A 72,089-nucleotide genomic window follows, 5' to 3' on the forward strand; every position below is an offset into this window, starting at 1 on the left:
GACAGGTGGCACAGGAAAAGCACTGCCAGAGCCCTGAAAAATGAGGTTTGCAGGGTACTGATGTGTATGTTTCTGCTCAACTGGTCAGAAATAGTCTTCATGAAGTCTGTTTGAGGGCCTGGTATCCATAAGTGAAGCCTATGCTTACAAAGAGGCAAAGAGCAATTTGCATGAACCAAAAAACATCAAGAAAGGCAAATTCACCATTGGTAACATTGATGCTGTTGTTGTTAATTGTTCTTCACATGTGGAACGTCAGTTATGATGGAAGAGGGTATTGGCCCTGAATAATAAACACACATTACAATGTTCTAAGCATAGTAGCAACATGTAGATCTGATTTGAAATTGGTGCGATGCACATAAAGTTAACTGATTTATCGTTTTCACTTGGGTCATCCAACTTGCTTGACCTTTGTCTCTTAGGTCCCTTTTGTTCTTTAAACCACATTATTGTGACACATTAGCAATATTTATGATTAGAAAAGTCAAGAGCTAGATCAAAAGTGTGTTAATATTACAGGTTTAATCATTTTGACATTTGTTTTTTCTGGAAAAACGGTTTGAAAATAGCACCCCCCATCAATATTTTGTGACCTTTGACCTGTATTATGACCTTGACCCATTGTACTTGCATAGTTCAAAGACCCAAGATCATTAAATAGACCATTATGAACATAATCTGTGCGTTGCACTGGGTCAGCAACCCAATGACACATTTTTTTCCTTAAAAATCGATATTTTGTAACCTTTGACCTTTATTATGACCTTGACATTGCACTTGCATATTTCAAAGTACAACTGTGATATGCTATGCCACATGTAAGACCATAAAATTGCTAATATGGGAAATAATTAGTGCATTGTACTGGAACAGCAGTTGAAAAGCACGTATTTTCCCCTTAAAAATCGATATTTTGTAACCTTTGACCTCTATTATGACCTTGACATTGTACTTATATAGCTCAAAGTTCTACTGTGATATAGCATCACACATTTTAGACTATTAAATGGGAAATCATGAACATACTCATGTGTAGTTCTTGGATAACTGTGGATAAACTGACAAAATAGGCGAAAAACGCATGTTTTTGGGTGGGAAAAGTAATTTCTGGGGTAGGGGGGGGTTTTTGGAAGATTTTTTCAAAAAAATTACACAGCGGTGTTTCAAACATGTGGTAGCATCAGAAAATCAGGGCTATTGTGGTATTTGGTATTTACACCCCCCCCTAATTAAAATGTGTCCTATCTTTTTGGCCCTGTAGCGAACACTGAAACATAAGCATTTTTTCTATGTGAATTTATTTATTTTACTTGTAATAATTCATATTTTGTATATTTTTTGTATTATTATGTGCATACGTTGGGGGAAAATTGTTTAATGATGTGGACACTTCAGCGATTAGGTCATCACTTGGTGAGATCCATTTCATACTCAGTTTGTGTGTGCAAGCGGTAATAGGAAAGACAAAGGACTGAAATATGGAAGAAATGGACTTCTAGCAACTCGTAACCTTCTGGTTGGAGAGGCACACAGTGTGGACAATTAAGTGATATATTCTTGTGTTTGTATGTGTGTGAATATTGTTGTTGAGAGCATTTGTTTATATTTTGTGTAGCCTAATAAGTTTCAGCTGAACAATTTATATAAGGGAACATGACGTTTTTACTGGTGAGTATTTGTCATTGTGTATTTTACGGTATTGTATTTTAGCTACCATGTGTTCATGGTGGTCTTAGTCGTTTTCAAGACAGAAAAATCCTGTAATAAAACATTTGGAACAATCAGTCGGAGCGTTGCACTTTCATCAACCAGTTAGAGAAAGTTGGGAGCAGCTAAAGGCCCACTAAATATCAACAGCATGTAGGCCTACTGTAGACTATGTAGGCTGCTGTACCTGAGAGGCTGAGCTCATATTGATGATTTCCAGCATTCATCTTCATTTTTGTTTCACCGTTGAGATATCGCCTCTCCATCTCCTCACTGTTCTGCAGAGCAAAGACAAACCATCACCTTCCTTGTTAATAATGTGACTTTTAAAATAATATTTTTCAGAAAGTGTGCTCAATTCCCAACTGTTTTTTACAAGGTCTTCAGGTGCGAGCAAGCAACAAAGTTCATATAGAAAAGCCACAGTCTTGGGTGTAATTCTTGTATTTTATTCCAGTGGTTTAGCATGACAGACAGACATTTTGGCCTAAGCCGTCGTCAAAGTATGAACTTTTTAAATAGTTAAATGATTATTTATTTAAAAGATAGGTGTTCAAATGTAATTTATAATTATTTAAAGTGATGGTTCGGAGTAGACTCACCCTAATGCCATTTGAAATGTGATATCCATCCAGTAGCTCACCCTTAAGTTTGACATACACTGTGCGATTTTTTTCAGTCGTGGGTATTAAGCTCCTGCTCACACTGCACGAGGAAAATTTGTCGCGATTTAAAAGTTCATATCTCACGACTCACGTCCTCACACTATACGCGCCGACGGTCGGATGCGAGCAGAATGGTCCGACTGTGTGACACGACTCACGTGTTTCCTCGGGCTGCAGAGGAGGGAACATGCGCATCTGAGGTGGAGATGAGAACATGATCAAGAGCAAATCGCACGGCCCTATTAACTTCTGCATGTGTAGTGTCAAATCGGGTTGCAGCACTGATTTAACTGTGCGATTTAGTCACGAGGCACGACCAAGATTTCAAACATTGATTTTCTTGCGACCCTGCGATTGCACGATCATGAGGCGAAATCGCTTGTCGTTACCACATGAAGGCTACACTGCAGGATGCGAGACTCACAATTGACCTGCGATTTAGCATAGGGTGACCAGACGTCCCGGTTTGACCGGGACAGTCCCGGTTTGGAGTTGTGTGTCCCAGACAGGGCTGGACTGGCCATCTGGCATACCGGGCATTGCCCGGTGGGCCCTCGCGTCTTTCGGGCCCTCAAGAGACCGAAATAATAATTTAAAAATATATACATTATTTTTTTTGTCTGTGACGTTAAAAAAAATGACACGTCGGGGCTCATTGGATGCTTCTCTTGAGGCACATTGGCCTAGTCCAATGAAATGTACAGCTTCTCAAAGGCCCGCCCCTCCCTGCAGGCCCTCGCTCGCTCGACCCAACTAGTCTGTCAGCAATGCATCATCATCCGAAGTTTCGTTGACTTGGATGGTGGCTATTCGGTTAATAAAAACTCTGGTGGTGGAGCGGAGGATACAGGGCGCTATATGGAGAAAGAAAGGACTGGCTATGAAAAGCGCATGGAAAAGCGAAAACTAAAACTAAAAGAAGACGGGACAAAATGTGCTAAAATCACTGACTTGTTCAAAGCTAAAAGCACCACCAGCTCGAGCTCCGGACCGGTAGCTCTCGTGTGGCCGTGGGAGGTGTGGTGAATCACACAGCTGGACCTCAGGTTGGGACAGTAGGGCCGCCGGTGCATCAACGAGTGCAAGGTGGCGCAGAATGAGGCGGAGGAGGCGGCGGCGGGCGAAAAGTGCGGGCGAGATGAATTCGAGCAGGGGAGGTACGACTAGAGACGGATACGAGACGAGACCCAGGGAGAGAGAGGTTAGCCCCCTCAACACACCCAGCTAGTGTAGCTATGTGCCGCTTCGGCGTTTCGTAATTTCCCATCCCTTTCATCACCTCCTCGGACCAAATTGTCATCCTGACTTAATCAAATCAGTCATGGTTATTTGTACCCAATACCCATTTGATACATTCCCATGCACTTGTCTTGTAATGTTGCGCCAGCACATAGAAATCTTCCATTTGCCTTGAGCTGTCATGAGATGCTGTGTTGAAGTGAAGCTAGTCTTTCTGCCCTCTACCCAAGAACTACCGTACCCTGGCTGGCCAGGCAGATTAGCTCACCGCCTCGGCGTTTTTCCCATGTAGTCTATTGCCTGAAACTGAAGATGTCGTCCCCCACTCGCTCAAATCAGTCACAAATATGTATTGATTTATTTTCTTAAACTTTTTGTAGGCCTATTGTTGCGCGAGAAATCTTCCATATCTCTTTACGTGTGTGAGCTGCCTGTCACAACCACCTGTGCTACTGTATGTGTCATGTAGGCTATTACATGTTAATTACGGCACATCTCTACGTTCACTTTCTCAAATCCAACAAATATCTTGTTTTAGTCTATTGCTTGTCGTGTCTTTTGCAACTATGATTTTAAACTAAATGTATTTTTTGCAATCTTTTCCTAATGGCATGTCACGTCATTATCTGCCTCTTTGCATGGTAGATGAAGAAAGAAGCCGTCTTTCCGTGCTGTTTGTGAATCGCTGACGCTGCTACGCCTACGCGCTCCTTTTATTGTAATAGCTGAAACATGTAGCTTAACTTTGTTGTTGGCAATGTGATATTTTATAGGGCCTTCATAAGTTGAATTTTCCTGTGGTGGTCACGGATTGGCTTTTTTATCCATGGAAAGCATTTAATGATTGGATGGATGTTTAATATCTTGATGGTTGAGGCGACGCGGTTTGGACCCTTCGATGCACTGACTTGTTATAGTATACAAGTCAGTGCTTCAATGCGTAGTTATTGTACGTAACGTCATTAATCTCTGTTGGAAGACTACGCAATAATAATAAGCGGTCACTTGGTTTTGTTGTGGTGAAAAAAATGACGAGTGTAGGGAAGAAAAACCCCACTGATATAATGACAGTCTTGGGCTCTTTTGATCAGTGTCAAGCTGCATAGACCTACAGTTTATGCCTTCTAGACAACAACTAGAACCGTTTTGGTGTGCGTTGGGAAAGGGGAGGGGTGGTGTTGCCATTTAGTAAGCTCACTGACAGTATCTGTGGACTGGAGCAATTTGAAGTTGAAACATCTAGGAAATTAATATTTTTATTACATTTTATTATTATTATGGTGTCAAGTTATGTGTGTGTGTGTGTGTGTGTGTGTGTGTGTGTGTGTGTGTGTGTGTGTGTGTGTGTGTGTGTGTGTGTGTGTGTGTGTGTGTGTGTGTGTGTGTGTGAGAAATATGGCTTTGCTTATCAATGTTAAGGTGTTTGTGTCTGTAGGACCTGTTTTCAGTTTTTGCTTCAGGGAAATGGTATGAATACTTTTATATTGAGATTCACTGGCCAGGAAAATAATCAGGAAAATAGTTAGTTGTCCACCTCTCTCTATCTCCTACCCTCAAACATGGATGAAGGGAACATGAGGGTACACTGTGACCATCTCCCCAAGAAGGTTATTGTGAGTAGTGATGAAGCATTTTTTCGTGTGAGCTTTTTAATAGGCTATATTATATACAATGTCATAAATACCGATAAGCATCAGTGTCGGGCCCTCAGGCGTCAAAAAGTGCCTGGGCCCTTTTCAGAGCCCAGTCCAGCCCTGGTCCCAGGTCCCGAGCAAACCCTCTCGGGACACAAATATGTCCCGGTTTTGGCCACCCACTACATTGCGCCATGTCTATCGGGGTAAATGTATGGAAAAGATTACATGTTTACCGGCCACAATTAATGGCAGCCAGCGCTTGTATAGAAAGTCTGAAGGAGTCAGTTGCGATTTGTCATTCCTCCCTCTAAAATTGATTAGAATGCAGGAAATGGCATCTAAAAAGTACAAATTTTCCTGGGGGAGGACCCCCAGACCCGCACGCCAAATATTGTCCTTCAGTCACGCACGAAGTGTCCCGGTTTTAGACTACAAAAATCTGGTCACCCTAATTTAGCAAGAAATCGTCCTGACTCCCAAAAAGTTGTGCGAGTACCGAATCGTGGCGAAATCGGGGCAAAAGTTAATGTTTTCTGGCCTGGCTGAACATTAGCAGTTGCCAAGTTATTTATTGTTATTTCGAATAGTTTACCAGGCATTCACAGTATCTCCAAACTTTAGCCTACCCCACAAAAATTACATGTAACCAAACCTCTACAGTAGTAGAAATGAAAACGAAGGATTTAGAAGTTTCTAAATAGGCTAGGAGTTTATTATTATCAACAGAAGCCAAATTTATTTTGTCTTTCTAAAGCTGCACCGTCGTTACTTCCATAAGCCAGCTAACACTCCCCCCGTGTGCTTTACCACACGTTGGTGCTTTTAGCTATTTGGTGATTTGAGCATTCTAACTCATCAGCCATAACATCCTATTCATTTTCAATGGGGTTTTATATGCCATGTGATACCCCTTACCTCATACTCTCTCCACATGTCCTGATCTTCTTCCCAATACCACACCCACACACTGTTGCCCAGAGAGACACGGCGAACTTTCTCCAGTCTGCAGATCATTGTGTCAAAATCTATGAGTGTGGATCCAGCACTTTGAAAGGAAACAAAAAAGAATGTCATGTTAATTTTAGCTGTGGCGTTTGACTTGAGACATTCCAAAACATGCTCACTGTTGCTCCCAACACACACACACACACACACACACACACACACACACACACACACACACACACACACACACACACACACACACACACACACACACACACACACACACACACACACACACACACACACACACACACACATCAAAACAAGTACTACCTACGGCACCATGAGCAGGCTCTCATGAAAAATACCCTGTATCTAAATATATGTAAGTCGCTTTGGATTTTTTTTTTCAAAAAGCGTCACAAAAGTGTAATTTAATGTAATCTAATCTTACTGTTGTGTGTTGGCAGGCTTGCAGTAGTCTTGCTCTATTTCCTCGTTGTTTTGAAGGTCGTTCCACTGGAACTTCGTCCATATCTGCCACTGATATGACATCTGACCATTCACCACAGTCTGCATACAGTATACACAGCAAATGTCACAAATTTCCAATAACTTTAACTGGCTGATTGATCTCAGCAGTTAAACACACTGTGACTTGGTTAAGGTGTTAAAACCCTTAGCCTAAATGTTTTAAGTGCTCTTAGATGTAATGATGTGTGGTCATATGGTACACTATATGAATTACATGAATGAATATAGGTTGACAAAGAGAATTGTTGGCTAATAATTGATTGGTAACTGATTGATTGATAACTGGTTGATTGGTAACCTATGAAGATAAATTCAAAATAACACTACTTACTGTACCAACACAATGCAGATCTGCTTCACAGGTTGTTCAACGCGAGTGGCTGAAGTGGCAGGGCAGTAAAGATGACAACAGGACAGGGTGTTCCAATCACATGCAAATCATTTTTGATAAAGGGCATCATTTGAATACCTGTCGGTTGAGGGGGTTACTCAGATGGTAGGCCTATTATGAAGATGAAGATTAAACATACACACTGCATGACCCTTACAGTAGATTGTTTCTACCTGTTCTGCCTGGCCGGGCCCTCCCTGCCTTACCTGGCTGGTGACGTGGGACATGGGAGGGATTTTAAAAAAAACACACAACAGAAAATAACAAGAGATGACCCTAATGAAGGCGTAAGCCGAAACGTTTCTCTAATTTTAAACAGTAGTCCCAGCCATGGCTCAAACGGCTGGGCATTGGACTGCTACTGCCAGTGTTTCTCAACAGGGGTGCCGCGGAAACGTGGCTGATAAATAAATTATGTAATATAATACATATTTGTCTAAATTGATAAGGTAATGTTAGTCAGTGGAATCTTTTATCTGCCATTTACGCACAATTATAAAACAAAGTAAATATAAGTCGCCCAAGTCAGCTGCAACTTCGAACGTAGGTCATGTGACGTCTCCAAATGTGTTACTTTTCTAAGCTTGTGTGGTATCGGATGCGATGCCATTTTACGGCTTGTTGGTTTGGGGTGCCTTGAAATTTTTCATGAATTGAAAGGGTGCCTCGCCTAAAAAAAGGTTGAGAAACACTGTGCTACACCAACAACCCTGGTTCAATTTCCGCCTTGAGTCATTTCCCAATCCTTCACCGTCTCTATCTCCCAACTTGTTTCCTGTCTCTGTCCGGTCCGAAAAATAATAAAAGCCCTAAAAAATTAAACAATATAAAAAAGTAGCACTACTGCATCAAGTTCTGAGCAAGACAATTGTAAGTTATTGTAACGTTAACAATTGACTGCATGAGCACCTCACACAGTGTGCTTTTACATTTACTTTTAAAATGAAAGAAAGGAGAGGGACTGACAGGGTGGATACAAGTACACATGGTGGAACGACAATACGGGTGAGATCACATGCTCCAATGGCATATATGGAAATGATGCATGACTGGATGTTTGGAAAATTACTGGCACATTGACAAAATGCAGGCTCACAGCAAAGTTATCTGTTTATCATTCTGTGACACACAAGATAAGCCTGAGCCCAAATGGAAACTGGAAAGTGTTTATGCCAAAGGCGGAGAAGACGCCTGGAACAAGAAATTCACAGAACTTGCCCAAACAAATATTATAAAGTCTTATAAGAAATGAACCACTAATATGTGCCAAACCCCATAACAAACAACCAAAGGTTCTAGTCTAGACACTTTGGAGGCTGGAGTTGTTGCATTGTTTTCAGTAACACCCACGGGGGGGGGGGGGGGGGGGGGGGGGGGGGGGGGGGGGGGTGAGAGGTTGAGCAAGAGAGAGAGAAAGAAAGAAAGTGTGTGCAGAGAAAACAGAGCAATACTGGTGGCTCTTGTCATATAATGTCCACAGTTATTTCAGACAAAAACTCACACTTGGTTATCCTGCCTCTTAGATGCATCTGTACAGACGTATCCTCATATACATTCAGAATAAACAATTCAACAGAATATTGTCTCCTTATCTTTCTTTCATCTACAGGATAAACACATTTATTTATTTATTTATTTTGTCAAACATGTGTCCTGGTAACCAAGTGACAGATCATTATTCTCTCTATGGAATTTTAACATACAGTATGGGTGTTTAATGAAATTGACGTGAATAATAAATGTGTTAATGTGATATTTTAAATGTTTCCATAAAAAGATAGACATAACAATCTGAAGATTTTTTTTTTTTTCAGCGTCAAACTGCCCAGGTCCAAGAAGTGACTAGACAGTCGTCGCTGTTGTGAATTTCTTACAATGTAATAGACAAGACAGGGAGGGCATCAAACAGCCAACATTCCCATACTCCAACTTGTCAAAACAAGTCCTTTAACAAGTTGATGCCACAGCCCCCAATTCACAGTCCAAATAGACACACGAGACAAGTAGAACATGTTTGGCTGTGCAAGTAGGCTACATTTTAATGGGAAAGAGAAGTGAAAACCATAGCAATGAAAAAAAAGGACACACACACACAGGCACACGCACACGCACACGCACACGCACACGCACACGCACACACATACACATACACACTGCTTTACAGAATCATTGAGATGGGAAGTGAGTCATTTTGGGGCAGACAATTCTATTTTTCACAAACATTTCACCTGCCCCTTATATCACTAGTTCACTTTTCAGTTCGGCACATGTTTAGCTTGCGTGCAGTACGATGGGGGCAAAATAAACAGAGACATTCATGGTTGATGCAATTACTAAATGTGCCAGCAATTTTTCAAGACATGCCCTCTTTCACCCTTATTATTCTGTTCTGGATCAGTGACCAGGTTGTCGCCACAAAGGTGAGAGGAGTACCCAGGTGAAGCAGGGCAAGTACAACAATCCTACTAGATCACCTGGAAGACTCTAGAAATTCAAGATTCAAGATTCTTTTTAATGGTTCCGAAGGAAATTTGTCTTGGACATACATACACTTCTCTCACAGTTTGATTACATCGTAACAACTTTCATAATTTGTTGAATGGTTCAGTAATTTCCGACTTGGGACTGGATCAGAGAGGATCATTTCATCAGCGATGAGATCTGTTTCTGGATTATTGTAAGTGCAGCAGTGTGTTGTTAACTGTGGGATTGCAGTGACTTTCACAGCCACTGATGAAATTGACAATGCTGCTATGAGTTGCAAATACTTTGTAACAAATACAGCTTACAGTGGTTTACTTGTGTCATTTATGTAACTGACCACACATGGATTACATCAAATGCACTTAGAAACACCAGCTTGTTAACCATTAGGTCAGGCCACTTCCTATTTTTTAATTTTAACTTTTATTTTAATCTTCTGTGTGACATTTTCCTCTGTATGCAGACTTTGGCCAGGATGAGTTACCAGTGGCAGATAGGGAGGAATGACCAGTGGCTGGATCTGACCAACAACGAGGAAATAGAGCGAGACTACTGCAATCCTGCCAGAACACAACAGTAGGATTTTTTTTTGTTCTTCTGATTTTCTTCAGTAGAAATATATTATGCAGTGATAATTACAAAAATGAGATAAAATGTAAATTAGGAAAGAAAATGTTATATAATCTCATCATATTGGTGTCAGATGTAAATCCATCAAACAAATGTAACATTCTAATCAAAGCTTCATTCATTTTTATTTATAGGATTTTATTGAAAATGTGGATCTTCTCCATGTCCGTCATGTTGAATTTCTAGTAATAGACATCTTTAGTTGCGAAACGTAGTGAATTTTGATCAGAGCAGTAAATATTAGTTTATTACTTAGTAATTAATCATGAAAATATCAAATTTGGGAATGGGCAGCATCGTTGCAATGTACAGTATAATTGCAATGCCTAATCTGGCCACCATTTTACATACTCTTCTTTCGGGGTTCAAATAATTTAAACTGACAATGAAATAAGAAGTTGAATTCCTTTTAATATTTATTCATACATTTATTTATATATTTATTTATTTATTAAGGGCTAAGCAGCGAAGCTGGTGAAGGCCCAGTAGCCAACTTTCTTCTCCTTAGTAAGTCAATGGCAGCCCATAGAACCATTATGGTCAAAAATGCTGACAATTGTAACACAGGTTCTAGACCCACTCAACATTATCCACAATAATATAAGTCCCCAGCCCCAACCCTCCAGCGCCACTAGCATTTCTGCTTGTAACTTTTGAACCGCTGGGCCAATTTTCAAAAAATCCTTGGGCCGAGACAAATCCAACGCATCCTGACGCCCTGTGACGTCATTTTCCGCCTGGATAGTTTTTCCGCCATGTTTTGTTAATATCAATAAAATTGCTATTTTAACCTCAAATGTTGTTTAAAATTCCTGTAAGTTGGTACACATGATCATTGGACCAAGCTAAACTAAAGTCACTGAGTGGATTTTGCGCAAATCTTTTCTTTTGGCTGTGACAGCCAACTCAAAAACGGCCTAAAAGTCGACAGTCGACAGTTCTGAAAATTCCCACACATGTTCTTGTCTATCACATGACCTACCACAAGAAATTACAGGTCTCTAGCTCAAACCCTCTGTTTTAGCTACATTTTTGCCTGTAACTTTTGAACCGTACGCTCGATTTGAAATCTGGTAGTACCGTTGGAATCCTTGGGCCAAGCAATTATAGAATGTCCGTCATTTTGGATTTTGTGAAATTTGAAAAATTTGCTTTTTCCTACGAATTGAGTTGGATTTTGATGAAAACATTCTTCACAGTCTGCTGAGTACTCATAAAAAAATTGTAGGCCCTCACCTCGAACACCCTACCGCCACCGGCAGAGCTGGCCATTAAGGGGTACTGCAGTTAGCAAAAGGGGTCAAATTTGGAGGTACATTTCTGCTTGTGTAAATTCACTGTGCGTGCCTCTGGCTGTCTGCCTGGTCGGCTCTCTCTGTCGCCGTGGCAGCTTGAGGATTTCCTGCTTGGCCCCGAATTGCTGCTTGCAGCTATACCATCTAGTTGTTATTATTATTTCTGTACATGCGCTTGTCATACAAAGAATTGAAATTACGTTTCTTACTTTCTTACTTTCCCATGCAGACACATAGACTTAAGGTCTCTGTCTTTAATTTACCCTCTTTGGTTATACCATCCAAAATGGAGGTGTGTTCAATTTCTTACAGCGTCGACCAATGTTGTATGCGGATCGGATACCTTGCAAGAAATCAAACGTACCTAAGGATTTGTCGGATCAGAATAAGAAATTTATGGAAAGTAGTTCCACCAGATTTAATCAAATGCATTTAACATCAAGCACATTTGTTGATTTGATATGATTACCTTTCTTTCATTTAACTTCACTTGGGTGGGTTGATCTTAGGTATATCTGTACATAAAACACCCCACTAAAAGTGATAAAATGGTGAATGAAACATTCCAAGAACTTCTAATACTCTGGCCGGCAGCACAGTGGGGTTACATACAGTGTCCAAACTCGTCATCCAACCCGTGCCTGCTGTTCACCTAGCAGCGCTGTCGAGCAAGCACAGCCCATAAGGTTGGTGCTAATAACTGTGCTCGCTGTCGGCTGAGACCTGACAATATTACCGTCGGTTCTGAGAAACCGATGTGAACTTAAATGAAATGTACAATAACCTAGGAGTCATATCCTTCTGATTTCTTACAGCTTTGGCATTTATGAGTCAGCCTCTGTTATCATTTTGCTAACGAAATTGCTCTATGGCAGTCGTGATCACAGCAATGCAGCCGGTCGACCAATCCAACCACAGTGTGTGAAGCCACTCGTGACATAATATTGACAATGAAGACATATTTTATAAAGATCAAACGAGTTTTAAAATTCAAACGGTGCTGTTTGAAAGGATACTTTATCCTGCCTTTGGGGAAATTAAAATGAAAACATGATATCAACACTGTAAAAGATTTCAAGCTGAAATTTACAGCTAATTAATGGACAATAATTGCCAGCAAATGTATGTAAAATTACAACAAATTGCTGGCAAAAGAAAGAGTTGCCGGCCAGTCGTTTAAAATTACAACAATGTTCCGTTTTCAAAACTACTCTGACCATGGCACATGTCCTGCCCCCTCATCCGCCCGCCTCCTCCCGCCTCCACCCCCGCTGCCCGCCTCCATGTCTGAGATGCCTTCAACATAGTATCGTCCCCATCCTCCACCATGACTGAGATAGCATGGTACCATAATGCCACTCTGCTCTAAGCATATACGTCTTCAAGTTCAGCCTAGCATGGGTGAGGTACAAATGATAAATCACTCAGCATAGTGCTGTCACAGTGACAGTGATAGTTTCCTCAAGTGGACTTTCATTTGTCAAGTCATCTCAAAGGGGGGTTCAAAAACAGTCACAATAAGGACTGTATGGATATACATATGTCAATCCAATCAAGTGGCCTAAATTTAATATTATGCAAAAAGCAGCATTAAACATGCTATGCTACAAGATGGCTCTCAAAAGATGAAACAACCCAACCAGTTAACCTGTCAGGCAGCCAACCAGTTAACCGGCCAGGTAGCCAACTGGCCTTGACAGACTGGCTGGTTGACTGACCAGCTGCCTGTTCGATTCACTGGCTGGTTGACTGGCTGCCTGGCTAAACCAGCCAGGCAGCCAGTCAACCGGACAGACAGCTGGCCAGTCAACAAGCAAGGCAGCAAGCCAGTCAACTGACCAGGCGGACAGGCTGCCAGTCAACCTGCCAGGCAGCTAGCTGGTCAACTGGCACTATGCTGTCAGCCACCCTGTCAACAAACCAACCACTCATCTAGTCGGCTAATCAATTGATTGCCAGTACCAGTGAGCGCCAGTGAGTCAGGTGCTATGCTGTGCCATTCAGACAAGCAACCAAAGCAGTGTGACAGTCCAGGTTTATATAGTGGGGCAAGTGAACCATGTGACCAGAGTAATCAGGCATTGGGCAGGTGCTGGCAATCATTGAATCACGGCATGAAAGTGATTAGTAATAAAGTGAGGCAAGGCACTAATTGACAGATTGGTTAGGTATAGAGTGTGTCAACAGAGTAACAAGAGAGATCTGTATCAAAAAGCTAACAAGTTCCTAGAATGTTCCATTCATTGATGCTCCTGCTCTAGAACTACAGTTTAAAAACAGACTGGGCTCCTTCTAAGATAGTGTTTAAAAAAGTATAAGGATATTCTTAAATGGATTGGTTTTCAGTTCCAAAAAGTTTTCATTCTGATCCATGTTTATAAGTAAACATTCCATATATATGTGGAATTGTCTACACAGTGGTTGGACAAAATAACTGAAACACCTGTCCTTTTAATGTGTGGGAAGTTTCATGGCTCAAGTGGGCCAGCCTGTTGGCCAATCTTCATTAATTGCACATTGCACCAGTAAGGTGAAGTTGAGTTGAAGTGCTGGTGAAAAGTTACCAGCTAATTGTTGTAAAATTACAACAAATTTGCTGGCAAAAAGTTGCCAGCTCATTGGTGTGAAATTAAATTAAATTGCTGGTGAAAAGTTGCCAGCTCATTGAAGTAAAATTAAAGCAAATTGCTGGCAATAAAAAGTTGCCAGCTAATTGTTGTAAAATTACAACAAATTTGCTGGCAAAAAAGTTGCCAGCTCATTGGTGTGAAATTAAATTAAATTGCTGGTGAAAAGTTGCCAGCTCATTGAAGTAAAATTAAAGCAAATTGCTGGCAATAAAATGTTGCCAGCTAATTGTTGTAAAATTACAACAAATTTGCTGGCAAAAAAAGTTGCCAGCTCATTGGTGTGAAATTGAATTAAATTGCTGGTGAAAAGTTGCCAGCTCATTGAAGTAAAATTAAAGCAAATTGCTGGCAATAAAAAGTTGCCAGCTAATTGTTGTAAAATTACACCAAAATGCTAGCAACAAGTTGCCAGCTAATTGTTGCGTACTTCCAACGCAAACACTGGAAACTTCACAACATTCAGTCTTTGAAAATAATGGTCCTGGGCCATTCCATTCCTTCTCATGGGATTTTGAGATATATTCTGTTGCCGAAGCCATCAAAAAGCCAAATTGGACCACAGGGGGGCTGCCACACCTGAGCATCGTTTATGCTCTGACCTGCCCATCGTCTGTATAAATGGACAAACCATCATTGGCTTCTCCCATGCCCTTTTAGCAGAGAGAAGCCCGTTTTGAATTGCACTGAGCTGAAATTAGCGCACCTGGACGTCATTTACAATCAGCTGGCTCATGAGCAAAGAAGGTAGATTGGATAAGCAGTATCACTCAATGGAAAATGCATTGGCCACAGTGTAATAGTTGGGGACAGTCGTGGCTCAGTGGTTAGAGCCCTGGGTTGGCAACCCAAGGGTTCCCGGTTCAATGCCCGACCGGACCGCAGCTGAAGTGCCCTTGAGCAAGGCACCTAACCCCCACACAGCTCCCCGGGCGCCACTCAGCAGGCAGCTGTGTACTTGTGTGTACTTCAATGTGATTCACTTGCCCAAATGGGATAAATGCAGAGAAAGAATTTCCCCCAGGGGACCAAAATTGGCTCCAATCCATATTGGCTCCAATTGGCTTCGTAGTATAAGGTGTTGCTTTAATGTCATACAACTAATACATTTATGCTTAATGACATGGTGCACATGGTCAGTATGTGTGATGCCATGATGGACAAAATTTGTACTCCACAAATTTGGTCGAAAGAGAATATCCGGTTGTCAGTGCTCAGTTTGTGGCCAAATTTACTGCAGCTGTCGGTCAGCATTAATTGTGGGGGATAATTAAGGACAGGTGACAAACATTCACTATTGTATCCTATGACCTGTTCCACACTTTACCATGCTTCCAATTTGACCATGGAAGAAGAAAATTGGACTCCCCTTGCTATCATTCCGTACTACGCTCCGATGATGTCTGTAAACCCTCCTATGTCTACCTCCTTGCTCATGACCAGGTGTGTGCGATTGAAGAGTTCAAATCAGTTCAAATCCTCTCCACCTCTATCAGGCCTGTATGCATGTTTAAAAAGCATCCAATCAGAATGTGACCTGAGCTCCATAATTTCTGCATGTGGCTTTGCATACATTTGCATTAGGACAGCAGCCCTGACAAAACAGATCTTTACAACAGTATGATGTAAAAAGTATTATGTGCTGCTGTACATTTACAATTGTGAATTGTACTCTATATGATATCCCACAATGCATTGCACATTACAGCAGTGAATAGTAAACTGGTATATACATCTTCTTGATGTAGAATTCTAATGTGAAATCACGACAATCTTTTACAGTGAATCATCTCCCAAGCAATGGCAGCATCTATGGTTGAGCTCCATAGGACCCCATTCATTCTAACCAAAAATACTGAATCAGAGCAAGATATCGCAATGCAAAAGCGTGTGCTCAAGTTGGGTCTCCTAAGGGGGAGTTGTTCCCTACTTCTTCTTCTCTTTTTGAGGTGTTTGCACAAGAAGTGCACTACCGCCATCTACAGCGCTAAGGGAACTATTCTCTACCTCAGGACTCTGAAGGTCTCCTAACTGAAGGTCTCCTCAAGGGCCGTTCACCCGATATAAAGTATACTGGAAAAGAAACAAAATGACGCTACTTGTTAGATCCACCTTCTTTGATTCTACCTGCCTCTGCGCTCCTCTGTTAGCGTCACTTAGTGGACAGTACCACCCGGAAAAAGTCAGGACATTTCTCTGGGTCGATTCGAAACGAGAGGCAGTGAATCGATGACTCCCCTCCTACATGAACAGGTCTCTGATTAGATAAGCTGGTGAGGCAGCCGTCACAAACAGCACTAATGAGTGCGCTGCCCTGCGCAGCCGATGCTACGGCGATTCCATGGCAGAAATTACGTTCATCACGTTAGCGATATAAATCGATCTAGCGACCGCATATTTAGATACTACAATGTTGATGTATCCCTTAGATTCTCAATATCTACATACATAAGTGTCAGATTAAAGAGTATGATAAGGTATTAGCCTGGGATAGTAGCCATGTTTGTTTTTCAGGTTTCCGGTTGAGAGGGAGGTGGCACACAGCATTTTGGGTATAAGGCAGCCAAGTCAGCATCTGATGCTGCCCTCAAATATCCCTGTTACGCCGACAAATGCAGTCAACTGACAAGGGAGGAAATAAAGCAATTTTTAATTTTGATCCACAACTTCATGACTCGCTGTCCAGTTAGCTCACTGGAAGGACAGCTGCCTTCCCCGTTTCCCACCGACCCTCTCTCATTATACCCATAAAGCCTCTCTGCCGGCAGCAAGCAGGACCATCCCAGATAATCTGTCAATTAGTGCCTGGCCTCAACTGATTACTAAAGCCTGTTGTGTCATGATTCCATTAGACCATTACTGCTTGCACATGCAAAATACATAATCACTGGAGTCATATGTTTCTCTAGCACCGGTATATAAACCTGGACTGTCACAGTGTTTTAGTTGCTTGTCTGCCTGCCGGCTTGTCCGCATGGCATAGTGCTTGCTTGACTACTTGCTTGCCCACTTTGCGAGTATTTTTGCAAGTCAGCTTGTGGCAATTACAGCTTATGGCATTTGTTAGCTTGCTAGCTACATCATATGCCTGACTTTGTGAGTACTTGTTAATGTGCTGGCTGCATTGCGTGCTTGATGCAGATGAGGTTCTTTAAGACCTTCTTGCCCAAAAGTTGTATATTTCAACGGTTATGGAATAATTTGTCAAATAAATATTTAGAAAATGTCAGGCATCCTCAGCATTTGTATTTCTCTAAACAGAAACATTGCATCTCCTTATGAAACAATCTCCTTAAAGATGCATTGTGTAGAATGTGGCCAGAAAGGGTAGGCTACTGCAATATGCTGGTCATTGAAATGGTGCTGCCTTTTACCAAACTTGATCTTTTCATGAATATTTAATAATAAACTGAGTGAGGCGAGCGACGGAAGTAATTGACTTTGTATTGAGTCGCGCAACAAAAGCGATTCTAGAGACTAGAGGCGATTCGTGCAATGAGCGACAGTTTGTAGTTGAACTGTTATGCAAATGAGCTATGACGCGGTTCAGCAACAAGCCGCCACAGCCAATAACTGTATAGAGGTCAGTAACCACAGCCAATGGAAATGTTGTAATGCTTGCGTTCTGCATTTAACGGACATACTCTAGTGCAGTGTTTCCCAAACTAGGGGACGTCATTGCAAGGGGTACGGGAAAAGATTTGGAATTTAAAAGAAAAAAATGCAGGGGAAAAAAATCAAATGGCAAAGAATAATGGCAACGTAGGCTTAATACAATAAAAAAGTAACCCTGCAATCAGTCCCAGCACTTTACTATGCATGTACAAAGTTGTAGGTGAGGAGGGAAGAACTAATAGCCTACATGCAAATGTAGGAAACGCCATGTTCTCATTACGCGTCTGCTCGCATGGTCGTAGCCTAGGAGGGAAAATGTAGGCCTAGTCTGGCATAATCAATAGGCCTACATTTTTAAAAAATGTGCTAGGCCTACATAAATATATAATGAACACTTCATGAGAGTCATCTACATTAGGCCTACGCCAAGTATAGGGCTCCTAAATCAAGACGTGTTTTTTTTCCCTAAAGCGGTCCACCTGCTGGCACGTAGGCCTACGGACCACTTTGTTGTTTGACTTGTGCGCATAGCCTACAGAAGGCAACATTTTCCCTCCGAATTGAAATGCGCAAATGTTTTTCACAACAAAGGAGTAATTTCCATCCGCCATGCTGCGTGTGTGCCTGGCCGCTATAGCTATAATAACCTCTCTTTCGCGCAAATTGGGCTATGGCTGGATAAGAGCACTTAATGGTGACCGTGTCGTCAAATCACTTTCGTTTAACTTGGCGCGGTCAAACGGGCACGGAACACTGAACACGCAGTCAGGTTGGAAAGCTGTAGGACTAAGTTGGAAAACTACTTTCTGGCTCTCCCCTTCCTTCTCTCTTCCTTGCGCGCTTGACGGTATTGATTGACAGCTGAGACCTCTGTTCTGCAGGCAACGTGGTGTTTTAACAATCTGTTCGTCTTTTAGGCTATATTCACAAGAGCACCAAAATTAATATAATTTCTGAGCATTATTCAGCAAGCACCCTTCACAACAGGAAGTATGTGAAGTCAATCCTTCCTTGTTACATTGAATGTTGATCATCAGCCGTTAATAGGCCTATTAAAGCCGGCTGACGCCGCGGGAGAACAAAAATATAGGCCTAACTGTGCCTACTTTCGAAAGCGACCCCTCCCTCTGCTTTTATTTGTGTTGCTTGTGTGTAGCAGACGACTGACATTAAACAGGATTTCAGTCACTTCAACTGGATGCAGAGCTCCACAGTTTTTTTTTGCTTGGTGTTTTTTTTTTGTGGGGGGGGGGGGGGGGGGTACGCGGATGGACATGAAGTGCTCCAAGGGGTACGTCATGTAAAAAAGTTTGGGAAGCACTGCTCTAGTCGCTTCAATTGCTCGTATCGCTAGTTGCTGCACAGAATCGATTCTCTGTCGCTTCAATCGCGTCGGGCTGGTCTATTCGCTAGAGATGGCTATTTCTGGAAATTCAAAATGGTGGACCATGAAGAAGATCCCCCTTTTCATGCAATTTTGCAGTCATAATACATACTTAGAATTTGGTGGTAGTAGTAAGTAGTCATGGAAAAGGGAACATTTATGAATGGGCAGCATAAATTCTGGAAATTAACAACTAGAAATATGACACAGTGCACCTTTAAGAAATCTATTTTCAAGTGAGGTCACTAGCACACTGTGCAACTGAAAATCAGTATCCAACATTCTTATTTTTGACGTTATAATGATACTTACATTTCACATTTTCAAACACAACCAGCCTTTCAGTTTGTAAAAGCATGATAAGAAATCTCTTGGAAATTGCATGAAACAAAATGAAATACTAATAAAAATATAGACTGCATTTGTGTTAACCTGATGGCGGATTCCCTCATTGTATGTCACTGACCATTTCATCTTCATTTCAATGCAGATAACTTAATTATTTCCTTCTTTAGTGCCGGACTCTCACACATAGACTTTGACGAAATGACCTGTGGATCGGCTAAGATTCGTCGTCTCCCACTGGGCCATTCTGAGTGGGTGTGGTACTGGGAAGAGGCAGATGGCAAATGGAAACAGTATAGAGTAAGTGGCATTAGGCAACATGTACGTAATTAGTCTATTTGTCACTGCATAGAAGTAAATAAGAAATACTACTTGAAGTGAAACATCACCATATTGTTTATCCTTCAAAATGTATATTGTTTTGAAATGGACATGGTTTCCATATAGACTTCATGCGTAATTATATATATGGAGACCATGTCCATTTCGCACAAGGTTATACTCACTTGAAGGTACAGAGATGAATATGCATGCCCCATTAGGGGCAATCTCTTGCTTCGGGGACTCTGACCTCATCAGAGTCATAAGGTCATGGTAGAATCGAAACCTACTGTTTTTTCTTTGTTTTATACCTCATTGGCTATCTGCCCACAATACCCTCAATATTGAACATGGAGCTCTAGTAGCTTTGCAGGAAGTACTGTATGTGCACTCGCTTCACACGGTTGTATGCATAATGATCACACTGGAAGCATAATCAGAATTTGTATTATCTGGTGACAGTCTGTCTGTTTGTCTTTCTCTGCAGAAATATGCAGAGCTGGAGACGCGATATCTTAGTGGTAAAAAAACAACAAACGTCACTGCTGGGAGCAAACAATATGAACTGAATTTTGCAGGTACAGTAAGCTACATTTTGTTAAACCTATGCATAGTGTCAACTACTAGTTATTTATTTTGTTCATTTATTTTACACCAATTACACAAAACTTTTATGAGTTACTTCCACTTTAGAACCCCCTTATTTGATTCAATAGAAACATGTCAAATATCACAAAAACCTCTAAACTTCCTTTAGTACCCCCTGAATGGCTACATGTATGTGATGGTTGTTGCATGTAGATTATCACAATTAAGTCTCTATTTTGTGCTGAAATAAATAAAAAAAAACACAACAGGAAAATTATGATCGTTATAATAACTCCCCAATCCATGTGAAATCCATGTTTAAATTATGTGTCATGCTCCCTGAACCACTTTTTTAAATGACCATGACCAAAGACAAATCCTGTAGTTGTGAAAAGGATGTGGGCTGTTGAGGAAGACACAGCTGAGAGGGGGTGGTGCTTAGTTACAGTCCAGTTATTACTCCATTTTATTTTCTTAAACTGAGAAGGGCGTTGGCAGGCTTATGATGAGGACAGGTCAAGGGGACGTTGGGAGGCTTATGATGAGGTCCAGGCAGTGTTGATAGGTTGATAAGTGGGTGTTGAAAAAAGGTTGAGAACCACTGTGTTACATTAATGTGCCTGACTCTTTCATTCCAGTCAGAGCACAGGTGATGCATTGTAGAAATGACAAGTCTCTATTAGAGCCTTAAGCTGTCCACTATGGGGGAGCCCCTAAAAGCTCTCTGGCGAATCTGTAGGTGACAGACCATTGACCTCAAGCCATTTCAACCAGTATGGCGGTATGTTTTGTATCAGTGTCCATGTGGAAGACCCATTTGAGAAGGTGAAAAAGTGGATTGCACTCTGGTTCTTCTCTTCTTCTTTTTATTTTTTACATAGTAGCAGAAGTGTAGAGTTCGGTGTGTAGAGCGTGGTGTATATGAACTACTTCTTCTGCAACAGGACCCATTTGAGACCATAATTTAAGGAGACACGGTATTATAGTCTTCCTGACAGAACTTGTGCAGACTGAGGGGTCTTGCACACCAAGGCGGTAAAGCGTGGCGGAGCGGCCGCGTTTTTTACTGGTGTCGGTGAAAATACATTGAAACCTATCTGTCCTTACACACCAACCGGCGGTAGTCGGGCGTCAGCGGCGCGGGAGCCGGCCCCGCGCCGCGCTGCATTTGGAAAATAGAACTCCAGCGTATTTTTCACGCCGGCAACCGGCGGTGTCTCATTCAAATGAATGGCAAAGTAGCACGCTAGCTTTAGCTGTGGGGAGGGTTTTGAACAGGACTGGCCGCGCACGCCGACGCTGTCAGTGTGCAAGGTAGAGAAAAGCACGCCGGCCAAAACTAAGCAGAAAGACCGCGTCCGTCCTGCGACCGTTCCGTTCCGCCTTGGTATGTTTTGGCCCTTACATTTCGTCCTGCAAAAAAGCAGCATGGTGCTGCCATTTCACAGTTGGTATGGCGTTCTCAGGCTTACAAAGCCATATTGGTCATGTTTTTTTTTTCCTTTTTATAGTCTTTTTTATGTGCTTAATGAATATTTTTTTAGTATATGGTTTAACTCTGGTAATATGTTTCTGCTGTATAAAGTGTTTCTGTGTGTCTGCTCTGTGGGATATCCACCCTATAGATATGCTCCTGAAAAATATGAGAACTAAAGTTGCAAGACGTGTAAGAAGACGACCGATGTTTCAGAATGCCTCGTGAGTTTTTGAAAAATGGTTAAATTGCTTTATAATTGTGCATTTGAGCATACATTAGTTTATTATATGAATATTATCTGAATGGAATGCAATTCATAGAATACAATTGCTATATTACGTAAGGGTTAACGTTCGGCGAGAAGGCCGCTACCGTGGAATAGCAGCACGACAGAGAGAATCTTTAGACCCCGATGCGGAGCGGAGGGGTCTGGTTCTCTCTGAAGTGCTGCTATTTGCTGCGCAAAACAAAACAGTGCCGTTGTGGAACTCCGCTAGGCAACAGCTAGGTAGCCAGGACAACAGGTGTTGTCTATCACAGCAGCTGATTAGAGTCTTGTTGAAAAGTCGCTTTAGCAGTGAAAAGTCTTGTTGCCATTGACAGCGGTCTGATATAGACCAGCCCGTCCGTTATTGAAAATTATTATATGGTTGTGACGTCATCAGTCGAATGCTCCATTCATTTCAATGGGGCTCCCCAACGTTCGCACGTCTGTTATTTTTCGATAACGGACGGGTTGGTCTATAACAGACCGCTGTCAATGGCAACAAGACTTTTCACTGCTAAAGCGACTTTTCAACAAGACTCTAATCAGCTGCTGTGATAGACAACACCTGTTGTCCTGGCTACCTAGCTGTTGCCTAGCGGTGTTCCACAACGGCACTGTTTTGTTTTGCGCAGCAACAATCTTAACATTAAATAGGCCTAAAGAAATGTCCCCGCCATGTGTGAGTCATTTAAGTATATCCATATAATAAGCGGGTTAACTTTCGGCGAGTCGGTCGCTTTGTGGAATAGCAGCACTTCAGAGAGAACAAGACCCCTTCGCTCCGCGTCGGGGTCTAAAGATTCTCTCTGTCGTGCTGCTATTCCACGGTAGCGACCTTCTCACCGAACGTTAACCCTTACATAACAGACGTCCGAATGTTGGGGAGCCGCATTGAAATGAATGGAGCATTCGACCGATGACGTCACACCATATAATAATGTCTTTTAACTGTAAATGCATAGTATCTTAACAAGAATTTTATTATGGTACAGGTGCTCTGACATGATTTATATATCCAGATTGTCCAAGTATCTTCTTCTTTCGCAGTGAACAGTACAGCAGTATACCAATTTACTGGGACCCTAAACTGTTGCCTACAGTAGGATATGAGGTAGGAGTACACTTTATGATGTGCTGTGTCAAGAAATACTGTACGTTCTAGCTGGAATCTGTTGATCATTTAGATTTTTTTAATTGATTTTTTTTTTTTTTACTTGATTGTTTTTTCGCCCCAAATTTTAAATACGATTTTTTTTGTCTACACATTTTTTCAATTGACAGTAGCATACTAAAAATATGCCGGGGCCCACTGGTGGGCCCTGAAGGTATTCCAAGTGGGCCTTGAAAACATTTTCCAAAAATAATAATCATATTTTGGTGTGTGTTGTTGATTTATTTGAGTTTTATTCTTAATTGGGTCAGAGGAGGAACATTTTTGACAATTTCGAGTGCCCCTGTTATAGACTCTCTGGCTAAGGCACTGTAGTGTTACCCCGGGGACCTAAGTTTGATTCTGGCTAGAGCTCATTTCCTGACTGTTTCCCATTTCTCCCTTCAAACCATTTCCTGTCGACCTCTTCCAGTCCACCTGCCCTGTCATAATAAGGCCCTTGATACACATGCTGTTCGCCTTACATTTTGCACACCACCACGTGCACATACATGCTTTAGAACTATAAGACCAGTACAGACAATACAGTATCATCCAAGGGCCAGAGAGCCATCCGGAAACTAAATGTACCGCAAGGAAAACAAAACAAACTAGAAGCACTCAGAGAGCGCAGACCTCCGCCAAGGAAGCTGCATGATAGAACATTTGACTATATTACACCGTCTCTTTCTGCCTTCTTTTGTGGACTTAAAACTGGAATGTTTGCCCTGGCCCACAATTCAATTTGCACTAGGGGCGTCTAGATTAATAGGCCAGCAATGGTGAAGAATCTTTAAAAAGGTCCTGGTTCACCACCAGAATTTCATCACTTGTTCCTTGGGTCATTACCAACAAATCCACAAAATCCACATACGTTGATTAGTTTTTCAGTTATCCTGCTGAGGGAATCTTTAACAAGGTCCTGGTTCCTTCAGAGCACCTTCAAGATTTTTTTCTGAACAATTCCCTGAGCACTTCGGATTTTCTCTTCACTTGAGGTCCTGGTTCCTGTTTGTGATCCGGATCACCACCAGAATTTAATCACTTGTTCCTTGTTTCATTACTAACAACTCCACAAAGTTTCATCCAAATCTGTTGATTAGTTTTTGAGTTAATCCAAGTGAAAAAGAAGTCCGCGACACTGTTTGTCTTACTGTGTATTTAATAGAGCAACGTTTCGACCTTCAGGTCTTCTTCTGCCAATTCACCTTTCGCAAAAGCCATGCCCCCTAGTTATTGTTGCTACGTCCGTCAAAAACTTTGAACCAGGCACACGTTTTGGCTGCGTTTCATAGGAAATGTGAACACTACTTCTACACTTCTTGTATAGGCCTACACACGCTGATTACTAGAAGCCATATTCAACTGTGAAATACAACAACTTGATGATGGCGATGTAATGTCTGTAACCAGGACATTTTGATAGTGCTTGGTGTAAACTGGGACATTGCAGCTGTCCTCCAAGACCTTTGACGGGCTTTGGGCACACAGCGCAGCTCTTGGGCAGTCACACTGGGCATCTCTCTTCTGTTCACTTTAATGGTTTTAGATGACAAGGTCATAACAAGGTTGGAACAAGCGAAGCCCCATTTCAGTGTTACTTTTTTTTTTGCTGTCAAACTCGACACATACACAGACACAAACCGGGAAGGAGAGAGGGTGGGGGCTGCTCCGTGGGCTGTGCATTTGGCGTATATTAAACAACGCAACTAGTAGTTTCCCAATAAAATTTGAATCATAATGCCGTGAATCCAATACTATAATATCATATAATATTGTCCTTAAGTCTGAGCGATGCATTGATTATTTGTTTAGGGTACGTTTTCTGCCAGCTAAATGCAAGGGGGAAGGGGGCTATATTAGCAAACAAGACGATTTACGATTTACGAAGACAGTTAGCCTGCTACTTTTAAATATGATCACTGGCTTAATCCATTCCTGTTATCAGTCCGCTTGAGGTTTTTGCTTCGGGAAAGTGAAAAAACGAGGTCCTAATCAATCTTCAGATGGTGTGGGACCGTGACGGTGCCATAGGCACACGTTGTATGTCTGCCTAAAATCGCAGGTTTTTGACGGACCTCCGACAAGTTCTAAACTCCTTTGTTACCGTTGCTGAGTTCGGATTGGTTGGCGTCCGTTTGTGGGAGGGGTTTTGCGAAAGGCTAATTTCGGACAAGCTCAAAGAGATGCTATTGAAAAGTTGCCATCATTGTCGTTGAGTGCGTGCAACTGCCTGTATTACGATCACCCCCAGAGATTTTGAAAGTATTGCACCGAACACAATCGTGTGCTCAGAGGCGATTCCAGGGTAAATTGGGACCCCAAGCGAAAATTCTAAAGAATGTATATTAGCGACAAACTGCCACTACTTTAGTGTAAAGTCTTAGCTCTTATTCACCATGTATGGCTTGGGGCCCCCAAGTGGCTGCCTGACTAGCCTGGTGACAAGATGTGCCTCTGCATGTGCAATGTAACACCCGCAAATTAGACATTAATTACACACAGCAACGCGTTCATGCTCGAACATGCCTGAACGAAACGTGCCCATGCACTTATATCCTGCAGCAAGCATATCGAGGGCCTAACAGCAAAACGCTTGCTGTAATACATGAGCATGGGCTGTGGATTTGGGACAGATGGACTGGATATTTGGGGAAGCATGGACTGTGGGTGTGGAAAAGCAAGATATGGGTTGACTTATAATGACAATATGGGGAGGGAGGTTTTAGTTTGTGGTCCACTGGAGTTTCAGCTTGGTAGGGCTTTTCCTTAATTCTTCTCTAATTCTTCTTCTTTATCCAGAGAATAATGTTGGAGACATCATCACCAGAATACTCCACAGTCTTCAGTCTCTTCAACAGGACGATGGCAGGATGGAACATCTTATCTATTGAGCGGATTCAGAATTTACACTTATGGAAATTCTTCAAGTTGTAAGTTGACAATAGTATTATTATTATTGTTATTAATAATAATAATAATAATAATAACAATAATAATAATAATAATGATAATAATAATAATAATAATAATAACAATAAAAAAGTATAAGTCTATTCAATTTATAAACAGTACCTATGAACCTTAAGTCCATGCATGTCAACTTAGTATCAAAGTTCAGACCTCAAGGACCATTTCATGTCATAGATTGCAGTGCTTAAAGGACCACTTCAGTCAATTTCAATATGCTGTTTATTGCTCACGCTACCCTTGACTTGCCAGTACCCGGTGATGCCACATTTTTCACCTCAGTCCTTTCCGAGATATGACCTATTCTAATGGGGGCAGCGTTTGTTTAAATTTTTTTAACATAGGCCTACTCCAAATATTTTCCCAAAACGTACCGCTGCTTGCTAGTTGTCGCATGCAGCCGATGTTGCATAACCTTTTGGATATTTTTAGGAATACATTTTTTTTAAATCATTTTTTAATGTAAACAAACAGCTGCCCCCATTACAATGACCAGGATCTCGGAAAAGGCTGAAGAAGAAAAAAAAACCTCAGGTACTGACAAGACCAGGGTGTGAGCATTAAACTGCATGTTGAAATTGACTGAAGTTATCCTTTTAAAAGAACATACTAATGAACCAGATGAACAGCAGATAATATTTAATAATATATTTTTATTAGAGTAAAGTAGAAGAGGGAAGCATAGTCTGATCACCTTTATTTTCAGGCAGAAGGACAACATGAAGACCAAGGCTGGTAAAGACGTTGATGAGAGACTACTCTTCCATGGTACCAACTGCCAATATGTGGACGCTATCTGTCGTGACAACATCGACTGGAGGATGTGTGGCAAGAACGGGACTCGCTATGGAAAAGGTGTGTTTGATATACTTTTTTTTTTTTTTTTTTTTTACCTTCAAATCAATAGCATGTAGAGTAGAGTACTTTTATTAATCCTGAAGGAATCAGAGGTGTTTGTCAGCTTATACTCACAAATACACAAATGCAAAATATTGCAGTAGTCAACACTATTGGAAATGAAGGCATGTATTGGTCTAGAATATGTTAAGTTATAAGACCCCTAAGTTTAGAAATGTTTTAAAAATAATACAGATGCAGTAATGGCTTTCATGTGAGTGTTAAACTTTGTCAATAAGTACACTAAGGTTTTTGACAGTATCCTTTGCTTTTAGCCCTTTAGCCCAACTGTTTCAAAAACAGTATCAATCTTTAGTCTTCCCTTCTCCCCAAAAATTACTCCGGTAATTTTGGTCAGTATAATGATAGAGAGGCGTAAGAGGGTAACCGGGCTAATACACAGGCTGCGACAAGAGCGAGGCGAGCGACGGAAGTAATTGACTTTGTATTGAGTCGCACGACAAAAGCGGACACTAGAGGCGATTTCCACGCAGAGAGCGACAGTTTGTAGTTGATCTCCTGGGAATGTTATGCTAATGAGCTATGACCCTGTTCAGCGACAGGTTATGACAGACAATGACTGTATAGAGGTCAGTGCCCAGAGCCAATGGGAATGTTTGAAAGCTTGCGTTCTGCTTGTAACGGACATACTCTAGTTGCTACAATCGCTCGTATCGCTTGCTGCTGCACAGAAGTGTTTCTCTGTCGCTTCAATCATGTTGCGGGCTGTGTATTTGGACGGTAAGAGTCATAGGGCAGTGGTTCTTAACCTGGGGTGCGGGCACCCCCTAGGGGTGCGCCAGAGATTTCAGGGGTGCGCGGAATTTTGTTTCTGCTTCTGAACATTATAATTAGGCCAAATCAAGACCAAATTAGAACATGTTTTGGTCCCCATGTAAAGTCATTGAGTATTGAGTACTGTAATGTCTCAAGCAAGACTCATTGTAATTAATCACTTAAATATTTTTTTTTAGTGCATATGTGGACGTTTGGGATGGGGGTGCACAGCTTATCTTGGCCACGGGTTTGGGGGTGCTTTAAGAAAAAAAGGTTAAGAACCACTGCATTAGGGGACAAAGCTAAATATGGGTATCTTCCACATAGCTACAGTAATTTATTGAATTATTCTTGATAATTTGTCCGAGTGGCAGCATATGCAAAACATGTTTGCTCACATTGCTATTACAGAAAGATTTTAACAGTTAAAAAACATGTCTTTATTTTAAAGGATCCTATTTCGCCAGAGATGCAAAGTACTCCAACAGTTACACTGACAAACTTGGACCTAAATCGATATTTGTGTGCCGGGTTCTGGTCGGAGACTTCACCACGGGAGAAAGAACTTTCAAAAAGCCACCACTGAAAGACGAACAATATAGGTTTAACAGTTGTGTGGACAACATTGACCAGCCCGGCATATTTGTTATTTTTGAGAAGAGCCAGATCTATCCCGAGTATCTCATTCAGTATCAAAATCCAAATGAGGAGATGTACCTAGATGTCCCCCAAAGTAGGGCAGGGTTCCCATGTATAAGGGTGCCTCAGAGTTCTCAGACCTCCATCCATATTCAATCTCCTACAATGACCACCCAAAACAAACAGCCGCCTGCATCATTAATGTCTGCTGTATCAGATTCATTGGCCCAACCAAAATGGAGAGAGGCTGTTTCAGATTCGGAAGAGTTGGTTTCAGAATTATGTGATTCCAATCCACTTTCCAATCTGACCAAAGCCACTCCCACTCATCAGTTTGTGAGGCGGACCAGATCAAAACCACTGCCTCCAGATATGTCCTCAACCCCTCCTCTTTTAGATTCCAATCCACTTTCCAATCTGACCAAAGCCACTCCCACTCATCAGTTTGTGAGGCGGACCAGATCAAAACCACTGCCTCCAGATATGTCCTCAACCCCTCCTCTTTTAGATTCCAATCCACTTTCCAATCTGACCAAAGCCACTCCCACTCGTCAGTTTGTGAGGCGGACCAGATCAAAACCACTGCCGCCAGATATGTCCTCAACCCCTCCTCTTTTAGATTCCAATCCACTTTCCAATCTGACCAAAGCCACTCCCACTCATCGGTTTGTGACACGGACCAGATCAAAACCACTGCCTCCAGATATGTCCTCAACCCCTCCTCTTTTACATTTCAATCCACTTTCCAATCTGAACAAAGCCACTCCCACTCATCGGTTTGTGACGCGGACCAGATCAAAACCACTGCCTCCAGATATGTCCTCAACCCCTCCTCTCCCACTGACCCCTCCAAAAGTACCACCAAAGCCCCAGACCAATGTTACCCCCCTACCTCTGACCCAGTCCAATGCCCTGATGACTGAGGAAATGCTTCCAGAGAATCTAAACCCAATTAGAAGGGTCGATGACTGAAGTTGTCTGGGTGGTATCACAGCTACTTGGTAATTGTTGTCAAATGAAAAATGAATGGATTTCCATGGAGCTGCCACAAATCACTTAGCTGCAATATTTTGTTCTCTTTTGCATTTTGTTTTTCGAGGGGAGAAAAACAAATGTAACTCAAGTTAGTTATTTTTCGATTGTAATATTAATATTTCTCGGCAAAACAAATGATCGGATTGTATACTGAGTCAGCAAACTTTATTTATAACACCAAATGCTAGCAAATATAAGACAAAAGCTTCTGCCCTGGTCTAGCTAGGGTGGCCATCGGTCCGTTTTTACGACCTGTTCACAACGTCCGTGTGTTATTACATACTGTTAATTAATGATTTGTTTATGGTGATTGAACTTTCTGCTAAGCATTAGTAAACCATCATTAAAATGTCAGATAACCCTCCTTTATTTATGAAAAAAACATTATCTCTTTGTTGTCTCCTACCACCTAACCATTAACAAGTACTATTAGGCATGTATGGTAATGGTTTGTAAACTCTTGCTTTAGCATCAGTGAAATCTTAATTAACCCTTTTGTAATGGTTAGTGTGTGATGACTGGTAACATGGCAAACAGTAAGTTGAGGCTCATGTGACTGCCCCTCATGGATGTTTCTGGCATTTTAATGATGGATTACTAATGCTTAGCAGAAAGTTCAATCACCGGAATTAACAGTATGTAATAATTACCAAGAAATACATAATGACTAACTCGTGATTCACTAAGGGTTAACTAATGTTAAAATAAGGCTTGACTAAGGCTTAACTTTGCTTAGCGAACAGTTACATCAGCACACACAAACCATTTACTAACAGTAGTAGTTAATGATTAAGAAATGAGAAATAATACTTACATAATGACTAACTCGTGATTCACTAAGGGTTAACTAATGTTAAAATAAGGCTTAACTAAGGCTTAACTTGTGCTTAAAAAGGGGTACTTATTATAAAGTGTTACCAGTTCATTAACTGACTGTATGAAAGTTAAATAAGGTAACTATATTATTGTCTAGGCCTACTGTCTGTTTCCTATTATTTCCTGCACTGGTGGCAACGCATAGGCTAGTGCAAGTTTGTCCGCTAAATGCCTTTACAACGATACGAGGGTTCTCACAACTTTACAAACAGGGCAAAGAAACGTCTTTCTGCACGGGCGCTGTCTGTATTTTGAGCTCCATCCAGCGTCTGCATGAAAAAAAAAGGTTGACAGAAGCGGTTTGCCTCCCTTAAAACACCGCTGATAAACAGACTTCTGACAAACTTTGAGTAAAGTAAATCAAATTAATTGTTGGCTATTAGGCCTACGAATGCATGACTACCCAAAATACATTTAAAAAAAAATATGAAATAGCCTAGGCCTACACAGACAACAACGGAAGGATTTGTCTATCGTAACCTGCCGTCTCTGATACAATATTAAGTTAGTGGTACTGATGACTCCTTTATCGGAGTGAGGTAATGAAATGCGAAAATCCTTCCCCCAAAAAATATTGTTTTACAAGTAAAACTGCTGTTGGCAGCTGAGTTAGTCTGAGGTAAGATGGCAGCGCTGTTCCCTGATTTTTGCCTACAGTTTAGAGTGCCAACTTCACTGTTTTCTCCACGGAGGCGGGGATTCGGCAACTCGAAGCAATGGGTGCGCGCGAGGACGCAAGGTTAGAAAGTTAAGGGGCGGGGTTGTCCGGCCGAAGTCCGGACAGCTGGTCACCCTAGGTCTAGCTGATGGAGTGGGGCAGCCAGAGTAGCGAAGCCTGGGGCCAACTTCTGGTAGTAAGAGCCAAGCCCAAGGAAAGACCGCCACTCTCTCAAGCTGCAGGCGGGTGGCCAGTCACGCACAGCCTCTGTCTTCCTGCTCTCTGTGGTGACACCCTCCACGCTCACCTGTTGCCCAAGGAAGGTGACAGGTTGTTGCATCAGTTTGCATTTGTCCAGGTGCAGCTTGAGGCCAGCTTCGGCTATTTGGGAGATCACCAGGTCGAGGTGGTGTAGTGCAAACTCAAAGTCCTTCCCATGGAACAGAAGACCGTCCGGGAACACCATGCAGGCTTCTTTAGGGATCCCTTGCAATGCTCGCTCCATCAGACGCTCAAATGTGGCTGCAGCGTTACTCAGGCCAAATGTCATGGTCTTGGATTGCCACAGCCCAGTGCCGGTGATGAAGGCAGTCTTGGGTTTGCATTGTCGCTCAGAGGTACCTGCCAGTAGCCTAACTGCAGGTCTAAGTAGGAAAACCACTGAGAGCCGGCGACCCGGTCAAGGGACTCGTCTATCTGGGGCAGGGGGTAAGAAACCTTGACATCATTGACCCTTCTGAAATCCATGCAAAACTACCACTTGGCATCTTTCTTGGGGACAAGGATGACTGGGGACGTCCAGGGGATCTCAGAGTGCTCGATCACGCCTGCTTCCTTAATTTCCTCCAGGCACTGTTCTGCGGCCAGCTTCTGGGAATAGGCTAAGCGTCGTGCATCGGCATCGCATCACCCGTGTTGATATTATACTGCACTCACTGGATCGATCAGCCAAATACCACTTGGAGAGACAGCAAAGGCAGTATGGTGGCACTCCTGGACAGCCCAGAGCCCTCGCTACTGTCCCGCCACAACTGCTGCGCCCAGTACAGGAACACTGTTGAGCGGTGTCAATTCCTCTGGGTTGACTCACAGATGGAGAAGGATACACAGGGAGGGTTTAAGGGGGCCACTGTAGTCGACTACAAGCTGACATAATGGTGGTATGGCAGCAGAGGTAGTGCACCGTGGGTAATCCAGAGAGCTGGAGACATGCTGTTTTCAGGTCGATGACGGCGACCCCTTCATGCAGGAAATCCATCCCCAGCAGACCCAGACGGTGAAAACCACAGCACAACTGATAACCTGAATGTCCACCTCACATGAACCAACTATTGGGGCTTGTTCACCTGTGACAGTGGTAAAATGGACGTGACTGGGCTGAATGTCTCTGTTCACTACAGTGCTAGGTGAACTATAGTGACAGTGGAGCCAGTGTCAATTAAAGCCATAATGGGATGTCCATCTACTTTAACTGGTACATGACAGCACTCTACTGAGCATGGAGGGGAGGGGGAAACTCTATGGGGAGACTCTGATGTGACACCTAGGCCAGAGGTGTCTCCTAATCTGGCCTGTTGTCATTTCCCTGCTGTCAGAGAGCAGTATCCTGTTTGGTGCAGTGACGATGCAGATGGCCAATCTCACCACAGTGCCAGCAAGTCTCAGCATCACACTCCATGGCTTTGGGCTCAGCAGCAGGTGATGGGGGAGCTCTGTCACTGGGGTGCACTGCAAAACTGCGTGGGTGGCTATTCTGACTGCTGTGATGGGGAGTACTGGGCTTTTCAATAAAAATCCCCTCAATGGAGAGTGCATGCTTCAATGCGTGTTCAAGCATAGAGGGCTGCATAAGGCGAAGTTGCTGTCGCAGTGTATCTTGTGTAAGGCCTTGGATGAAGGAGTCTAATGCGAGAGCATTACGACCTCTGCACTAAAAGAGGGATAGCTACACTGGGCCAGATATTGTAGGTCAGCCATAAACACTCCCAATGGCTCTTTCACTCCACGCACACAGTCCTGAAACTGCTGCAAGCTTGTGTCACCAAAGAGGCGTGACAGTGCAAGGTGTAATTGATCTGAATGGGTCACCTGAATTCCCTCTACAGTGTCCTACTCTAAAGATGCTGCTAAATGTCCAACCTTCTCTTCTTCAGTCCACCCATTACATTTCGGCATCAAGTCAAATTTCCTTCATACCGGCCCAGGAGTACGCTTCTCTTGTGCACACAAGCACCCACAGCTGGTATGCAGGGGGTATGGGTGACTGATGCAGACGTCCAACAGTGCTGGTCAGGCGAGTGAGGGTCTGGCAGATGGGTGGACATGTTGGTGCATAACTGGGGCTGGGGGGGTTGCTACACAGTGAAAACCTGTCACTGGAAATGCAGTTGAGTGTAATGGGGAGGGCTGCATGTCAAGCTGAGGGAAGCGCTCACCTTGGACTTCAGGATAAAAGGGGAGAGACTCTGGGGTCTACATAAGCTTGCTAGGGGGTTCAAGGATTCAAGGATATTTATTTGCCATGTACATAGAGACACTTTCGTGTCACTTGTAATGAAATGCATGGCCGGTGCAAAACAAGTGTGCAGAAGAAGGGTGAAGAAGACATAAAATAAAAATAAAAGGTGTGTGTGTGTGTGTGTGTGTGTGTGTGTGTGTGTGTGTGTGTGTGTGTGTGTGTGTGTGTGTGTGTGTGTGTGTTCAATCAAAGTACTTAGGAGGAATTCAGTGAGCAAATGGCATGAGGGAAAAAACTCTTTCTCAGTCTCTCAGTTCTAGCTCTGTGACAGCACAGTCACCTTCCAGATCTCAGTTGTTTGAATAGTCCATATCCTGGGTGTGATTGGTATTTGAGAATGTTATGGGCCCTAGATAATACTCTCTTTGTATAGATGACTTTCACGGCTGGCAGAGGTTGATAAATACAGCGCTCAGCAGAACTCACTATCCTTTGTAGTTCTTTCTGTTCACGCACTGGCATTTCTGTACCAGGTGATGATAGACCCTGTTAAGATACTATCCACTGCTGAGGAGTAAAAGGCTTTTAGGTTGGGTGTGAAGAATAAGCTGCTGTTGCGTTTGTGGAGTCGCTAACCTTGTGAGGCAACTAGGGTAAGATTGGGGACTGGGGAAGCCACATGGTTCACTGGCCAATCTCTCCAGTAGCCAGTTACCATTAGCAACAGACATTGTAGCTACCGCTATAACGGGCTGTTTTTGCATTCTCCGGCCAAGAGACAGAAGAGCACTGGATGTGTCCTCTAACTGGATTCGTAACTGCCCACTCTATGGTGTTAACTGTTGGAAGAGGGCTTGCTGCTGGTGTGCTGGCAAAGCGGATGTTTTGGTTCGGCAGCCTCAGGTCTGGCAGGTCAGTGTAGCTAGGGGCAACGGTAAACTCAGTCATAAGGGCACAAGCCAGTTTATTGTCAGAATGATGAGTCCAGCGGGAAAGGTTTTCTGACAGGAATGGATTTGTACTGTTACCCTTTTCCAGCTGGCTAACTTTCTCATCCTTAGGAGTTCGGTTGTCCGGCTCATGTCGGAGCCTTTCCCTGACATCTTCGTAGAAATGTTCAAAACTTGAGCTACCGGCAACATTGTACTTTCCCCTTAGCTGTCCATCATTTTGGCTACTGTATTGAGGCAATGGGGAATCCGGAATTCTGACGCCAATGTAGCATCGAGCTGTAGCCACTTCAAAAAGGATGTCGGAGGCAGCAGATACAATTTATCGCCGTATTTTCCCTGCCCTCTCAGTCTAAACAGGTAAAAGGAGGTGTCCCCCGGAAAAACAGTCAAACAAAACTAAACTAAGTAAACTTATTCCCTACACTTCCAGCACGTCTGACCTCTATTCAATTCTCCTCAGCTCTGATAAAAGTTACAGAACGTTATTGACCCTTTATCGATAACCCCACCCCTTATCAATAACCGTTTTATCTAATCCCTTAATTATTCCTGCCCGGACCCCTCACCCCAATCAAAACCCACCCCAAAACTGATTAGCACACACAAAATTCTACAAGAAAATACTAGGGAGAGGGGAACAACATTCACACAGTCTCCATTCACACATACAGATAGACAGAGAGGGAATCCTATGGGAAACACACACACAGCCCACTCCAGGGGGCCTCAGAGCTACAATATATTGAATAATAAAAATATCATGATTAATCTGTAGGTCTATCCTCCTGACTTGAGAAAACCAATTTTCTTCAATAACATTAGAAACATTACAAATGGCAGTGGCCATTTATACATTACACATTCTCGTAAGGTTCTAAATTGCCCTCAACAACATTGCCTTCCTCTACTGCAACTGACAGTACAGTGTCATACAAATTGCCTCCTAAAGGATCCTGTGGCAGAATGCAGCTGGCCTCACACATCAGCCAGAGAGGGACTGTTTCAGATTTGGTCCGGTAAATCAACTCTCAAATTAGACATGAGATTCATTGTATGATATCAGTGGTCTGCACAGACATTTTTGGGGGCAGGTGCTCGGGGGCAGGCAGGGGGACATGTAGCACTTCCAGTTGCCTCACTACCATATGGCTGTATATAACATACTGGCATTTTTGTCACATGCTTTTGCAAACTACTTCCAAAAAGGTGATTGTTGTACTGTAGGGCTAGGGCAAAGGTGCTTTAGCACCACCTCATCCTATATTATACTGTATGCCACATTTTGTGTAGAAGTGTCATGATTATCTGAAAAAGAATGTTGTACTTAAATGATCAATCAAATCAGACATTGGACAATGTCTGTTATATAGGCCTACCCTAAATTGTTTATTTGATTTGTCAGGACTTTTGAGAATTATACAAATGACACATACATAGGCAATCATAAAAATATATGTATATTCTTGAAAAAAGTACATATACACATTGTGGTGATCCTACACCATCCTATATGAGTCATTCCAACTGGAGTTAACAAATGGTCCTCACTTGACCCCCTTAGATTTGCCTGAACAACAAACATTCAATAGAACTATTGCAGAAAAATCTGTTAAAATGGACACCCCCTCCCCTCTTCATTCAATTTCATATTGTACAGTACAGACGAGTGAGTCCATAGGCTTTCATGCTTGCGTGAATAGTGACAATTAACCTGAACTAGCAAGCCGGAAATTCAGTGATATTCAAAATTAAATTAAATTATATGGTTGGGTTGGATAGACGCAGTCAGCATCTTTAGTCCCCCTACCCAAAATTAGTGTATGGCAAGGGGGTATTTTTCAAAATGGATGTTTTTAAAACCTGTTGACATATTTTGATCCTGTTGACACAGCATCATCTTGGTGTCATCAGATCACAGGGTTCCAGCAATCCATATCGATAAACAAATTAGTTTTAGATGTGATGTCAAGAATGTGTGGCGCTAACCAAGTTAGAAGTACAAAGACAAGTGTCCCAAGATCACCCATGATATGGGCCTGATATGGTTCAGGTCATCATGAATGCTGCTGACATTGGAATGCTTATGTTCACCAAAAGAAACATGTATGTCAACATGTACAGTGACTATTGAAGCAGATCATGACCCACTCTATGCATTTTCACATAGGGATGCACTCACGTTTGCTAGACATTATCGACTGTATTTATAATTATTTTGAGTGAACAATAAATAAAAATTGTGTAATAAGCTGTACACTGACTGCAGTTCATTGTGTCAAAGTTCAATTTATTTTGTGTTGTCCCATGTCCCATGATTTACTTCAAAATCCACAGAACTATGAGTGTACTTAGTGGTGATTCTAGACCAAAATTAGCAAGTCTCGAAGAGATTTGAAAGTCAATGATAATCAGGCTACCCTGGCCCACCCTGGCCCCTGTCTAGAATCGCCCATGGTTGTACTTACCTTTGGATACGCTGAATGTGCTTGAAATACTGAATGTAGAGGTTTGGTACCCAGAGTTGTATTGTACATTATTTGTACATTACTTATTGTACATTATAATGTCTTTTTATATATTTAATAATTCATGAAACCTCTGTCTGTATCTTTGTTTGTCTGTGGAACGCACAGCCACAGCACTGCACCAAATTATGTCAAATTTGGAATTTGACTTTGTAGTGGTATGGTAGCCAGGCCATGCCCTCCTAGTGACGCAACAGCTTCAGCGTTGCTACCAGTTAGGTCAAGAGCAATGCTAGTAACTTTCTGAGTTCCCGCAAATAAGGGAACTCCTCCCACTTTGTTGAGAAGCAAAGCAAAGTATGATTTTATTATAGTAGGCCTACACTGAATACTGTATCATTTTTTAAAAATTGTTGCCTATTCATCCGCCTGTGACCCTCCGAGTGCTCCGTCTCCCTATTTTGCATATGAACCGACTGCCTCAATGGAGGATCAGTCCTGAGGTTGATGGGGTGCTGAGTGACCTACTTTCAAAAAATTCAAAGTTAAATAACATAAAAACGGTTTGTGCACAAACATTAGTTTTGCCTGCACAAACGTGCACAAACAAAGCACAAACGATTCCAAAAAATGTTGAGTCATTTGGAGGTTAATGGGGTGCTGAGTGACCTAAGGTCACCAACCTCTTAAAATGTAAATATCTTAAAGAGGATTTGTGCACAAACGCTCATTTTGCCTGCACAATCGTGCACAAACGATGCAACCAAAATGCTTTTAATCAGATTTTCAACATATGGGGTGCCAACTGCATACAAGTTTGATTGACAGCTGTCATGGCATGGCCCTACAAAGCTGTCTTTTCACTCGAAAACAGGCCTACGACAAAGAGACCAAAAAGCCCTTCTGAACAATTAACAGCAGTTAACATCAGCAACTACAAATAGTGTCACAGCGGACATGAAGAACCCATAGGCCTATTGACCTTACCTGGCTTAAAACGTTGTCTTGACCGCAGTATCCCAATTTTTGCGGTAATCCATGCGTTTCCACCACCATCGTTCACGTTCCACAGTTTTTGTAATCCACATCATATTAGCTAGCAAGACAGGGACTGTATTCGAGATTAACTTTAATTTATGAAAGCAACTGGTCTGAGCCAAAAATGTAGCCTAATGTAAATACTATGACATCTGTTCTTAGCACCACTTCCTGAATATAGCCCTGTCAACTCAAGCCAACCACAGTGAGAAGCCAAGCTTATGGCTCTTCAAATCTGGGACTTCAGTGGCTGTCAATCAAAAAATAGATTTACTGCCATAAACTTCGATTCATTTTCTTCATTCTGCAGTACCTCACCACACCATCGCAAGCATAAAGATTCCATGTTGCTACCTGGTGTCACTGTTGAGTCAGCTGATAGAGTGTAATACCGTTTTTTGCCACATATGAAAGTGAACGGTCCAGGGATGCGCTATTTCGCACATTGCAAAATGCAAAGGCAGAAATCAGATATTTTCTCCATGAAAGTGAGGGGGACGGGTCCAGGTGAATCACCTGGATGTCCCCCCGCCCCCCCCGCTATCTGCGCCCATGGCCACAGCACCATGGATGGAAAATAGAAGGGCATGACTTAGGTGCTCCATGTCCCCGATTTACATTGCAAAGGTTGCACTACATTTACTGCATAAGCTATAAGCCTATAAGTCTTAGTATCCATGTTCAAACCTAGCAATGGGACTTACAGACACCTATGGACACGTTACTATGGTGTCGGTCTACAATCCCCCAGATTCAGATTGAATTGTTCAAAATTCAAGTTCAAATGTAACCGCTCAAATGCAGTATATTTTGTTGATCTGGCCTGCATGTTAGCCTAGACTTTTGTCAATAAATCTATTGGTACAGGTTCATATCTCTCTGTGCAATGTTGTCAGGGAAATCACATGCAATATTTTTATGATTACAGTTAAGGTAGATTTAAGAATAATAAGGGTTGTGAAGGGTCAATAAGGGTAAAGTCACATGTTTCAAGGACACAGGTGGAAATAGAGCAGGACTGGATGTTTTGGAAAATTACTGGCACATTCACAATGTAGATAGTAATCGCTACAGTCACATAGTCTTCTGTTTACCCCATACAATACAAACCTGTACACAGTGGGAAGTGACAGCATATGAATCAGAGACTGGTAAGATGTTGGCAGGAACAGTGAAAAGGCGACTAGACAGTCTCTTGAGTGTAGAGGCTTTTATGGTGCAAATATTCCTCAGACCATGTCAACGTACCTACTCAAGGCAATTTGCAGAAGAGGGGGATCCATCCCATTTGATGATCTGGCAGACATGCACCTAGGACCCCTCTTTGAACTGGAGGACATATTATCGCAGAATCCCGACATGTTCAGTAAGGGGTATGTGGATGGTGAAGAGTATGTTTTTGCTAGAATTGACATCAAGATCTGTGAGAATCAGGGTATTAGCTGTATCAGTTGTCATCACCTGCACATCTGCAGACAGCACATTTTGGAATCCTGTCACGATATTGGGTGAGAACTATACAACTTTGTCTTCTCATTGTATTGTTGTTGCCCATGTTTTAAAGAGTACACAATGCCACATCCCATGATGCCAGACATTTGATCCATACTTAAGGTAACATCAGTCAATTGATTTGAGATGTTCTCTGGTTTACAGGTGTCCTTTTCCTCATGAGCTGAGCTCACCACATAACATTGCAGTGCTCAAACATCATGGCTTGACAGGTTTTAGTGAAAAGGAGATAGCTGTTCTTCTAAATGACTTGCCTCCAAGCTCAGAGGTAAACCGAAACACGTGGTATTTCTCCCTTTGTACTTTTTTATATATATGATATATATGACATCTACTTATTATGTTTTGTAAGACTTCTCTTTGGACCAGTGTTACCAGATGTACGATAGTCACCGTATTTGTACCATCATTTTGTCCATTTTGACCTCTGTATGATAAAACAAATGATTTACAATAATTTCAGAATTCTCATTCAGTTCATTTTGATACCTTGAAGCAACAATTTGGTCTTGTACGATAACTTCCTCCCAAAAAGCCCCAAAAAAGATAATTTTGAGGTTTCGGTGCGATAATTCAGCATTTTCTATCTGACAACACTGCTTTGGACTTTGATGATAACCACAAACACAGATTAGGGTTGTGTCATAAGCTCTCTTGTCACATCTAATGCGCTCTTTGTAGCCCATTGGAATGCTGTAATAGTCACTGAAAAGTTAACCACCATAGTGCTACACTACTATGACAGTACACAAGGCCTTTAAAATGCACTATGACGTGGTCATTGCCATTCTGGTAACAGTAAATTTATACTTAATGGGTTCATACAGTACATCACACTGGCTGAGTTGGGTTTTAAAGGTGCAACTTGAGTGCAATTCCTTGGCTTGGTTTGATGAGGGCTTGCTCGCCAAGTAGGACAATGCAGTGTTGTGTAACCACTCGAATGACGGCACCCTTTTGAGCTGTGCACACGTATAAAGTAAAGTATAGTAAAATAGAGATAGCCTACAGTACTTTATTGACCTTGAAGAAAGTTGAGTAACATATCTTGCATAATACACCTTTACAGGGAGATGTGCTGCAGTCTGACTCTGAAGCAGATTATAGTTTAAGCGTTAATGCATCTATCAGCAGTAGCAGTGGAGAGTCCTTGAAGGAGACAGCCACGATCCCAGGTAAAGTTCCCTCTAAAGTAGATCACTATGATGTGCCGGCTTTCAAACTCACATGTTTGTGTAATGTAACATTGCTTGATGTTTGTGATGAAAATATGTGTTGCCCATTCATAAAACATTTACCACCATCATTAATATCAAGTGGTGCTATTGGCTATTCATAATTTTATATTTTTGGGCAAGTTGTTATTTAGACAGGACAGTGAAGAGGTATAGTATTTGCAGGGGCGGAGCTACAGGGGTGGCTAGGGTGGCATTTGACCCCCCTGAAATCTGATTGGCTACACCAGGTGCTCCCCCAGAAAATGGGCAGTAGCCCCGCCCACTCGCGTTACCTGAAGCGCATAGATCGCCCGCAAATCGCTATCGCGAGTGAAGAAAGGATAACCATTTTTCCCACACACATTTTGATGCAAATTTGTGTACACACCACCCTTGTGAATTTGGGCATATGGGGTACCATTCGAAAGCTTAGAATGCCGTCTGTCTAGTGGTATGCATAACTCTCTGTGTTGTACGGTCTGACGGCAATGTGAATGGCAGATGTGTGCTTTTCCATCCTGAAGAAGAAAAGCATTAGAGAAATAACAGCTTATTTCAGTCCAGACTCATTTCGTTTTCCTTTTAATGAAAAGTTAGCTGTGTGCCATTTAAGATTTTTCAGTACTAGCCTATATAATGCTCTATATCCCATGTGATAAATCAATAGATTCGTCCAAAGTCCAAATATTCACTGGCATATGCTAATTGCTGTCTTTGTGTTGGAATAGACTATGCTAATACTTTAAAGAAAGAGTCCGTACAGCACCTTTGATAGCATTGTTATATGTGTGAATTGTAGCAAGTTCTTAGCAGCATTGCAACATTACAGTGACTGGATTTTAGTATGGAAGTAACTCTTTAATGTGCAGTCTGAGTTCAATTTGAACTTTGAAATTTGAGATTACACCTAAGCATTCATTTCCTTTCAACCTAATTTTACTAAGTCTCTGATGCAGAAACTTTTAAGTTCATTTCTGAGAATTCTGTAGAAACGTTGAAAATCTGCAATAGGGCTTCAGTGAAACACTTATCTTTATCATCTCAAATCACTATATGATTCTCGTATACACAAACACAGATAGCCTACAGGTGTACACACCTGTCTGTGTATTCCAATGGCTTAGCACCCAGGTATTAGGCATTTTCCTTCCAAATAAGAGCAGCCCTTCATATCACTTTTCTAAAAAAAAACTTATGTTTCCCACATTTCTGGCACATCTACATATTAAATAATTACTTCTACAATGGTTAAAATGTATTCAGAAAAGACAGCTAGCAGTATACAAAAATGGCCATGTTTTTACTTGGAATGTGATCTTTTCTATACTATTTTCTCTCCGGAAATGACTGTGTGGTGTTGGGATATGTAGGCCTAATTTGAGTTAAGTTCAGTCAATGTAAGGCACTATATAGTTCTTTGTAAATCTTGCCATTTGCAACGCAATGGGTTTCTGAGGGTCAAATCACAAAAAAATCTTACAAAAAATCACAAGAAAATAACTGATTACTGTTTGACATAATAGGAGACCTAAAACTTAAGGGTGCAGTTATAGGGTGCACAGCGGGTGTTATGGTTGCCAAATGTGACCAATGATTACCAACCCAAAAATACTAAAAAGAACGCCTTAAGAATAAAATCCTGCCAGAATTAAACAGAAGTCTTGATTTATATGAACACAAATCTACAGAATATGTATCTGCCCAAAGCCCTTCTTTAACCCATAGAAACCGCTCAATCTGGTAACACTCACAGGTGTCATAAGAACCCGAGAAAATCATTCTCTTTATCTATTCTATAGTGTTTGAGTGTTTTTTTTCTTTGTGTAAGAGCATGCCCCTGTGAAATTCATGTGGCTACCCCATTGCTCCCCCAAGAATAAATGTCTGGTTCCGCCACTGAGTATTTGGAGATAAAAATAAGGTTTGGAAGAGGGTAAGGATGCGGGCTGGATCCAAAGTTGGCTTCCCATGGGTAACTCTGCCCACATAGAGCTCGAAAGTCACGTCACTTCCCCCGATTTCATGGGACCTCAACAGTGTTTTTAGCCAAAAATGTAATCCAATGGCGGTATTAAAATTATATTTCGATCCCTTGTGCCACAGGCTCCATATATGTTGTTTCTGAATTTTTTGTTTAATTTTTCGTACGAACCCCCAAACTTTTTAGAAAGCTGTGTTTCTTCACATTTTGGATGCAGACGGCCTTGGAAAAAGACATTGATATTTCTGCATGAATAATCTCTATCTAGCCTCCTACACAGCATATTTGTAGCCCAGCGCATATCATGACAGAGATCAGAAGATATTTACTCGCTACTATGTTGTTAGATGGTTGTTAGAAGGTTCTTGTGTAATGCGGAACTAAGGGGCGGGACTTTCAAGCTCTACTCGGTTAATGCACATTAGCGAGCTGTGGCGAAGCTCATCCTATTGGATTTAAACTGTACAATTTCTATTGCGTAGTTTACTAATAATGTGAATCGAATAGAGCGTTATGAACAGCATTAAGACCAGGCTAGAAATCTCACAAAATGAACCTTTGAACATACTCTTGCTCAATTTCAGAATTAAACTTAACTGAAACTAAGCTGATCTTCCTGCAGATGAGATCTGCTTGATGAATGTCATTGGCCGCTGCGGATGGGGTAAGAATACGGAATGTTAATCACAATATATAAGAATGAAATGCAATAATTAATATATTGCATTTAGATTCAGGCACCATATTCAACTACATCATAACAGCATTGCTACGACATTACATAGAGCCTTAAGTAATATATTAAGACATAGCCATTACAATTTGCATGACAGTAAGGTTATAACATGGGCTCTGCGCTAAAGGGGTTAAAGACTACTCATGCTGTGTACAGGTGAAGACTGTGATAAATTCCACGGCAGGATGCCTTACCAGTGGCAGATATGGTGGAGTGGACAGTGGAGAGATCTGCCAAAGAGCCAGAAAATAGAGGAAGACTATTGCAACCCTGCCAACACACAACAGTAAAATCATAACTGTAACTAGTGTTGCACCGATACAGATACCAGTATCAGCCGGGGCTCCGATGCGGCACAAAAATTGTGATATCGGTATCGGCAAGTACCAACAAATATGGCACCGATACCATTTACTGATCCTTGTATGACACTTGAATGTTGCCTTGAACTTAATTGTTTAATATTCGAAGTAAAAAGTATAAAAAGTTCTACTGCATTCACTTTGCCCATTATTTGTCTTTTTCCTGTTTCACAAAGGTAGGCAGAAGCCTGACAAAGCCATGATAGCAATGATTGTACATCCAAGTAGTATGCAGCTCTTCATATACATTTCAAATAGAGTGGTATCGGTATGGTTTCGTATCGGCCGATACTGCACAGACAGGTATCAGATATCGGTATCGGGGCCAAAAAGTGGTATCGGTGCAACACTAACTAACACTTTTCAACTAATCGAAAGGAAATGATTAAACAGACAAATGTTTATTTTGAAAATGTTTTAAATGCATTCAGAAAGTAGCCTATAATCTGAATACAATACAATATGATACAAAAAATAAATAAAACATTAAATACCAGGAAATAATGTTTTTAAAGTAAAAAAAGACAACATTAACTCACATATATCAAAAACATTTTCACATTTAGTAACGGGGCCCCTTTTGTGGACTTTGACCTGATGACCTGTGGATCGGATAAAGTTCGACGCATCTCTGTAGGCCTGCACAGCGTAGTGGCCCTCTCTCTCTCCCCTCTCTACACAGAGTGGGTGTGGTATAGAGAGGTCTCAGAAAGTACATGGGACGAATTCACATCATCAGTAAGGGCAATATCTGTGCTAATATTCTGCTCAGTAGATGTTTGTGGTTTCAAATGTAAATGCTTTCCTTCTTTTCCTGTATTTTTTTCCTTTAAGATATTTTTTGTCTTTTTAACTTCATTTTTATGACAGGACATTGAAGGTAATGACTGGAAGTGAGTAGGGAGAGAGAGGAGGGGAAGGGTTGGCGAAGGACCCGGGCAGGGCCGCGTAGCAAACGAGTGCCCTACCATTACTGTGAAGGTAAGGCCTTCCTGTATTTTTATGGATATGAAAATATAGATCCTTTGTAAATGATTAATCAATGAATCACATTTAATCACATACTATTTTCCTTAAATAATCTTTGTAGGCCTATTTGAATGAATTTCCATCTTAAGAGTGAATAGATGTTTTCACTACACCAATGGACCAAGTAGATGTCATGTAGTCTACTTATTCATTGAACTAAGGGGTGTAACGTGCTCAACTCAAACAAAGTAAACGACTGGGTGTTCATTCCTCAAGAATATTTGAAATAAAGAGCAGGACAGCACTCCAAGTTTTTGTGGTTTATTGCCCGTCAGACGTTTCGGGGTTAACCTTCTTCAGTGTCGGGCAAAACCGGTTTTGCCCGACACTGAAGAAGGTTAACCCCGAAACGTCTGACGGGCAATAAACCACAACAACTTGGTCTACTTATTCATGAAATGTTATTGATCTACTGAAATGTTTTATTTATTTATTTATGTTATTTCCCTTCCGCAGGCTGGAGAGACTCATTCTTCATTTATGACTAGCGAGAAGTTGGAAAGGCTATATCACAATGGTGACATATATGTAATATTTTATGCTGGAAATCGTGCATATAACCTCAATTTCAAAGGTATATGCCTTTGCATTTCATACAAGAGTATAAACATGTACAGTATTTGGCCAGTTTTATGTGGCTTTATGTTTTATTTCTAGAAAATTATGTATTTAGGTACAAAGAATGGTTAAACTGGAGCGGGAGTGTCTTTCAATACTCACAGTGGTTAATATCACATATAACTAGACTGCCTGTGCAGTCGCCTTCGACTGCTTAAGGTATATCCCCGAAACGCGACGCTTCCAGTCCCCCATCATTCCTACCACTCCCGTCCACCATTTCGTAAACGTATATGATACATACAGACGTGACATGACGTGCATAGGCTTAAAACCAAACGACTATTGTGAAAATGAAGCAAAAAATGGGGCAAATGGTAATACTGTTTTAATGGTTCAGTGGATATACCACATTAGGTACAGTGTAATAACCAATGTAACAATATTTAATACAATGTAATTTTTTTACTTACATCATGTGTTTGTGCGTAAGTGGTATTACATGGTATTGCATATTGTTACACTGGTATTACACTAGTATTACATGGTATTAAATATTGTTACATTGGTTATTACACTGTACCTAATATGGTAGATTCACTGAAATGGTGAACCATTAATATAAGGTGTTACCGGGCAAATCAATCCACCCAGTCAGAAGTTATGGGCCAAATGAAAATTCTGCCATCTTGAAAGTGTTGAGCTCCAAACTCGAATCAGTTCATGAACCTATCCAAGAGGATTCACACCCAAAATCTGGGCCAAATCCATCCACCCGGTCAGTAGTTATGGGCCAAAGAAAACTTGGCCATCTTGAATTCAGCCATCTTGAAGGTGTTGACCTCCCAACTCGAAGCAGTTCATGAACCTACCCTAGAGCATTCACACACCAAATCTGGGACAAATCCATCCACCCGGTCAGAAGTTATGGACCAAACAAAAATTCGGCCATCTTGAATTCAGCCATCTTGAAAGTGTTGACCTCCAAATCAGTTCATGAACCTGCCCTAGAGCATTCACCCCAAAAATATGGGACAAATCCAAACATCCGTTCAAAAGTTATCGCGTTAGCACGAAAGACCTTACGCGGCGGCGGCAGACGCAGCGGCGCAAAACCATTACATCCCCGACGCTCCTCGTTTCGGGGATATAAATATGAGGACAGAGGAGGTTCAACTTAGCAAGTTGTCAATCACAATCTTCGACCTACTGTACAAGCCTGCAGATGTGCACTCACCTTGACATGATACATGCAGATTTCATTTGTGAAGTAATTGTCTTGCTTCTCTACCCTGAAGATATGATCCAAACAAATGTGGCTACTAGAACAAAGAGACTGGTGAGAAGACGACCCAGGTTCATCTCAAAAAAGGAGGTCTATAAAGTCCGGTGAGTGCCCGGGGATTCACATTTTGAACATACGTACGTCCTTGCTGCCAGGTCATACTACTGTGCATGAGTCAATGCAGCCGTCCATCACAGATTTTGTTTGTTTTTTAGCATGATAACATTTTAACAGAAGTGAAGTGAAAACCCAAAGTTTACCAGGGAAACTCCACAGCACATAGTGCTCACTGCACATGAAATTGTATTCACCCATGCAAGGGGGCAGCACCAAACGGTGCACCAAGAGAGCATTCCATCAGGACGATACCATGGGTACCTCCGTCATGTAGGTGTATGGGATAGAGTACTGGTAAATTACAACCCCAACCAACCTCTTGGCAAGTCTGACGTCCTAACCGCTTACCCCTGACTGACCAAACAGGTGGATGATTTTCCACCAAATCTTGTGTCCTTGCACTGTATAGGTACATGATTAAACTGTGGAGGTCAATATTATTTGGGTAAGTGCCTAGAAATCTAAGAACATAACCCTTAGGCCCATTGTTATCAGGAAGCCCCCCCTGGTCATGTTTGGTTTGTCTGTAGTACAGCTTGTTGTGTGATTGGATGATATTTAAAATTTAAATATCGATTCGATAAATGATAAATGTGTTTATGCACCAGTGACAAGTACAGAGATGCACCTAATATCCCAGACTCTTTGCCGGATTACTGGGACCGTTACCTATTGCCTGCTGAGGGATATGAGGTATTGTATTTCCCATAACTCAGGTTAAAAAACATTGCCTGTACAAAATAATGTCAATGTTAATATATTCACAAACACTCTTCTTTCTGTCCAATGATCAGAGATGTTTCTGTCATTCACAGAGAATCAGGCTCAACACAGCTTGTCAAGAGTACAGAACAGTTCTGAGTCTCTTTAACAGCACTATGGCAGGATCCAACATACTCAGCATTGACAGAATCCAGAACGTGGTCTTGTGGATATTTTTCAGTGTGTAGGTCCCAAATGTCTTCATGGATACTGTTATGTTGTTGCCTGTTTTATTACATTGCATAAACAAGGCACATAGAATATTAGTCTGCTATGGACATGTGTTAAAGTAACAATTCACATGAAAACTAAAATGCATTGTTAGCATAAAAACACAATGCATGTTCCTCAAGCCATTAGCATTTTCTAAATAAAAGATGTGTTGACTTGTTTCATGCATTCAAATATTATTTTAATTCTGTATAAATCAAATATTTGCATTCTCTATTTTAAGGCAAAGAAACTGCATGAAAACCAAAGCTGGTAAAGACATTGATGAGAGACTCCTCTTCCATGGAACTCAGTCACAACATGTGGATGCTATTTGCCGTGAGAATATTGACTGGCGGATGTGTGGCAAGAATGGGGCCCACTATGGTCAAGGTAGAAATGGAAATTAACTGTAAGATAATGACTTACTGTTCAAGGTTATCAGTTCAAAAATCCATTCCAAGTTGTGAAGCTTCTTACGTGAAAGGCATCTTTCACTCTACAACATACAAAAACACTTCAGGTGGTTTTGTCTTCATGGCATTTGAAGTTAATTGCATGTGTCACTGCGCTGCGTAGAAAACATGGCATTGCCCTTCATTGTGTGTCATTGGGTTTTTGTAACTAAATGACCCTAAACACACACCTATGGGCCAGTGGCTAATGCTGATTTTCTGAAGAGGTGCCAGTGATTCAGGGGATAGGTATGAGACCTGTTGTAATCTCATTGGAATATGCAGGAGTTTTGAAGAGAAAAAAAACTTGGCATCAGTCTGGGGTGTATTCACTTTTGCACCACCATAAATTCACAAAAAATGTCAAATGTGTCATTTAAACTATAGTATTACCTTAACACCGGAGCAGCACAGATGTTATTCTTCGTGTTTTTAGATGCGTCTCACACATCTCTATAAGAGGCTTTGTCCATCCGTCCGTCCGTTGGTCCGTGACGCGTTTCTTAATTGTAATTCCCTCCTGTGTCCACAAGGCGGCGGAGTTAGACAAAAAAGGTTGAGAACCACTGGCATAGACGGACGTATCTGTTGTCTGCCTGTCGGACTTGTTTTATATTATTCAAGTGCACAACATGACTAACGTTTCGATAGTCTTCATCAGACTCATAATAAAAATCACAAAGAATTACATCTGTGCTGCTCCGGTGTTGTCCTTCAAGTGAAAATAGTCTATTGACAGTTTGCATAATTGGTTTTTAACTGTCTTTTTAAAAAAAATATTATTATTATTAATTTCTTTCATAGGATCATACTTTGCCAAAAACGCAAAATACTCTAATGATTTCACTGACCAATCTGGAACCAAGTCCATGTTTTTGTGCCGGGTTTTGGTGGGAGACTTCACCTTGGGCGTTCCAGAACACAGGAAGCCTCCTATGAAAGACCATAAGCCAGATACCGCATTTGACAGCTGTGTGGACAACATACACAATCCTACAAAGTTTGTCATTTTTGAGAAGAGCCAGATCTACCCTGAGTATCTCATTCAGTATAGGGAACAACATGTATTTGTACAGCCTCTTCAAGCTGTGAATCCTCCTCAAGCTGCACAACCTATTCAAGCTGCACAGCCTCAACCAGTGCAACCTATTCAAATACAGCCTCCTCAAGCTGCACAACCTCCTCAGGTCATACAGACTCCTCAAGTTGCACAACCTCCTCAAGCACCGCAGGCATCCAGCTCAACAGATTGTCTGGCCATCTTTTGTGGTATTTGTGTATGTATATTTTGTTGTCCATGTGTTTCGATTTATGCATGTCTTGATGATGATGATGATTATGAAGATAAGGGTGACGGGCAGGGGATTTGAATCCCACCGTTACCTCTCCTGACACCTCTATCCATAGCAGAATATCTCTTGAGCATGGCACTTACCCTTGCATTATGCAGGGGTATAGTGTGTACTGTACCACTTTTATTTGAAATGTGGTACACACTATACCTTCCAAACTCCCAACTGCATCTAAAATCATGTCGTCCCCCCCCCCCCCCTCAACGTCTCAATTGTTCAGTTAACTTCAGGTGTAACGGAGGCTCTGTGGAGAGTTTAGGCTGCGCTAATATGGCCGACCTGTGCGGACGTGCTTGAAATACGCGATGACGTATCTAGTCTTCCTATATGATGTCTGTGATTACGCTGCTCTACCTATCATCACCCCACATCTGTGATTCTCAAACTGTGGTCCGGGGACCACTTGTGGTCCGCGACAGAGCTCAGGTGGTCCGCAAGGGGATTTCTACTTTTCCAAGATAAGCTAGCAAGTAGGCTATATTTGTAACATTTTCATGTTTTCAACACAATAAGACAGGCTTATAATGTGAATAAAGAGTAATACATCTACATCAAAATTAGCAGTGACAAATTAGCACCCGTCAACAGCCAATTCAGTTGACAGGTGGTCCCTGATCATTTTTGGGGGGGACAAAGTGGTCTTCGGTCTGAGAAAGTTTGAGAAACACTGCCCTACCTGCATAGTTAAGCCTTAAGCTACGTGTGGTGAAATAAAAAACTTGACAGTGCTCAGGAATACGAATCTAGACGCCATCCAGGCATGACAATCGACCTGCATTGATCTCATCCCCCTGTTCTTACATGGGCAGTCCCAGCCAAAACCACTTTCCCCCACCCCTGGGCAGATGAGGCGTGTCAGGTGATTGTGTCATGTGTATCTAAATGTACTAACCTCTCTCTATTGTAACAAGACACACAATTAAAAATACATTTAAAAAATGGTCGGAGATCTCGTAGAGCAAACTTATTCATGCTAGCCATTTGTGTTGTTTAGCTTCTCCTCACTTGTCTAAGCCTTAGGGTTATGAAAACGAGCAGTTATGGCTATTCAAAATTGGGCTCAGACCATTCCCACCATTGTTATCACTATAGGTGTTGCAAGGATGCTGCTATATTGAAAAATGGGAAATATTTACATAGGTGCTTATTTGAGGAAAACCCTTAATGAAGCTTAAAGGGACACTGTGTGAGATTTTTAGTTGTTTATTTGCAGAATTCATGCTGCCCATTCACTAATGTTACCTTTTTCATGAATACTTACCACCAGCATCAAATTCTAAGTATTCATTATGACTGGAAAAATTGCATTTTTCATACATGAAAAGGGGGATCTTCTCCATGGTCCGCCATTTTGAATTTCCAAAAATAGCCATTTTTAGCTGCAAAAATGACTGTACTTGAACCATACTAGAAAATATTTGGCAATAGGCAGCCCAGTTTCAATGAGCAGCATAGTTGCGTACCTTTTTTGACCATTTCCTGCACAGTGTACCTTTAGCAGTAGTATTACTCTCCTACCACATGAAATGTCAAAACTGACAAACCAGTATTGTGGCCATAGTGTGCATTACACATTTTCATTTACCTTAATGCCAATGAGGACAAATGGCAGATGCAGATTTTTTTGTATGGAATGAATATTTGTCAATGCCAGTCAACTCCCATTTTTGTGCATTTCAATGATGATTGGTTAGGAAGGCACAAGTCCCAAATGGACAGAAAAACCTTTTCCCATGGGTGCCTCACATTGTCTAGCTGTAGCCTACCTTTAGCAGGTAAAATAAATATAAGAAATAGACCAGGGGTGTCAAACATACGGCCCGCGGGCCGCATACAGCCCGCCAGAGGGTTCGATCCGGCTCGGATGTAAAAAAAAAAAAAAAAAAAATTTTTCCTTTTTTTTTTTTTTTTTATGAAATAACCGAAATGCGCAATTACGGCCCTCGGGACAAAATCGAGACCTGCATGACATTAACCCACTGTATATATGTAGTAAAGTGCACATCACACTTCTATTATAAACAGGCCTAGTGAATTTGTACTGTAACAGGCATTTGATAAAGCTCATATATTATAGACCTCATATATAGAGATAAAATTTTAACACTTCTTATTCGTATTGTATTGGTATTGATTGTAATTAAATAGTTACGTGTGCCCACAGGGGGCATAGAGAGTTCTCAGTGCTAACCCAGGAGCTATCAGCACAGCTCCAGCCGGGGGAGGTAGACAGCGTGCTGGGGAATAAACAGCTGTGATGTGTGGAGTCATGCGGGTGATTCCGCCGAATCGGTACATATTCCCTCACAGTAAAAATATATCTTTCAAGGTGCCTTTTATTTGTTAATAAATGTTGTCAACATGCATAGCAATGTTGTCAACATGCATAAGTGTAATATCTATATATGTTTTCATATTTTTGCAGTGTCCCCTGTGTTAATGTCAATCTTGTTACTGAGATAAAGAAACCCCTGTAAAATAATGGTTCATTCCCCAAGTCACAAAATTTCCAGGAGGTTAGGGAATATGTACCGATTTCGGAGCAATCGCCCATGCAGTGATGGGCAAAATTGATTATTGATTCATTAGTTACAATCCCATATTCCAAATAGAGATGCGTCGTTCATGAACGAGCCGGTTCTTTTGAACGGCTCCTTGAAGTGAACGATGGGAACCGGATCACAGCTGTTGGAGCCACTCGACCATTATTTCGTTCATTTTTCATTAATTTTAAGCACGTGACTTCGACCAGAGTAATTCAATTTGGGGGAAAACACAATTGTTTGCCTTAAAGAGTGGCAAAAACGGTCTTTAGAAGCAGGAGAATATTCAGTTGTTGTTTGGACAAAATTACCTTGAGGTGGAGTCAAAATATTACATTCTGAACACTGCATGAATAATTAAAAAAAGAGCCAGTTTTTTGCATGGCTCTTTGAAAGGAACGAGCCACTAAGATCCGGATCCCGTCAAAGAGCCATACATCCCATCTCTAATTCCAAATGACTTCGTATTTACCTGTCCAATTCAGCCAGGTGATTGGATAAACCTGGTTCAATTTGACAGGTAAAACGGGGGTCATTTGATATACGTGGAACTGGATTGTAACAAACTAATCTTTTTTCGCCCATCACTATGCAGAGAATATGGGCAGAAGTCTGTTCCTGGATGGTCATTCTTCTCATAGTCCAGAGAACGTCCTGATTTCCTCTTTGCAGACTAGGTTTCTTTGCCTCACTCCACAAGGGCAGTGCACAGTCTGGTGCATATTTTATGCTGGGTAAAGTCCAAACACACAACAATCACTTTTTTAATTTAAGTGGCACCATCAACTACATCAACCTCTTGTTAGTGAGCTATCTATTGGTTATGTCTTTAAATCATTTTATGTTGTTATTTTAACATAATTTGATGTCTATAACACCTATACATAACGACAATTCCATTATGATCTGTTGTGTCCTTGTTTTATGCCTTTGTGTTTACCAGTCTGTATTTTATTTAATATTCAACAGTCAAAAACAAGTTCTGACCAATTCTAGTGCATTCACATGCTCTTTATTTACATGCCCAGCCTCCTCCCTTGGAGCGCCATTGGGGGTGACGACAAAGCGTTGGCCAATAGGCACAGACACAGTTTGAAAAACAACAATCTTTCGATGTGTCATTCACCGGGGTCAGACTAAATTACACATTTAATCTCACATTTAGTCTGGTTTAATAGGGCTAAGTCATATTAGCATCTGTCTGACATTGAACCGGACGGAGCCAGCAAGCAAATTGCCTGGCCCAGCATACCTACGTACTTAAGTTCAGTATGTCCATAAATATAAGGCTCAGAAACATATACTGTACAGTGGACAAGTTTAAGAGAGACATTTCCATGTGTTAAAGGTCAAAGATCTACAGAGGTGCGCAAATGCAGGCCACAATCTTCAGCATGTTGAAGACTTTGAGAGGCTGCAACGATATAGTATCGAACTGAGAAATCGTGACATGCAGAGTCACGATACTGTATCGTGATACAAGGAGGCAGCATCGTGATACGCCCTTTTAATGTTTCGATACCCATCAGCCCTGAAAACCACCACGATATGATGAGATAGTGCTTCCCAGTTTCAAATCAGTATCATTATTATTTTTAAACTTAACTAGTAGCCTCTTGTAACATATTCTACTTATAAACAATCGTCAAAAAAGTTAAGTTTAAAAAATTGTGGGGTGTATCGAACTGTAGGTCAAAAATCATCACGATAAGAACCGAATCTTGAATTGAGTGTATCGTTACAGTCCTACTTGACAGCTATTGGGAGACTTGTGCAGACTTGTGCAACTTCACAAGTCATGACACTGCCTTTTGTTAATGTGTGTACAGTGTGATGTTCCGAGATTTTTCTTCGTCTTATCACTAAACTTTTCATGTTTGTTGAACTTTATTTTGGCCCTTGTGTTTTTTTTTTTTTTTAGTCTCAGCATCCCATCAGATCGTTGTTTAGTGTGCATAGGCTGCTCCTTTAATATTTATCAAAATGCTCCAATTCATGAAAGTGCTGTACACAATGTCTACTGTCTACTTGCTACTGTCACTGTTATTATTCCGTTATTGTAATACTATTGTGTGTCTACATTATTTTATTATTTTATCTTATCCTATCTTCTGTTTACATGTTCAATGTTAAATGTTGAATGTTAAATGTTCATTTGTACTGTATTTATTATTGACCACTTATTGTTACCAGTCTATCACTGTTACCTGTCCTGTCTTGCACTTTATGTCAGTCTGTAAAATGTCAGTCCTGTATATGTCTATGTCCTGGCATGGTAAAGAGAGAAAACGTAATTTCATTTTCCTTGTATGACTTGTGCATAGGTATGAAGAAAGTGACAATAAAAGCTGACTTGACTTGACTTGATTAGAAGAATAGAATAGACTTTATTGTCATGCAAGCATGAAATTTGTCTTTGATCTCACCATATAAAAACATAGCTGGACATTCATTCCATTGCACAAAACATAGAAACATACTTCACATACATCATTGCATATTGTACACCCCCTTCCTCTAGCCACCCTTCCCGGCATACACATCATCTGTACAGGTCAGGTACTAGATCCAGTACCCTGATTTTCGTTCGTTTCGTTTCGTACAGTCTAGATTTTCCATTGATTGTTGACCATGGAAATTGCGCTTGGTATAAATTAATGTTTGTAGATTTTTTTCTTGCAATGTGCGCTCTGTACCGCCTCCCTGAGGAGAGCAGTTCAAATTCAGGGTGAAGGGGGTGGGTGTCAATATTTAAAATGTCCACAGTCTTTTTTTCAACTGCAGTCCAATAAAGATTGTCCAGTGGTTTTTGGGTTGCCCTGTGATTTTTCCAGCATTTTTCACAGCTCTGGACAGCCTGTTCTGGTTGGACAGAGTGAGATGGGCATACCAAACAAAGATGTTATGAGTTATAAACTTTTTTAGGCTAACATACTGTATGTAACAAGTATGTAACAGTGCCCAAAGCTATAGTGTTTCTCAACCTTTTTTTAAGCGAGGCACCCTTTCAATTCATGAAAAATTTCAAGCCGTAACATGGCATCGCATCCGATACCACACAAGCTTAGAAAAGTAACACATTTGGAGACGTCACACAACCTACGTTCGAAGTTGCAGCTTTATCTCAGACAGGCTATGTGTAGGCCATACTGGGGCGACCTAAATTTACTTTATTGTGCGTAAATGGTAGATGAAAGATTCCACTGACTAAGCATTCATTTATTAATTTAGGTCAATTTCACATACCATCAGCCACGTTTCCGCGGCACCCCAGTTGAGATACACTGCCATAGATCATCCAAAGAGAACATATTCATAGAATACAAGACTTGCAGATACAAAGTACACAAAAACAATAACACATTGCATATATAGTTAAGGCTTACATCAAGTAAATCTGTGTCACAAGAATCATCACAACTGTACCACTGGTGTAAAGCAAGGACTTCAGGCCCCCCTTCAAGCTACCAAAAATTGGCCCCCGAACAAAAAAAGAGGGCCTAATATCATGCCCGTTTCTTCAAGTCAAGGGCCCATGTGGGTAGAGAGTAGAGTAGAGTAGAGTATCGTTTATTGATCCCATGTGGAAATTAAGGTGTCAAGTAGCATACACACATAAATAAAGACATTGTCCACAAGACATAACACACATATTTACACATAAAATAATCATATATAGCTCACTGTTGCATACTGATTGCCAAGGCATCTCTCTCTCTCTCTCACACACACACACACACACACACACACACACACACACACACACACACACACACACACACACACGCATGCACACACACACGCACACACACACGCCAAAAATATAAAGTGTAAAGTGTCCACAGTGTTCACATGTGCCTTAGCTAAGTGGCACATAGTAGCCAAGACAAGGTGGCCATAAAGTGTGCAGGAGTGTCGTTACACCCCTGAACTGCACACAAAATAACCCATGATACAATACAGTGCATTAATTTCTGATTTGAATGCTAATCAAATAAATAGATTAACTATGAGATGAGCTTCCTCTGGATGTTTTGAGAGGTGGGCTGCACTGTGCCTCTGGATCCAGCAGGGGGTGGTGTGGCCCATACTGTGCTCTGAGAAGAGGACCGTGCGTTCCTGCTGGGTGCCACAGGGGCAGGCAGTTGAGAAGCACCCACTGGAGAAGTTGAAGTTATCTGGGTATCGGTGCGGCATGTGGGGATCGGTGACAGGGAACGGGCATTATTAGGGTGGCGCTTTGGTGGTACTGGTGGAGGGGCCTTGGTCTGGGAGCACTGAAAAGATGGGGAAGGACGAGGCAAGAAAGGGTTAGTCGAGGAAGTGGCAAAGGAGGTTTGGATGAGGGTATTCGAGGAAGCAACGGAGGGGGTATTTGAGGGGGTGATGGGGAATGGTAGGGGGGGTCTGTGTCAAGGGAGCGGGTCTGTGTATAACCAGGTGATGCAGTAGTTGAATATGGCCGCTGGGGGCTATTAGACCTACCTCTGCACACTGGATGGAACCAACTGCCGTCTAGGAGATCTGAAACCGACTCTACGTCAGTTGAATTAACACTGTATTGGTTTACTGTCTAGGATAGCAGCCTAAAGATCAACACTCAACATTAGAAAACCGCACACCGCACTTTCTACCTGCACTAAACACACACACACACACACACACACACACACACACACACACACACACACACACACACACACACACACACACACACACACACACACACACTGCTGCTGGTGTACTTGATAGACCTATTTTAATATTTATTTTTCTTCAAAATGCTACTATTACTAAGTCAGAACGCTATAAAGGACTTTTAGAAAAAGCACAACAAATACCTCCTCTTAATGTATGTTCTCTACAAGTCTTCTGTTGTCCAGTCTTGCACTTTAAATGTCTGTATGAGCACTGTCTATGTCCATACTGTCTTATGTCCATGTATGAGTACTGTCTATGTCTATACTGTCTATGTCCTTACCTAGATTAGTCTATGTCTGCATGGGAAAGCAAGAAACGTAATTTCAAATTCTTTGTATGACCAGTGCATGTAAAGAAATTGACAATAAAACTGACATAGACATAAATGTTTTGCCTCATGTACCGTATTACTCTCTAGGAAGATGCCTATTAAGGACTATTCTTGGCTATATGTGCTCAGAATAACAACAAGACTTGTGGGACCTCCACTTATAAGACTAAATAAAGAAACCCCACCTGGATTAGAGGATAATTAATGTGGTAGAAGTCCAATAAGCATGCAATCATATGCTCCAATGTCACAGCTGGAAATTGTACATAACTGGATGTTTTGAAAAATGATTAAACCATTTACAAATGTAGATAGTAATTGCAACAGCCACAAATTATCTCTTTACTACCCCATCATTCAGTGACACACAAGACAAAAACCTGTTCCCTAATGAAAAGTGAAAGTGCTTGTGCCAGAGGAATAAGGACCAGACTTTCCCTGTAGTAAAAAATAAATACAAAAAAGCGTAGCCCACATGTCCCTACAATGACACACCTACACGTACCCGCACTCGCGCACACACACACACACACACACACACACACACACACACACACACACACACACACACACACACACACACATACATACACACACACACACACACACACACACACACACACACACACACACACACACACACACACACACACACACACACACACACACACACACACACACACACACACACACACAAAAATGCTGTGAAATTTGAAATGAGGCATGACTTGATGTTTTGGAAAATTACTGGCATATTTGGAAATGCAGATAGGGATCTCAATAGTCACAGAGTTATCTGTTTACCCCATCATTCAGTGACACACAAGACAAGCCTGAGCCCAAATGGAAAGTGAAAGTGCTTGTGCCAGAGGCTGAGATGAGGGCATAAGGACCAGGCATTCTCCCTACTGAGGTTCAGACACTCCCTTTTATTCGCAGCACATAAAAGGCAATTCTTGAAGTAAACTCATAAAGCACGTCTACCTTTAACACAGACTTCGCACATAACACTGACGTCAGCTTACAGTGTACTAAAGTTATTAAAAAAAAATATATATATATATATATATATATATGTAAGTGCTACCCACATGTGCGGTCACCGGACTATACTCAGTGAAAACAATAGCAATGGGCAGTAAACATGTCAAACAAACGCTGAGTTAAGTTGAAGTGTTGATTAACCATGTTCGCAGATACCATTAGATATATTATGTTAATGGAGAATATTGTTCTCTAAGGAAGTCCTCTTTTATCACTTTTATCAATGTAATGAATCAAAAGAGTTATTGCATCTGCTATTGGCTTTATTTGTCGTATATGGCAAATGGTGTGGAACTACTGGTTGATTCTACCAAGGTCTGGTGCTGTTTTAATGATGTATGTACTAACCCCAACTCCGATGAAGTTGGGACGTTTGGTAAACAGTGAATAAAATCAAAATGCTATCATTTTCAAAACACTCAATCTATTCATTAGATGGAGAATAGTGAAAAGACAACATATTAAGTGTTAAAACCGAGAAAAAATATTGTTTTGGGGGAGATATGTACTCATTTCTAATTTGAGAAATCCAACACGTCTCAAAAGAGTTGGGACGGGGACAATAAATGGCAGCAAATGTCGAGGAAGACTAAAAACAAAACAAAAGACAACACTTAACAGTTAAATACATTAACCGATGAGATGATTTTATATAAAAAACAGTGTTAATTCCTATCTTGGACATGATTTCACCAGCTTAAATGGTGGGTGTATTCCTTGTCATGTTTTGCAATGTTTTCCTTTCTGTAGTGCTTACAGTGTGACAGGTCTTGACCAAAAACCCACCATTTTATCACATGCTGGTCCTTATGATGGAGCCAAACTGTTAAAACATAGTAGAGAATGCAATTTGACCTTACTATGTGGCAGTAATCGAAGATCTCCCTTCAAAATATAATGCATGAGTGGCTTTTCATGCTGTTTAAAACCCATTTATACCATTCAGCACTGTATTTAACTCTACAGATGAGTGAGAACATCTTAACCAATGCACTACTGCATCCGCATGCCATCATGGAGGCTGACTTTTGAAGCTAGCACTAACACAAGTTGGATGGTCCATTTTCACTGTAGCACAGGATGTGCAATGCTCTATTATTGTCAAAAAGAATGGACTTCTACAACTTCTGCTGACTTCTGTAAGCAAAGGACAGTTTCCCATGTCTTCTGGGTCTATTTCAAGTGAGCTCAGGTGCTTAGGAGAATGTTAAACCCCTGTGTCATTTTCATGCATTAAGCATTCTTAATATGATCAATTTTCAATAGCTCTAGCACTCCAGGAATTAGAGTGAGACTACAGCCAATATATATTTCATGATGTCATGAACCTATACAATGATTTTATTAACAAAAATATGTCTTATATACACTCAATCGTGGTAAATCAAAGGGAATTCAAAAATGTATGTAATAACTATGGTAATTATTCCCTTTGCATCTTTAATTCTGAGTGACTCAGCCTCTCTGTGATGATCTTATACCTGGACACCTATATTGTCCATCAGTACAATTCATTTTGAAATGTTCTTCTTTGTTGTTTTATCTTATTTGGATGTTTACTAAATTTCACTGATCCCCGTCCCAACTCTTTTGAGACGTGTTGGATTTATCAAATTAGAAATGAGTACATATGTCCCCCAAAACAATATTTTTTCTCGGTTTTAACACTTAATATGTTGTCTTTTCACTATTCTCCATCTAATGAATAGATTGAATGTTTTGAAATGATAACATTTTGATTTTAATCACTGTTTACCAAACGTCCCAACTTCATCGGAGTTGGGGTTTGTATTTGACTTGGGCTCAGTCTAGCTATTCCCATACAACAAAGAAAAGTGAGACAGAAGACAGTTTGAGAAGTAATTTTCTTTTTATACATATTTTGTTCATTGTTGTTTAATATTTTACCATGACTTTTCACATGTTTGGTGAGGCTAATGGTTAATGTAATAACATAATGTATGGTTAATGTAATAACATGATTTCAAATTACTAACATTTTCACATTATAGTTGTAGATGGATTGCAGTACCGATATCCCAAAGAAGCATATCAATTTTATANACTGCTCAAAAAATAAAGGAAACACCAAAACAATGCAATTCCACTTCAATCATCAACCATACCTCTGTGATATCAGCTTGTCAAAGGTAGGAAGCTAAACTCATTGTGAATCAGTTCTGTTTATTGTTGTGCAAATTTAACAAGCAATGGAAGAAATTAAATGTAACAACCAAAAATGTCAGTGAATAGAGTTTTTCTATAGGTATGTGCACAGACCATTTCTCCTCTTTCATTCTTTCTGTCTGATTTTTTGGTACATTTCCAACAGATTAACACTAGGAAACACGAGGCAGTGTCTATCACCCAGCGAGGTTGCTTAGCTAATGGGTTTCATTCAAGATGGGTGTTTGGTCTGTTTCAGACCTTTTGAGCTGGAGGAGATAGCCACCCTGCTACTTGGTTGTTAACTGTCCTCCCCTGGTGTATCGGCATGTCTCCTGGCATCTTCTCCCTGGGCACTCTGCTGGTGGACACAGCAAACCTTCTTGCCACAACAAACATTGATACACAATCTCGGATGAGTACCACTAACTGAGCAGCCTCAAGGTACCTGGGGTCATGGGTGTCGTTAGGGGGGGAAAGATGTTACAAATTCTAAGGGCCCAAGCACTGACAAGGTCCCTTAAGACAGCAGCCCTTAAGGGGCCCAAAATTCAAATCTTTCATAGGGCCCAAAATTTCTGGTGGCGCCCCTGCCTGGGGTGTGAAACTGCCAAAATGCACAAGTGATAATACAGACTGGAAGAACAAAGACAAATGTTTGGTTGACACCACCTGCAGAATAATTCTGTTTTAAGGAGACTTAAGAAGCAGCAAGTGATCACTGTATGGTGAATTTTACATTCATGTTAAAGTGCTTTATAAGTACATTTGATGATAAATGGTGTTTTATTTGGTTATTTCGTAGACTTCAGTTGCTATGTTAAATATAGCTATACTGTCAAACTAGGCATTACAGACACATAGAGGGAAACATTTTATGATTTACATTATTATTATTATTATTTTATTATTATTATTATTATTATTAATAATAACAATAATAATACGTTTTAAGGAGGTTTTAACATTGTGTAGCGCTGACAAGAACTGTAGCCTAGGCTATACAGGTATTACTCACGATTCATTTCAATGCGACCATGACAACAGCAGCACAAGCAGTTAAGCAAACAGATACAAAGGGTACAGGGACAACAAATTAAAGACAAAAGGCAACACCCACAACACGCCTTCCAGCCACAGCAATCCGAGTGGGAATCGTCATCAGGGGTAAGAGCCTGAACTACCTCAGCAGCAGATGCAAGCAGGCCAATCATGGGATTTGCAGAGAGAGGATCTTGAACTACCTGAGCAGCATGAGGTGACCCATTAGTGGATACCACTGGAGGAGGAGCCTGCACTACCTGAGCAGATGCAAGCAGCCCATTGGTGAAGAGCATGGGAGGAGGAGCCTGAACTATCTGTGGAGGAGGGGCATGAACTGTAGGCATCCCATTCGTTGAAACCACAGGAGAAGGTGCCTGAACTGCTTGAAGCGGCCAAGCTATCCTATTCTCGATTGGATTTTCATATTGAATGAGGTACTCTGGGTAGATCTGACTCTTCTCAAAAATAACAAATATGCCGGGGTTATTGACGTCATTTACACAACTGTCAAAGGCCACCCTCTTCAGTTCGTCTTTGAGTGGAGGCTTTTTGTAAGTTCTTTCTCCCGTGGTGAAGTCTCCGACCAGAACCCGGCACACGAGAATGGATTTAGTTCCAAGATTATTGGTGTAATCGCTGGAGTATTTAGCATCTTGAGCAAAGTAGGATCCTTAATAATGCACAAAAAACAGCAAATGCAAATGTATGTAATCAACATCTAGATCAACATCTACTCACCATAAGTCATAATGTATTTCATGTGAAAAAAATAATTGATAGTGTGTTTCTGCCTTCAAGGTAAAATAAATGATTCTGGAATTTCTGATGCCAGCTGGCCACCTGCAACTTGTAGAAAACCAGATATACTGTATGTGCATGTACACAGTAAAAAATATTCCCGTGATGTCACAGTAAACTACTGTGAAATGAATGCAATTAGTAGCCAGTAATTCCCTGTGGCCATCCTCACAGTTTACTGTGATCTTCTCACAGTAGTTTACTGTGGCCACACTACAGTAAGTTACTGTCACCCTACCCACACTACCATGATCCCGCCCCTCCATTCATCACCACAAAAGAGGTAGCTACCATGTTATTGTGGCACCTCCCATTCCCCACCATGACTGAGACAACTGTGGCATGGAACCAGTCCATCACACTGTTCTCTTGTATTGATAGACAAAAACTATCCATACTATCCAACTATCCATAACCACAGAGAAATTCAAGTTTCTGCAGTATGTGCAATATTATTACCACTTAATAATTGCTATCTCCTGGATGAGAGTACATTAACCAGTGTGCATAGAATACTCTAGTTGAGCATAATTAGACAATCCTGAAATTTCTTAATCAAGTAAGCAACACACCAAAAAGGGTACCTGCTACCACAATACTCACTACCAACTAAATAGCAAGCCAGCCAACAAACCAGTCCACCAGCCAATCAAAAGAGTCAGTTGTCAGCTAGCCAGCCAAAGAGCCGGCTAACCAACTAACACTCAGTTAGTCAGCCAACTAACCAACAAACAAGTCAGTTGTATGGCTAGCCAGCTAACAAACCAGCCATCCAGTCAACCAAAAGAGTCAGTTAGCCAGCCAACCATCTGGCTAACAAAGAGTCAGTTGGTCGGTCAGTTAGCTCACTAATCAACAAGCCGGACAGAGAGCCAGCGAACCAGTCATTTAGGCAAGCAACTCAAGCATTGTGACAGTCTGAGTTTATATAGAGGTGAAAGTTAACCATGTGACCAGAGTAATCAGGCATGTGGCAGCTGCAGGAAGTAATTCAATGAACTTGTAACAGTCATATATACTCAAGTGAGGGCAGGTACTAATTGACAGATTGATTGGGCACTACCATTGTTCCTGGTTGATGGTAGGCAATGTCAATCATGTCAAGCATTTGACTTCAATTGTGCAATGGCACTTCACAAGATAGCCTATTTTTTTTTACTAGGTGGCAATATTCTGATTTAAAATTGGATGCTGGAGTTTTGGCGTGCACATCCAAGACTAAGGCATTAGCAGGTGCCAACTTAAAAAAGTGTTTGTGTAGCACATTGGTTGCAACTTCATTTATTGGAAGCAGAACCAGCAACATTTCCAATCATAGACCTTCTTCTAATTAGGCCTGACAATAAGTAATTACACTCCATCATGGCCAGGAGCAACCTAAAGTGACATACAGATATGCAACATTGGTTACTGTCCCTAGGGTAATGCCAGGTTAGGAGGGATTAGAACCTGCAACTCTCTGATCTTAAGTCCACCTCCCTAACCATTAGGCCAAGGCAGCCACATAATGCACCCAATCATGGCCTACACGAAGAAAACACCTGTTATAACCGCACAGTAGTTAACTGTGATATGACGAAAAGTCTCTCTGGATTTCACAGTAACAAATTATGGCAGAATGTCACAGTATGTTACTGTGAAATGAATGCAATTAGTAGCCAGTAACTCCCTGTAAGTTCACAGTAAGATATTGTTACACACTTGAAGTGGGCGAAAGTTCAATGGGAAGGCATGTCAGTTGGGTTGAAGGCTGACGCCTTTACAGTAGTTAACTGTGATATGACGAATTCACAGTATGTTACTGTGAAATGAATGCAATTAGTAGCCAGTAACTCCCTGTGAGTTCACAGTAAGATATTGTTACACACTTGAAGTGGGCGAAAGTTCAATGGGAAGGCATGTCAGTTGGGTTGAGGGCTGACGCCTTTACTCAAAGTGATATACAAATATACAACAATGGTTACTGTCCCTAGGGCAATGTAGGGTTCGGAGGGATTTGAACCTGCAACCCTCTGAACTTAAGTCCACCTCCCTAACCATTAGGCCAAGACTGCCATATAGCGCAATCTGGGCCTTCAGACAGTTCATCGACATTTAGTCATCAACTTCTTGTTTGCTACATGTCTTCCCATGCTTGGTCATCTTTTTTCTCACTTCCTCATGTCAATATGTGCAACCTGAGGGGGAGGGGCTTAGGACATACGTGCTTCAGATCGTGTCCCATCATGCAATGCACTTATGGAGAGCCATTTATCTAGAAGGAATATATTAAGTGTGCTTCAAAATATTACTCCTTGTTATATTCTGTGTTTATTGTAGGGGTTGTACTATTTAAAGTGGTACACAAGAAAAATGACCATATTCCCACCATCATGAAGATGGTCATGTATATCTCCCAATATATATAAGCTCATTCTTCTGTTATTTGACAGAGAGTGGGGATAAAGTAGTCAACTGATGATGGGTGTATACATGTAAACCACAACATTAAAAATGAAATAATTTGCTGAAAATGTCAATGAAAGGTGTGATTGTAATGAAGAGCCCAACCTGTCTTTGACTGAAGTTGTGCCCCAATGCACTAATAATTTAATAGATGCTCCGCCCACACAGTAGTTTACTGTGATGTTTCCTAGTTTATCACTTTGTCGTGCTGGTTATCCTTGAAGAGCACAGTAAAATACTGTGATGTGCAAGTTAGGTGAGAAATGGCAAGTGATACAATGATTTCAGACTAATTTGCTGTGTGCCGTGTGACCATCACAGTAGCATAGTGTACCAGAACATCAGAGTAATTAACTGTGAGATTTCACAGTAAATTACTCTGAAATCCTTGTAAATTTTTACTGTGTAGTTTTGTTGTACTGCTTTCTTATAGTAAATATGTTAAAATACCAGCATTGGGTGCATTTCTTGGAAACAGCCTTGCTAATGTCCTCAGATACTTACTTAGTTTGAACTATAGAGGTAGAAAAAATAAACAAGGCTATATAATGGCTGACAGTACTGCAGCTGACGCCATTTTTGTAAAGTGCTAGGCAGTTAATGTAAATCAATGGAGAACGGGCCAATCTCTGTCAAAACATTTTTTAATACTGTATAAATATTAAGTGACACATTAAACATTCACAATATTTTAAATGTTCTGACTAATTATTAATTTAATCATATGAATAATTATCGGCCTATAATAAATAGTCTGTTTAATGTCATGGGGTACAGTAGGGTTTTATTACTCTTTTCCCAGAACGGCTAAGGCTAACGAAAAGTCATTAGATTGGTCAAACATACCTTCTCCATAGACAGTCCCATTCTTGCCACACATCCTCCAGTCGATATTGTCATGGCAGATAGCGTCCACATGTTCTGTCTCGGTACCATGGAAGAGGAGTCTCTCGTCAACGTCTTCACCAGCTTTGGCTTTCATGTCACGTTTCTGCCTGCAAATAGAGGAGCATCCATGCACTGCGCTTATTTTAAGAGAATACACTAAGTCCAAGCTGATCAACTTTACATTATCAATATACTCATAAAATAATGTTTCCTATTTTTGGACCTTACGACATACATTTGGACCATACAATTAAGTATGTTTTATCATAGATATGTTACAGCAACCTGTAGCCCAGGGTCCCCCCAGGTCATCTTAATGTATGTGATATTAAAATAGTTTTGTAATTGTATTATACTTACAGTAGTGTACATGTTAAAATAGAAATAGAACCTACACATCAAAAAATGTCCACAAAGTTGAATTCTGGATCCTCTCTATGTTGGGATTATAACCTGGCATGGTCTCGCTGAAGAGATTGAGGACTTTGGAGTATTCTTCAGATGATGCTTTCAACTTGATTCGCTAAATCAAATGAATAAAACAAGTCCAAACACTCTGAAGACAGATTTTTAAGATGGGAAAATATATTCTCAAAAAATATGTGCTACTCAGAGACATCTAAAAGATGTACTGTATTCACACCTTTCCTATCGAATCAAGATATTAAAATTCTGTATTGGTATAGAAATAATCCATAGTTTATTTGAAACATGATGAAGATGACTGTCTTGTGCATCATATACCTCAAATCCAGATGTAGGTATCAGAGAGGGATCCCAGTTATCTGGCAAAGATGCTGGCAGAAGTTGAGCTTCTTTGCTGCAGTATGTGTCACTAGAAAAGACAAAAGACAATTTTGAACAACATAGGCCTATGTATGTATGTGTGTACGTACATACGAATGTATGTACACATATTTATGCATTAGACGCTTTGCAGCAACATTTGACTATCACAGAATCCTTCATTTACATGGGTAATTTCATTTTAAAATTTAAACGTTCATAAAACTACAAAAATTAGAATCCCCTTGACTTGTACCACCAAACCTGGTTTGATGCCCAATGCCATCACAGTGCTTGCCTGTGGCTGATTCCCTGCACCATTTGAGTGGGAGGAATGGAAATACATATTGTAGTAGGAGTCAAGTCAAGTCAAGTGTATTTGATTGTCAAACATCTATGTAACAGGGTAAGCACAGAAGTTTGAAATTGTGTTTGACCAGTTAAAGTCTCCAATGTGCAGTAAGACATTGACAATAATTTGTCTCTCACACACACACACACACACACACACACACTCACACACACACACAGCTAACCTACTCATGAATTTACAATTCTTTCTCTGACACATTAATTCATAGCATACACACAGATAATACACATTCCCACATGTGCAATTTTTCAAACACTGATATACTGATGGAATGTTAGTGTCCGCTTTGTTTTTGAGTCTAGTGTCCCAAAAGTTTGTCTTGATAATACCCTAGGGTTTTAGGTCTAGCAAGTTGGATTGCCCAAACATGAACACGTTTTTTGTCTTTTTTTCCTGCACACCTTCTGAGGTAAAGTGGTGATCTGTTAGTTATATGATTGTAAGAGCCAGTTAATGGGGAATTCATGTAGAGTAATAATTTAGATTAAAAATATTTAATTTAATTTTAAGAAATCCATGATGATGTGTTTTCTAGAATGCATAAATAAGTTAGTATAAAAGGATAGATAAAAGCATACTTTTATTGTGAAATGTAATTTTGGCTTCTAATGCCTAATATGAATATTGCCCGTATGCACTTTCAAGGTCAGATTGCAGCTGGATACGATGGAAGCAACACAGTTTTTTGACCAATCTGTACCGAGCCTTTTAATCTCTTCTGTAAATGTATTTTTTGAGCTCTTTAAGTAAACATAATAAAAAAGACTTGGTTTCAGTCAAGTCATTCAAATACTGGTCGTTAGACAAGCTGCAAAGGTGGGACAACGAACTTTGGAGACACAGATGTGCCATATTATACACTCTAAGAAAATTTCCCTGCAAAATAACGGCAGTTACTGGCAATTATATTTACCTGTAATTCTACTGTTATTTCACACCAAAAATCAAATACAGCTCATTGCTGTTTAATTTATCACAGTATATGACATTTTTTCAGGAGCAATTGAACTGTTAAATAACAGTACTCTACAGAAAAATAACAGTACATTTCAGTTAAAAAGTTGAATTGTACTGTGTGATGACAGGCAAATACTGGGTCATAGTTGTATTCATGAATATGGCCATGGCAACTTCCCACCCCACCCATCATTCTCCATAACTGTGGTACCCTGGCCATGTTACCACTCCACCCTCCCATCGTTCACCATGACTGGAGTGCCTTGAGCATGATACTATGGCGCAATACTGTATTGAGAAAATGGTTTGCGGTGGTCCTTTGAAAGTGTGGGCATGAATAAAATTTCAGAGTACGCAGTGCTATGTTACAATGATAGTGTGTGAGGTGGGCTTTTTACTGTATCTCTTGATGAGCCAATGATGAATATAGCATTGGTCAGTCTTTAAAAAAACATTTTGCACCAAGTAGCACAGCAAACAAGCAGCACTACAAGCTAGCTCTCAAAGCAATGCCTAATTTGCAGCAGCCACATTATAAGCAACAATGCCACAAATGATGCCACATACAGCAAGCTTTCACAAAGAGGAAAGTGTGCAAGCATGTAAGCAAGCTTGTAGGCAAGCTTGTAGGCAAACAAGTGTTATGCTGTGCCATGCAGGCCAGCCAGCAGGCAGGCAAGCAACTGAAGTGTTGATAGTCCAGATTTATATACAGGTGCAAGAGTACCATGTGACCAGAGTCATCAGGCCCTTGGCAGGTGACGCCCGTAATTGAATAATGGCATAACAGCCCTACTCAGGTGAGGCCAGGCACTGATTAGCAGATTGGTTTAGATGGGGCTGTTTGTTGCAAGAGTGTTACAAGTTCTTAAAATGTTTCAGCCATTCACACTTTCATCACTATCAAAATGTGCTGCTCACACTTTGCTGCATCAAGCACTTTTTAAGTATTGTAGTTTCCTTAGAAATTGTTTCATCATGCTTGATAGTATCAGATAATCTTTAACCAGTCAGAATGACTTCAGTTCTTCAGGTGGTATTGAAGTTTGATGGTGATCACGGACAAGTGGAGGATGAATGGGTTTCAATGGTACTGCCTAAAATAACTTGCTATTTTCTAGAGATGCACCGGATCCGGTTCCGGTTCCGGTTCCGGATCCGTCAGGATAATAGAGTTTTTCACTGGATCCGGGTCCGGCAGGATCGTAAGCAGTGGATCCGGTATCCGGCATGTTACCTAAAAATCAGGGTCTGGTGCATGTCTAGCCTAGGCTTTTCAGTCTTTCACAACCCCAATCACTGCATGGAGTGAAATCCCTTTGGAAGCGGCTATTGCAGGCAGTGTGGCAATAAGCCAATGAGTCTAAAAAATAGTTTGCGCCAACGTAATAAAAAGGGCCCACGTGTGCGAGTAGACTATATGTTTCAACCCTTTTGTAGGATCCGGTATCCGGTTCCGGATCCGGCAGGATCTTATTCAGTGGATCTGGTATCCGGCAGGATCCTAAAAATCAGGATCCGGTGCATCTCTAGTTTTTTCCACAACGGCGAATACTGCTATTGTGCAGTACTTACTGTTTATGCTCAATATGTGACTCAAAGTAATATTTTCACAGTAGTTGTCTGTTTTTTCGAAAAACAGTAGAATGCTGTTGCAGAATTGCCGTAAATAAACAGCTATTTGTTACAGTGTACCTACAGGTACTACATCTGCTTTGTGATTATTTAAAGTGCGCATACTCTTTTTGAGACTCCCTGCATATGTATAATTTACTGCAGTACACTCACCAGGCTTTGCGTATATCTGCTTCAGGGATGAACTTTGGTCGCCTTCTCACAAGCCTCTCAGCTTTGGAATTGCAGTTTGTTTGGAGCATACCTATAGAAATATCAGTCATGGTGGGTTTAATGAACATATATTCATCTTCCAAGTCACACTGACTTTAACAATGTTGTCCTCAAATATGTTTAGTCAGTTACTTTATCATACACAAAACTAATTCTAAATTGGATATACAGTGCCCTCCATAATTATTGGCACCCCTGGTTGAGATGTGTTTTTTAGCTTCCAATTATTTTATTTTTTTTCTAAATAATATGGGACCTTAATGGAAAAAAAGAGAAAAATCCAACCTTCAATACAAGTGCATTTATTCAGTGGGAAAAAAATCCCACATAAAGAAATAATTATTTGACATCAAATAATGTGTGTCACAATTATTAGCACCCCTGGTGTTAATATTTTGTACAACCCCCTTTTGCCAACAAAACAGCACCTAATCTTCTTCTATAATGTTTCACAAGATGGGAAAAGACAGAAAGAGGGATCTTCAGCCATTCCTCTTTGCAGAATCTCTCTAAATCATCCAGAGACCTGGGTCCTCTCCTCTGTACTCTCCTCTTCAGCTCACCCCACAGGTTCTCAATGGGGTTGAGGTCAGGGGACTGAGATGGCCATGGGAGGAGCTTGATTTTGTGTCTGGTGAACCATTTCTGTGTAGATTTGGCCATATGTTTAGGGTCATTGTCTTGCTGAAAGACCCAGTGACGACCCAGCTTCAGCTTTCGGGCAGAGGGCAACAGATTTTGATTTAAAATGTCCTGGTATTTCAAAGCATTCATGATGCCATGCACCCTAACAAGGTTCCCAGGGCCTTTGTAAGCGAAACAGCCCCACAGCATCACTGACCCACCCCCATACTTCACAGTGGGTATGAGGTGCTTTTCAGCATGCGCATCTTTCGTGGTACGTCAGACCCACTTAGAGTGTTTGTTGCCAAAAAGCTCAATCTTGGTCTCATCTGACCAAAGCACACGGTCCCAGTTGAAGCCCCAATACCGCTTGGCGAACTCCAGACGCTTGCGTTTATGATTGTGAGTGAGGAAAGGTTTTCTCCGTGCATGCCTCCCAAACATCTTGTTGGCGTGTAGACAGCGCCTGATGGTTGATTTGGAGACTTTGTGACCCCAGGATGCTACCATTTGTTGTAATTCTGTAACAGTGAGCTTTGGAGATCTTTTGATTTCTCTTACCATCCTCCTCACTGTGCGTGGTGGCAAAATAAACTTGGGTCCTCGTCCAGGCTTGTTTACCACTGTTCCAGTTGTTTTGAACTTCTTAATTATTCCTCTCACAGTGGATATGGGCAGCTGCAGTTGAGTGGCAATCTTCTTGTAGCCTCTGCCTGACCTGTGAAGGTCGACGCACATCTGCCTCACTTGTATGCTGTGTTCCTTTGTCTTTCCCATGTTTAAGAGTGGATAAGAGAAATGGCCTCGGTGTCACGTCATATTTATACCCCAGGGAAACAGGAAGTGATGAATTACTAATTAAATGTTCCTACATACTCTGGTAAACTTTGTAAACTACTGTAGAAATGACAGAAATGCTTCAATTATATTTATTTCCTGGGAATTGTTAAGGGTGCCAATAATTGTGGAACAGGTGATTTAATGAAAAATATTTTTTTTTAGTCAGGGATTTTTTTATTTTCTTACAATTCATTTGAGTTGAAGGCTACATTTTCCTACAATTTTCAGTGTGACAGTATTCTTCTGCAATAAACACTGCATTTATTTTAAGGCTTTTAACACATCTCAACCAGGGGTGCCAATAATTATGGAGGGCACTGTATGTTCATAGAGTAACAGTGTACCTGAAAAACTCAGTTGATACTTTTGACTTCCAACAGAGAATTCTGCTGCCGTTTCGCCACTGAGATACAGTCTCTCCAACTCGTCAGTCAAAGACAGATTGTCCCAATCCTGAAAATCAACAATACATCGCAATTGTAACTGTCAGTAGTATACTGCTATTCAACACTATTGGTATGAGAACAGCTGATAGATTTTCTATTCTATGTCATGTGTTACTGATACAGAAAAACAGTCATGGGGATGGATGTTTACGTGTCTGTTTCTGTTTCTGTAATGTGCATGGATCATGTTTCATGTTACCCCTCTCACCCTCACCGGCAGTTGATACTCTGTCCAGACACCCTCTGCTTCCTCCCAGTACCACTGCCACTTTGCCAGGTTTGACAGGGTGTATATCGGAGTGGCACGGCTTATGGCAATGCGACGAACATCAGCTGATCCACAGGTCATTGTACTGAAGTCAGTAGCTGGGTCTCCATCACTTCAAAGGGAAAGAATAATGTCATCGTTTGTAATATCACATGTCTTCAGGGCCATAATTAGACATTTTCAAATACTGAGGTCAAATACTGCGTGCTGCACTGCATATTGTACATTTAGAATGCTTCAGTCAAACTGAAGTGGCGTATAGAGACTGAATTCGTCATTGATGATCATATATCGATTTTCACAGATATATTTTATATTCCTGAAAAAAATACAGAGGACA

At 41.1% G+C, this 72,089-nt stretch overlaps 1 protein-coding gene across 1 annotated transcript; it reads left to right on the forward strand.

The window, feature by feature from the left end:
- The first annotated feature begins 19,681 nt into the window (after nucleotides 1–19,681).
- On the forward strand, nucleotides 19,682–29,560 carry LOC134464306 (protein mono-ADP-ribosyltransferase PARP12-like). The gene is made up of 8 exons (XM_063217773.1): nucleotides 19,682–19,801; nucleotides 20,310–20,400; nucleotides 22,036–22,108; nucleotides 23,203–23,266; nucleotides 26,108–26,238; nucleotides 26,982–27,130; nucleotides 28,401–28,682; nucleotides 29,445–29,560. The coding sequence occupies exons 1-8, from the start codon at nucleotides 19,703–19,705 to the stop codon at nucleotides 29,558–29,560; spliced, it is 1,005 nt and encodes a 334-aa protein (XP_063073843.1). The 5' UTR covers nucleotides 19,682–19,702.
- Nucleotides 29,561–72,089: the final 42,529 nt, after the last annotated feature.

Source organism: Engraulis encrasicolus, chromosome 15 (assembly GCF_034702125.1).
Source record: "Engraulis encrasicolus isolate BLACKSEA-1 chromosome 15, IST_EnEncr_1.0, whole genome shotgun sequence".
Classification (NCBI taxonomy): Eukaryota; Metazoa; Chordata; class Actinopteri; order Clupeiformes; family Engraulidae; genus Engraulis; species Engraulis encrasicolus.

Bases quoted from the DNA above. Each gene is read 5' to 3' on its own strand.
- LOC134464306 (XM_063217773.1), top strand. From the start codon at position 19,703: ATGACCTGTGGATCGGCTAAGATTCGTCGTCTCCCACTGGGCCATTCT. The intron at 22,109-23,202 runs GTGAGTTTTTGA...CTTCTTTCGCAG, and splicing joins CCGATGTTTCAGAATGCCTC to TGAACAGTACAGCAGTATAC. The intron at 23,267-26,107 runs GTAGGAGTACAC...TTCTTTATCCAG, and splicing joins TGCCTACAGTAGGATATGAG to AGAATAATGTTGGAGACATC.